This window comes from Astatotilapia calliptera, chromosome 2 (genome assembly GCF_964374335.1).
Source record: "Astatotilapia calliptera chromosome 2, fAstCal68.1, whole genome shotgun sequence".
Taxonomy (NCBI): Eukaryota; Metazoa; Chordata; class Actinopteri; order Cichliformes; family Cichlidae; genus Astatotilapia; species Astatotilapia calliptera.
In genome coordinates, this window is record NC_137423.1 from 557,768 (window position 1) to 629,856 (window position 72,089).

Sequence of the window (72,089 nt, forward strand, 5' to 3'; positions counted from 1 at the left end):
GTGCAGTGGAAAGAAGATTGTATTCAACATGTTGTTTAAGAATGAGGCCTGAAACAGAACTAGCTTATAAGCTAAGAGCTAGCTTGTTCCAGGTGTTACAATTGTAACAATACAAACGTTTGCAAATAAAAGTGACAATTAATAAAGTTATAGTTCTAAATAATCACTTTGTAACAGTGCACCTGTTTGCACACAAGTGCACTTTATCACTTGTTGTTAGGTCGACCTTGTCTTCATGTTGGGATCACTTGTAACTAATAAAAATGTGCATGCAAACATTGCTCCGACACTTTTCTAAACTGGCTTAGTTTCAGCTCCATCACTGAAGACACTTACAAACTGCAAAAATGGTGCCACACTGCTTTTCATCACCACTCTGTTTTATCTGTCTTTTACTTTTTGTCATCAAGCATCAAAAAGAAACAAAGCCCAAAGCTAAACAGGCAAAACAGTGAAACAGAAAACAGAGATGCAAAAACATGGATTTACCAGCAGCTGAGGTGAACTGGCTTTTAGATTGGCCTTATCATAAAAACTTGGCCTGCTTGAGCTAACCTTGTGCTCCATTTTTCTCCACATGGTTATACAGTTTTGTTCATTTGTATGTTTTGTAGCCATATGACCATCATATCACTTTGGCAATGACAGGTCTGGATCATTGTCTCTCTTTTAGTTTTCCAGCAGTGGTAACAGTGAGACATCATCAATATTAGCTCGATCTAGCAACTTATCTAGCTACTTTTGGCTAATCGCTTGTCACGAGGGTGCGCCACATCAGGTAGCTCTGCATTTTTGTTTTGGCAGATCTTTATGCTGGATGCCCTTCTTGTTGCAACCCCAAAGGAGATTTATGTCTCCAACTGGAATTGAACCAGCAAACTTTCACTGCCAAGGAAAAATGTAAACTAAATTCAATATGAGCTGTTATTACTTTCACCCAGCATCCATTAAAAAACACAAAAACACTACCAGGGTGGTGTAGAGTCGCAGTGGCTTGTCTTTGCCCCTAAGCAGAGGTGGCAGAAATACAGAAGTATAGATACTCGTGTTAAAATATACTCCAACTTATTTACTTGAACTAAAAGTGAAAAAGACTCTGGAATGTACTCTCACTGGCAGGGCTAGGGGCCAGGACTCTCCTCTTCGGGTTCTTGGGAGATGTTGCTAACTCCGGGTCCGATAACAGGCACCACAACCGCAGTAGATGTGCTCGGTGTGAGGTCTCGCAGCAAGGTATCAAATACGGTGCATTTCTCAACTTTTAAAAAAAAGCTATACGTCACCAGGTGTTTCATCAGATTCGAGGTGTTACCTCATTTTAAAAAGTATCACCTTAAAGCACTTGTTGCTGCTGAGTTTGCATCTTTTGCTGTGAAGTACAGCCAGACTTTTGACCGCTTCGCCTTGGGCATTTTTAATCTGTAGCTCTGCTCTAAAAGAACGTACGTACCTGGGCCCGCCTACTATCCTTGGAAAGGTAAAATGATTGGCTAGAATCCAAAGTGTGTGACTTCTCAGGAAAAAAGCACCAAAATAAAGCACCGAAATGTGCGCTGCTTTTCGGTCTGGTTACTACCGGTCTGGTTATGTCAGAACAATGCCACCGGATATCGGTACCCATCCCTAGCGACTGGCTGGGGTGAGAGAAGGAAGACAGGATAAAAGACATGCTGTGGAAGAGAGACAGAGATTAATAACAGATATGATTCAATGTAGAGAGGTCTGTTAATACATAGTGAGTGAGAAAGGTGACTGGAAAGGAAAATCTCAATAAATCATGGGAATCCCCGGCAGCCTACGTCTATTGCAGCATAACTAAGGGAGGATTCAGGGTCACCTGGTCCAGCCCTAACTATATGCTTTAGCAAAAAGGAAAGTTTGAAGCCTAATCTTAAAAGTAGAGATAGTGTCTGTCTCCTGAATCCACACTGGAAGCTGGTTCCACAGAAGAGGGGCCTGAAAACTGAAGGCTCTGCCTCACATTCTACTTTTAAATACTCTAGGAACAACAAGTAGGCCTGCAGAGCGAGAGCGAAGTGCTCTAATAGGGTGATATGGTACTACAAGGTCATTAAGATATGATGGGGCCTGATTATTTAAGATCTTGTATGTGAGGAGCAGAATTTTGAATTCTGGATTTAACAGGAAGCCAAAACAGTAGAAACCTGCTCTCTCTTTCTAGTCCCTGTCAGTACTCTTGCTGCAGCATTTTGGATCAGCTGAAGGCTTTTCAGTGAGTTTTTAGGACTTCCTGATAATAATGAATTACAGTCGTCCAGCCTGGAAGTAATTAATGCATGAACTAGTTTTTCAGCGTCACTCTGAGACAGGATGTTTCTAACTTTAGAGATGTTGCACAAATGGAAGAAAGCAGTCTTACATATTTGTTTAATATGTGCATTGAAGGACATGTCCTGGTCAAAAATGACTCCACGGTTCCTCACAGCGTTACTGGAGGCCAAGGTAATGCCATCCAGAGTAAGAATCTGGTTAGATACCATATTTCTAAGCTTTTCAGGGCCGAGTACAATAACCTCAGTTTGATCTGAATTAAGAAGCAGAAAGTTAGCGGCCATCCAGGTCTTTATGTCTTTAAGACATTCCTGCAATTTACCTCATTGGTGTGTGTTATCTGGCTTCATAGATAGATAGAGCTGGGTGTCATCTGCATAGCAGTGAAAATTTATGCTATGTCTTCTAATGATGCTGCCTAAGGGAAGCATGTACAATGTAAACAGAATTGGTCCTAGCACTGAACCCTGTGGAACTCCATAATTGACCTCAGTGTGTGAAGAGGACTCTCCATTTACATGCACAAATTGTAAATGCACTCAGTCCAAAAGATTCAATAAGCCACATCAGTGTCTACTGTCTGTCTACTGTTTACTATCATAGCTAAGTGGCAAATAAAGGTAAACAGAAGTGTATCACTATCCCTGCTAATGAATGTTATCTTGTTTCAGGATGCATAATACCTGCCGTTATCCAAAGACACATCTGCTCACCTGAGTCTTTTGCTCGTTTCTCCTCCTCTTTTCTCTGTTGTCCAAACCGAGGACCTGATGGCTTTGACCTTTTCTTGTCCATCTTCCATCGGTCAGTTTGCACTCCAGTATCAACACCCAACTCCACAACATAAACCATAAACCTTATATGAAAAATCATTAATACATAACGAGCTTGGACTGACAACATTATTGAATTGAATTGAATTGAATGAATGCTTTATTGGCCATATGCAGGTTGCCCCGCAGAGGAATAGGACCCCCCCCCGACTTACACACACAACAAAGACATCACATGGGAATACAGTCGGAGATCGGCAGCGTTGCAGAGAAAACACTGAAAAATTACACAACAATGGGAAAAAGTACAAGAGGAAAAAAAGAGACCTCTTCTCACGCTGGGCACCTATGGGAGGACAGCATGAGAACAGGAAACAAAAAAAACTCCTCTGCACAGAGAGCACATTAATCTCCACATCACAACATTAGAGCACGTGACAAGCCACAGGGGTGGATAGGGGGGTGGGGGGTAATCCGAAGGAACACAGCAGTCGTCCTATACAGCGCTACCATTTCAGCGCGGCACGCAGACCCGCCGTCTTCCCCCGCAGGAAACAAGCATCGAAGGCGTTTGGAAAGGGACGGGGATGAGTGCGTGCTTTTCAGTGTAAGTGTATGTGTGTGTGTGTCCAGAGTTCAGCTGAGACAGTGTCCTTCGCCCTATCAGGCTAAGTAAACAGTCTGCCAGCCAACCCAGGTGGAGTATGGAGTATGTTTGATTTGATTTTTGTCTCTTTGGGGTATGATAACATTTGGGAAATACCTGTTCCTGTATGTCTGAACTTCTGCTGCCATCCACATCTTTCACAGGTATTTCAGCAGGATGATATTACACCTATAACAACTGCTTGTCTTCACAGAAGAAGAGTCCAGAAGAGCCAGGTGGTGGGGCTTTTCAAAATGGTTTTTACGTTCTGTTGTGAATCAAATGTGGACATTTGGAAATCCCAGCATATTGATTTAATTTACATTTTACATGACATGGCAGCTTTTTTGGAATTGGAGAAGCAAACACAGACAGTGATGTTTACATGCCCACACAGAATTAGCACCACGTGTTTGTCCAGCAGCACCAGGTTTTTCTCTGCATTGTCATGTTTTACTTTATAACCAACAACCACACCTGATGGTGTGATGTGGAAGCCTTTCTATGAAGTAGAATTTACCCAATTCAGGGATATAAACATCAAAATCACTAATGGGTAATGATCTAAGCTGTGTTTCTTCTCTGTTCCCCTCCTCAGTCCCTCCTTCTTCTTGTAAATCCACTATCTTCTCAGCCGTGTGTGATTAACTCCACTGGAGCTGATTGCTTCTAATTACTCAAGGACGATGCTGATTAAACTTGACATAGGATCAAAGACATGCACTGAGAACCTGCACACAGTTTCTGTTTCCTTATACTTACCAAGTCCCAAAATCATCAAGTCATATAATAAACGACTGTTATCTTTTCAAAATCACAAGGACCCGGGGGGTGGGGTTGTGAAGAGGAGTCAGAACATACACTCACATACAAAAACATAAAGTACCTTACTGCACCTTTACCCTCTAAGGAACAGGTGTCGAACTCCAAGCCCCGAGGGCTGGTGTCCTGCAGGTTTTAGATGTGTCCCTGATCCATCACAGCTGATTCAAATGGATAAATTACCTTTGCAACGTGTCTTGCAGTTCTCCAGAGGCCTGGGAATGAACTAATCATCTGATTCAGGTGTGTTGACCCAGGGTGTTATCTAAAACCTGCAGGACAGCAGCCCTCGAGGCCTGGAGTTGCCCACCCCTGCTAAGGCTCTGCAGTTCAACCCTAAGAGGGACTAATTATTAGTAGCCTTGTAGTCTGGACCCTGGACACACACCAGTCTGAACCAGCTTTGAACCTTCACGTAATCAACCCTATATAAAAGGTGTAAAGAGCTCCTTCTCCTTCTTCTTGTGCAGAATAGGTATAAAAAGTGCCCTGGTGTTTAAAGCATACTGAAACTTGTCACATTGTTTATATCAAAGAAACAGTGTGCTTGGAGTAGTCTGTTTCTCACGTGGAGGAAAAATGAATGAATGTGAGACAAACTGTACCACAACCACAAAGAATGCCCCATGGTGGCTAACACAACACTGGCTCTCTGCAGGCATCTGTGGACACCATGCTAACATGCAGCTAGTAGCATGGAGGCAAGAAAGGCTGTAAGTGTGAGCGCCCAGCAGAAGTCACTGTGTGTGCTTTCTGCTTCAGCGTAACAGCACCGGGTTGGGGTGGCGTGTGTCCTCATGATGATGAAGACTTGTGTCAGTTTATGCGACTGTACCCAGGAGTTTGTGTGTTCTGTGACTGTGTGTGACAAGCTGTGTAACAGAATAAGCCAAAAGTAAACTAATGACTTTCTCTGGGGATGATTCAAAGAACGCAGCTTTTTCAGACAATAACCAGTAACATGCAACACTTTTTACATGACAATGCCAACACTGCAGCGGAAACAGTAAAACTTTAAAGAGCAGGAGAGACAGATATCAGTGCAGATATGAACATTTCTCACAGTTACTTATTAGCACCAGGTGTGACGTCTCAGCTTATGTTTGCTTTGTTGTAGGTCTGCCTGCTCTTCGTCCTCCTCTGTCATTACTGACTTCCTCTGTAACTCGAGGCAATCACAACAAATAACCTGAGCTGTTTGTCTCTTAGCGGTCAGAGAAACATGACACAGACCTTTAGAAAGGAAAATGAATGAGCGTGGATCAGACCTCAGATGTTTTATGGGACTGTGTGACAAAGAGTACAAAAACCAAACGTGATCAGAAAGTTCTGATTTTAGTTTTTTAGTCGTGTGTTTTATAAGATACCAAGAAGCACAAGATGACCAATAGAGCTGGTCTGTCTGCATTTACACTCCCCAGCAGTCACTTGCTCCACAGAAATGCTGCATAAAAATGTTGTGAGGTACTGTTACTGATTTGTGTTTTAGATGATGTTAATATTTACAAGACAGTGTTTTTATTTACAGTGTTATCTACTGTTAAGGGTTCAAATACTGAGGAGGGATACAGGAGGTAATCCAAATAACAATACTGATACGGCCGGGTGGAGTCAAACGATGATTTTAATGAACACGCGTGGAGAGATGTACACTGCATAACATCAGCTGTAGATCTCCGCCCAAAAAGACACTTCAGATTGCTTTTGATTCATCAGGGTTAACGCCCCCTCATGTGTCATCTGATACAATACATGCATACGTCAAATCAAAACCACAATGACTTTTAACACAGTTTGAAAAGAATATTGTCTCCGTCTCCACGGCAGGTGCTTCCTGTAGCTCATCTCGCTCTCGCTTCTCCAAAACCTCCGGCCATGCTCTGCAACAAACTAGCAACGGTGGATTTCTCCAGAATCATACACACCTGCTGCTGCACCATCAGATTATTGTGACAATTAACTGATGTGCAGACTTGTCAGTTTTACACACACAGTTCTCAACCCTGTTACTTGGGAATAATAGCAAACATGTTTCACCTTCCAGCTTATCATCTATGGATTCATTTTGCTTTTGTTGAGTTGATGATTTAAGGGGACCCCGAGGAGAAGCTTGTAACATGCAGAGAAGGTTGTGGTGTGTTTAAAGCCAAACCAAGATGTTTTGGTGCAAATGTGTAACCAAACTGCAGCTAAAAAACTAAAGGGATAAAACAAAAGTACACACACACACATTCCACAGGATGGTGGGGATTAGTCTTTTGAGCTCCACGGTGCAGTGAGCCAGACGGCAAAATCAATTAAGTTCAGCTTGTGGCTTCACCAGTTAAAGCATCTGCAAATATTTGATAAATGTCAGCTCTCGCATCACTCAATCTGTCTCCACAGCTGCTGAAATCCTCTGTAATCACACCCACAGAAACAAAGCTGAGAATGTGACAGTTCTCTAACCTACCTTTCACATGCTGATAAGGAGGAAGTGCTGCCGATTTGCTGTGAAGCAACAAGTACGTGCTGTAGATTTGAAGAGCATTTCAGGAGACTGAATTTGTGCCAGTAATAAAGAGTCTAATGAACCATCGGATGTTTTTGAGTATGCCCTTACCTTCCTGACTCTTTCTGGATGCTAACACGTGTAACTGTTGTCATCATATTTGAAAAAAAGAAGAAAATAACACATCAGTCTTTGGTCACATCAAAACTATTTCTTATCATCAGTGACATTAGACATTAAAATATATTTATATTAATGTTGGAAATCAAAAGAATAATGTTATGCTCAATTAGGAAATTATTTAGCTTTAATAATAGTGATTATTTATTCATTCATTTAACTTTTATTTAAGCAGAAAGTCCCCTGGGAGTAAAGAGAGACCTGAACCCATGAACACACATCAGAGAATATGAATCCGCCTGATTAACATCATTTAACGAGTGTTAACTGATAAATTACAACAGGTCCTATTTTGGCAAACTCAGTTGAATCTTGGGCTTCTCCACAGTCTACCATCAATTTTATTATTACTCTCTGGTTATCATGACTGAGAAACATCATCAAAGTTACCCCTCTTCTACTGCCAAATAGCAGTTTGTGCCAGCGTCAGCAAATGCTGGACTCTGTGCTTAGTCACAAAGTGGACCAATGCAGAAATATGCTGATACACATGATCAAAATCTTTCTTTGACTCCCTGAATGGTGTCTGTGGTCCCCAGCTTATGGCCAAACCTTCCTGAGCAGGCCTGATCTAGTCTGATCTTGGAAGCTCAGCAAAGTCCCCACAGTCCAAAGACATGCTGCTAGTGGGGTTAGGTTAATCACTGATTGTAAACTAGGTGTGTATGTGAGTATGAGTGGTTGTCTGTCTCTTTGTGTTAGCCCTGTGTTGCTATGGTGAACCCTCAGCCCTCCTGCGACCCTGTGCAGAGGATGGATGGATGTCCTGAACATGACCTGCTGAAAGTAAAACAAGAAATGTTGGATATGACCTTTTCTGTCAGATAGAAGAAAAGTGAAATAAACAGAGTCCTACATATCTTTATCAATCTGTTTGTTACAGGGAGTCATGATGGACTGCGGCAGATCCTGGATGAGTATACTTGTTTCAGGATAGTATGGTAGCTCGGGTTCAGGACAAAGGACAGCTCTTGGATCCCTTTTCCATAATTGTCCAGATCTTAATGTTTCTGTCCATGCAGCACCACACTTTTACTGACACTTACAACTGTGAGCTTCAGTCCAGCATTGAAAAATTCTCCAAATCAGATGACAGCTTCAGCTTCACCATTAACATCAAACATAAGTACTGCATCAGCCTTCACCTGGCAGAATCCACGTATCAACACGAAGGGCCAGACTGTCAACACCACGGACAGTTTAAGCTCTCTACGAATGTGTCCACAAACTTCCATGCCCTGCACACGCTCACCTGTTTGCTCACAGAAGCCAAGCCAAGTCACAGCAAAGGAAAAAGGAGGATGATGAGAACGTTAATGCTCTTTACTGACCTCAAGCTGCAGAGAACCCAGCTCAGAGACTCTGAAGCGTTTTTCCCCAAGTGCCCTTTGATAGGTTTGTGGCTTAAACCTATTCGCTGGAACGTTCAAGACAATTTACTACACAGCAAAAGCAAGACACAAGTAGGCAGTAGTAGTTTCTCGTGCACGGGAGAGAACTGGACAAACGCCGTTCCTTCGATTGATCCCAGTTGCTCTCGTCCGCTCCCAGATAACACTGCTCTTTTATTGAGGTTCATTAACATATGACGTCTACATACACAAAACGAGTACCTTGCCTGTGCGTTGTGGAGTCCCTCAGCAGTTTGTAGATGCCTTTCGTTGTCTCTACTCCAACTCCCGTTGCTGCGTCCGGACGGATGACGGCTGCACAGATTTCTTCAAGATCAATACTGGCGTCCGACAAGGATGCGTGCTATCCCCTTTCCTCTTCCTGTTGGTAACTGACTTCATCATGCGACGATCAGTTGACCAAGCTGGCATCGGTGTGCCCTGGCACGAAGCACGTACTCTCACTGACTTGGACTTCGCAGATGACATCGCCCTGCTGGGCTCAACTCAGGAAGACCTCCAAAAGTTGACCGCGGCCCTGCAGAGGGAGGCGACGAAAGTTGGATTAAGAATCATCGCCAAAAAAAACAAGGTACTCCGAGTTGGCTATGCACGTGCCCGCATTCCTGTCATGATCAACCAACAAAGTGCTGAAGAGGTGGAGAATTTTACATATCTTGGCAGCATCATCTCGAATGACAGGGTCTCTGATCGGGATGTCGACGCCAGAGTAGGGAAGGCAGTTGGTGTCCTGCGACCTTTCCAACCTATTTGGAACTCGACCTCCCTGAATGTAAGGGTCAAGATCAGACTACTGAACTCTATCGTCTTCCAAATCAAATCAAATCAAATCACTTTTATTGTCACATCACATGTGCAGGTACATTGGTACAGTACATGTGAGTGAAATTCTTGTGTGCGAGCTTCACAAGCAACAGAGTTGTGCAAAATACAATAACGTAAACAAGAAAAAAACAGCCTCCCTTTCTTCCCTACTGCACTTTACGCTAGTGAAACCTGGCGCTCAACAAGTGCAATTATTCAACACCTGAACGTGCTTCAACAACGTGGCCTGCGGCGAATCCTGAGAATTTCCTACCGGGACCGAATAACAAATGAGGAGGTCCTACGAAGAGCAGGCACCCGCCCATTAACCGATGTTGTTGCAGAAAGGCGCTTCCGCTCTGCGGGCCATATTTTACGCCTACCCCCTCATTGCCCAGCTAAGATTGCCATGACATGGCGTCCACGCACTGGCAACCGAAAGCAAGGCCGACCAAAGACCACATGGCGTCAAACATTCATGGACAATCTGAGAACTGTCGACATTGCCTGGGACAAAGCTGAAGCAGTCGCTGCTGACCGACATCGATGGAGATCACTAGCTGCCCGATGCGCCGCCCGGCGTAGGAGGAACTAAGTCTAAGCCACGGGGCGATCGTGGCTCAAGAGTTGGGAGTTTGCCTTGTAATCGGAAGGTTGCCGGTTCCAGCCCCGGCTTGGACAGTCTCGGTCGTTGTGTCCTTGGGCAAGACACTTCACCCGTTGCCTACTGGTGGTGGTCAGAGGGCCCGGTGGCGCCAGTGTCTGGCAGCCTCTCCTCTGTCAGCGCGCCCCAGGGTGGCTGTGGCTACAATGTAGCTGCCATCACCAGTGTGTGAATGTGTGTGTGAATGACTGGATATGTAAAGCGCTTTGGGGTCCTTAGGGACTAGTAAAGCGCTATATAAATACAGGCCATTTACCATAAGTAAGTAAGCGTTGTGTAAGTATGTGTGTGTGTGTGGGGGGTCAAGATGTGACCCTGTGAAGACTCCCCAAAGCTGGTGCCAGGAGTCTAGCGGTCCATCTGAACAAAAGGCTCTGACACTCAAACAGTCAGAGCCTTTTGTTCCGTGTGTTTGCTATACCATATATCAGCCAGAGAAGATACGACCTCTCCTAGGAGGTGTTGATCTATGCCAGAACACTCTGCAGAGGAGTGAACGCACCCCCCTCTTCATGCTACACAGAGTTGCTACAGACCTCCTAGGATGAGACATTCTTTCAATCTACAAATGATTATATACTTCTAAGCATATATGAGTAAATATTTCTAAGCATAAATGACAATAAACAATACAAATCTAACACCCTTTTTGCCTCATAACGATTCAGTGTCCAGTGCCTGCTTATGAACCTGTGAACATGTGTCTGCAAAGAGTTTTGGTTACTTACTCGTCTGTCTGCATACTTTGCAAATCCGACATCGCACAACTGTTAATCAAGTCCTGTGTCTGAACCTTGACAAGAGTCTCCCATGGATCCCACTCTCCCTAAAACCCCTCGACCAGACCTCACAGTGGTTCCAGGTTGGGAGAGGTGTTCAGTAAAACAAAACAGTCTCTTTACCTCCACATCAGCCACATGACTGATCTACTGATTTGCTTCCCAGTAGTTGATCGTACAACCTAATTCCTAATGTAATAGGGAAGGCTTTAGGACCCAGGGGACCCAATGGAGGGTATAAAAGAGGAAGTAGCAGCAGGTGCTCTTTATTTCCACTGACGAGCGGCTGTGAACAATGGTTGTGTGAGTAGGTGAAGAGCCTGAGAAGTTTTAATTGTCTGCTACACAAACTGTTGTTTTAAACCTCTACAGCAGAGGTTCAAGGTAGTGATGGGCAGATGAAGCCCCATGAAGCACTGGAGCTTTTCATCCAATTGGTTCACCCCAACGCGAAGCTTCATGAAGCTTCATTTGCTCTAGCAGGACACCTACTGGACGTAAAAATAATAGCTGGCATGAATTTGAAGAGTGTGGCATTTTGCACACAGCCTGTAAATGTCAACAACAAAAGGAGTGTGTAAAACATGTATATTGTAGTGATGGCAGTATACTGTGTATATTTATGCTGGCAGTATGGAAAATGATTATTTGCGGCAAAGTTCGAACCGCTTCATGAACCAGTCACGTGGTACAGCCGGGCAGCGAGGCTTCGGACGTCATCATTTTCAGCTCCTCCCATAAATGAAGCAAGCCTCGATACGCGCTTCGCGGAAACGCCCCCTCCATTACTCGACACACGCTCCGAAGCCTCGATACAGAACGTCCCATCACTAGTTCAAGGTACAGGCTATTTTTCTTTTAGTGTTTTGTTTAAATTTGTTGAAATGTATTTGATGTTTATTGTATTTTATGTTTTTAATAGTGATTTTAGAAGATAAGCCAAGATAAGCCAGGTGTGCAGCAAATACAGTTGTCTGCTGGAGGTATGTTAACTTAATATATTTGACATTAAAAAAAAAAATGTATTTATGCACTATAATCGAATTTATATTGTATTGCCTCCTGCAGGGCAGGCTGCACATGTGAATTTGTCACTGTTTTTTCCTCCTTTTTGTTGCGTTTTTGGTTTTAGTAGGGTCACCTTTTAAAACTTTTTTTATGCCGGGTTTGTTTTTTTATTTTCGACTGGGCTGGTGCAATATTAGTCGGGCAATGTGCAATCCCTGAGATGGGCTCTTTCCTTAGGGGAATTAGGACTTTTAGAGGTGCTCCGTGTGGATTTGCAGTGAACATGTTTTATTAAGAGTGATTTTAGTGCCACCGATTATTGCCTGAACTAAAACACTTAGTGCATGCGATTAGTGTTCTGCTGGGCTCGTATTTATTTGGGGTGGATTTGTTTCTTTTAAAGCAACGAGCATCTGGGACCACCGGGGTAGAGCAAGCCCTCAGGTGATAGCTGCATTGCTGGCACCAATAAGACTATCTTGTGGTCATTAGTGACCCTTCCCATTTTGATGTTTTACGCCTTTTGCAAACCCTTTGTGTTCTTTTAAAATAATAATTTTTAACATATCTGACTGATATTGACCCTCTTGTCCCATTTATTCTGGGCTCGTTCCTGTAAGAGCTTTGGGCCTGAAAGTTTGCACAAGTAGTATAGAGGCCCTTAGCGGTTACTCTGTGGCTTTTACTCGCTACACTAAAGAGAAGCCATGGAAACATATCTTAATATCTTTCAGCTGGAGTAATCCTCTCTGTCGCACTGACCTAGTAGGTGTGGCTGTTACTCCTCTCTTCCTCCTCCTGCCCACTACCTGCTCTGTGCTGCTGCTTGCGCGTGGCCGCTGATTAGACCTTGTGTGCAATCTACAACTAAGCGCGGCCTGGTGCGCGCCGCTCCGCCAGGTGAGCTGAATTAGAGCAATCAAGGGCTGGCGTGCCTAGTAGACCATAAAATGCATGCAGCAGTCATTTGACCCGGGTGCGACATACTGAGAGGACAGCAAACAAAGTACGATCCACTTTTCCACTGTGAGGAAGACTTTGAACAAGACGGGCTATCGGTAAGCTCTTGAGCTCACATTTGCTGCACATATATTTGGAACTATGGAAGCTCAGTTGTGCAAATGTTTTACGCTTAGGGAAATAGTTGCTGCATTTAAGTTAAAAAAATTATATTGACAAAAAAATGTATAAGTTTGAATAAATTGTTTGTGCAGTTAGTGTTCCCACATATTTATGTTACTTAATATTAAAAATAGTTACGCCCAAATCCTTGGGTGGATCGTAAAACTAGTGAATAAATGTTAGGTTTTGATTTAAAGAAAATAATTCTTTGTAAAGCAAATCCTTAGTTAAAGTCTATTAAAATGTTTGTGAACTCTAAAATGTATACTTTAAAATACAATTGTTTATAAAAAGTGTTAAATGCAAAGAAGACACATTTTGTATATTTAAGAACCACAGTTAAATTAACACAGTTAACCACATGGTAAATGGCTTTACTGAAGTGTATTTTGTTATTTCATCCGTCTTCTGTGTAATGCATGTAATTTATCTGAATGGTTACTGGTTAATGAAATGTTCTTTATTTTTGTGTTGAAAGGTTTTTTTTTTTTTTTTTTTTTTTACCTGCTGCTACCTACCTATCTACCTACCAGCTATCAAACTAGCTGGTCTAAATAAAGTTGAGTGAAATTCAAAGTCTGGTCTTTTTCAAGTGTGGACACCTCACAGTCAGAGAACACTTGACACTCTCCCTTGGGTGGAGACTAAAAAGAACAAGACTTCAGTTCAGCTTTAGAAGCACTACGAGCACTTTCTCATCATCCTCCAGCTGTACTTAATTGGACTTGGGGATTGTATAGCATCTGGTTCAAGTGAAGCAGTAAGATGAGTGGAAACAGCCTTTAATTCACCTATTAGACACTATGAATACCTGCTCATGGCTTTTGATAAGGCTTTGATAAAGGGGCTAGAGTAAGGTTGTTGCTTATCTAAACTGGCTCAGGACGTAGAGCAGATCATCTACTAACTGGGAGGTGGGTGGCTCAATCCAGTCTGCATGTCAGAGTATTCTTGGGCAAGAATTCAAGTGTTCCAGTCACAGGTGTATAAAATCAAGCACCCAGGGATGTAAATCAAAAACTGGTTCCCAGTAGTCCAATTCCTTGGAATCGTTAGTCTGCCTGCTAATCTGAATCATGGGAGCAGCCCACTAATCAGTTTTTCCACTCGCACTACAGTCAGCTGATTTCAGTGAACAGTCTAGAGCCACAGAAAGACGAGCTAAATGGTAAAGTGGAAACAGAAACAACTACATTATGCTGCTAACACAACTTTGGGTCTGCACAGACAGCATGCTAACGCTAAGCTAGCCAAGAACCCAGAGTAAATGCTGACCGAGCAGGTGGGATTGACCCTGGACTTCAGGGGGCAACAAACAGATGAGCAGTCAGGCTGCAGCCTCCCTTTCTACCTGTTCAGGTTCCTAAAGCAGAATCACTGTGGCGATGGCTTTTTGTGCTGGTTTGCATCTTTGCTTTGAGCTGTCAGCTTTGTGTTCTACTAAGACAACGATCTACATGTGTGTCCTCATGAGAGATTTGTGTTAGTGTGCGGCTGTAGCCTCAGATGATTGTTAAATGGTGATTATGAAAAAATGTGTTTCAGCTGTTTTACAGAGTAACGTGAAAATAATGTAACGGGTAGTATATCGGTGTCACGGCGAGTGGGATAAGCAGTGTGAAAATAATAAATGAGGGAGGATCCAAGCGCAGGCAGTCGTGAGGGTGTGAAGGTGGTTTATTGAGCATGAAATAAATATGGACAAACGGCAAACGGAGACACTATGTTACAGTCCATAGCCCAGTCAATAGCTCAGTTGGCAAGAGACTCATCAGCCTTATTATCAGCTCAGCCGTCATCTTCACCTACTCCTCCGGTACTACAAGAGGAGCCCGTCCAGCCCCAAGCCACGTCTGCTGGAGGGCCCGAGGAGCCCGTCCAGCACCACGCCTCGTTAGCTGAGGGTCCTGGAGGACCCAGCCAGCACATCCTCACACCTGCTGATGGTCCGGGGAAATTGGTTCAGCCGTCACCTGCTGAATCGTCCCCCGCGACTTTTACATCATCGCCTACAGCATCATCACCTGCAGCCGTCCCGCTGCCGTCAGGTTCCGCAGCCGTCAGGTTCCGCAGCCGTCCCGGCCTCGTCGTCTTCATCCACGCCTGGTCCGGCCTCGTCGTCTTCATCCACGCCTGGTCCGGCCTCGCCTGGTCCTGCCTTGTCTGGTCCTGCGGTTGCCACGCCGCCGTCTGAGCCAGCTCGACCCGTTCCACCTCGCCTCTGCCGGCCGGTTTCCGGGCCTATTAGGTGGCATCATGGCCTTCGGGGACGGCCTCCGGAAAGGGTTTGTCGCCGCCACTGGCATCGCGGCCGCCCTCCGGACCTGCTCCGTGGCCGCCACTGCCTTCCAAGTGGTCGGCCTCCAGAACTGTTTGCCCGTCGCTGCCGTTGCCATGTGCACGGTCGGCCTCCAGAACTGTTTGGCCGTTGCCGTGTGCACGGTCAGTCCCCTGACCCCTTCATGGACTCTTGTCGAGCTTTCGTCTCGTTTTGTTTTTTGATCTGTTTTCCTGTGTTCTTGGACTCTTTTCTTGTGTGTTTGGACTCTTGTGCTCCTTGTTTCGCTCCGAAACAAGGAGCACAAGATGAAGATGACGAGGCCGGGACGGCTGCGGAACCTCTTGTAGTACCGGAGGAGTAGGTGAAGATGACGGCTGAGCTGATAATAAGGCTGATGAGTCTCTTGCCAACTGAGCTATTGACTGGGCTATGGACTGTAACATAGTGTCTAATAGGTCTGGCTGTGACTGTAATGGAGGTGACGATTGAGCGGCTAACTGGGTTAGCGACTGCTGGACAGCTAACCGAGCTACCGGCTGGGCAGCTGACTCACCGAACACGGCCCCGGAATAAACAGTCATACGAGCTGGAGAAACAGACGGAGTGTCTTTTCCACTCACCACAGCCGGCAGTTCCGAAGTCCTAATCTCCGGCTGTGGGGCGACGCGCCGATGGTGCGATCGTCGCTTCCGGCGGGCCGGGCAAAACCTCCGGCGGGCCGGGTTGGAAAGCGGTAGCAGCTGGAGGGTGGAGGTGAAGTTCGTGGAGAACATAATCCTGCACGAGCGGATGCAAAGAATCCAGTAGCCAGGGATAACAGGTGATGAGGTGTTGTAGATCGGCTTCCACGGAGTGAAGAGGCGCCCCTCCCTCATGCTCTAACAGCTGGTAAACCAATTTAGAAGCGGAGCGGATAACGGCCTCCTGAAGCTCCCTGGGTGGGGTGACTGCCGCTGGATCCATATCTGGCTGGTCCGTACTGTCACGGCGAGTGGGATAAGCCGTGTGAAAATAATAAATGAGGGAGGATCCAAGCGCAGGCAGGCGTGAGGGTGTAAAGGTGGTTTATTGAGCACGAAATAAATATGGACAAACAGCAAACGAAGCACGAACTAAACTAGACAACTAACCTACAAAGCACAAACCTGAATGACAACAAGCAGAGGAGAATGACGATGACAGCAGGGAGAACACACGGGTGAGACATGGTAGATACAAAGACGGACCAGCAACTACAATGACGGAGGACACGACTTAAATACACACAGAGAAACACGGGAATTACACACAGGTGATGGACACAGCTGGGAATAATCAACAAGACGAGACAGAGGTAAAACTGAACACACTCACATGAGACGCAGACCTTCACAATAAAACATCACACTAAGACGCCGGCTTGACATAGAGAGACAGAAAATGACACATGAAACTAAACCCACATCTTAAACCCAAATAAACAGAAACATGGAACTCCAATAATAAACATCATCATTAACACAACAAGAGAACAAGAAAACAATCCCTGATGCAAACTTAAACCAAAACATAATAAACTCAAAATACTGGGTCCAACGGACCCAGAACCGTGACAATCGCACTACTTTGTCCTGGGAGTAATTAAGTAATCAACAAACATGCATGAACATTCGACCCACAGCATGCAATTATTTGCCTGAATGTACATTGGACTTAAGCTACATTCTTTTTTTTTTCTATTGTGTTTTCACAGGCTCCATTTTAAGAGTCCACCATCTCTAAGGCTACGTCCACACGTACACGGGTATTTTGAAAACGGAGATTTTCCATTTTCGTTTAAAAAAATAATAATAATAATAAAAAAATAATAATAATATCACTCCCTCCAGTTAATACACGACACCACGGTTCTTCATTCACAGATGGATTTATTCTTCTGTCACACTTCTCCTCAGAAACACCATAAAATCCACCGTCAAACTGTTATTACATAAAAGTACAGAATGACCAACATAAATATTACAAATAAACATTTAAACCCAAGTTAACAAATACGCGATAAACAAACACAGTTAACGTACCTCGCTGGCTGCACGTAACCGTGAGGGAATGAGTCCGCTTCAGGAACAAAACTTAACAAAAATAATTCCCAATTTCTTCTTCTTTGCAGCTTTCTTTTACTTTAAACTGCTTATTTATTCCTTCTTCTGCCTTAGTTAACTTATTAACTTAGCTTCTTGCACATGCTTTTTACTTCCCTTTACGTCACTTAAAAAGGCCTGTGTGCAACACAGAATGAACCTTAGTTCCTACCCCAAAAGGAACAATAAATAAAGAAAATAAATAACATAAATGAACACAATAAATTAAACAAACTGACATAATTTACATTTATGGCAGTTAAACTCCCACCAAATCTCAACTTGAGATTTCTTCACAGATTTGCATCTTCAAGTTATAAGCATTTAGTTTAACGCATGCTTATTCTGCTTCAACAAGTAGTACTATTTTTTGCACTGGCCTTTCAAGATAAACTGGCCTAGTTGTGCGTTTTCCCTGTTTGTCCAAAGTTGAGTCACTAACCAACAGCTTTACCTTTCTGACCCTTCCATCAGAGCTGGGGTACACCTCCGTGACTCTTGCTAGTCTCCAGTGATTTCGCGGAGCACTGTCCTCTTGAAGAATAACAATGTCATTGACATTGGTGTTCCTTTTATCCCCATGCCATATCTGTCTTTGCTGGAGATTAAGAAGGTACTCCCTCCTCCACCTTGTCCAAAACTCATTCGCCAAGAACTGCACCTGACGCCATCTCTTATGCAGGTATAAATCTTGACTCACGAACTGACCCGGAGGTGGCAATATGATGTTAGACTTCATCAGAAGAATGTGATTTGGTGTGAGCGGTTCAAGACTTGTTGGATCATTCAGGTGCTCTGTTGTCAGCGGTCTGCTATTTATAATAGCCATCACTTCATACAAAAAAGTCCTAAGTGAGGCGGTGTCAAGTCTTTTAGCAGACTGATCAAGAATTGCTGTTAGAACACTTCTGATTGTCCTTATTTGCCTCTCCCAAATTCCTCCCATATGGCTTGACGATGGGGGATTCATTACAAACTCACAGCCATATTCCTTCACCTGCTCATGATCCCAGTTCTTCATTGAGTCCATGAACTCTCTTTTTGCACCCACAAAGTTGGTACCTTGATCACATCTCAACTGCCTTACATTCCCACGTATTGCAATGAATACGCGCAATGCATTGATGAAGGCATCTGAACTGAGGTCATCAAGCATTTCGATATGTACAGCTCTGCAACACATACAAGTGAAGAGAAGACCATACTTCTTCAGTTCCTTTCTTGCATCCCTCACATAGAATGGTCCAAAGCAATCCATGCCACAATATGTGAATGGAGGGGTCATTTCCATTCTGTCCTCTGGCAAGTCTGCCATTTTTGGATCTTGTACGTTCCTTCTATACTTTCTGCATGTGACGCACTTAAAGATATGTGAGGCAACTGCACTGCTGCATCCAATGACCCATATCCCATTAGATCGCAACTCATTTACAGTCATACCTCTTCCTTGATGCTGTACTTTCTCATGATAATGCTTGATCAATAAAGAAGACACGTGACTTGTTTTTGGCAGAATAGCAGGATGTTTAACATGTGTATGAAGATCACTTCTTGTTAAGCGTCCGCCTACTCTCAGCACACCCTGCTCATCCAAAAATGGACTTAATTTGCATAGCTTGTTTGCTTTGTCTTTGGATTTTACGTCCTTGGATTGCTGTAAATTCTTGATTTCACTGCTGAATACTTCTGTTTGGACCAATCTGATTAGGAAAAGTTCAGCTTGTTGTCTTTCCTCAACACTTGTACTTCCATTGAGTTTGGGACTAAGACCCTTAACTTGCTTAGCATGACGTTTAAGACAAGCAATAGCCTTAACAACTCTTTTCCAGTCAGAAAACTTAGTCAGGCGGTCCAACAATGTTCTATTTATCCTTGCGCTGGTGTTGAGCACCTGAGCCCTTCGAAGTTCTGGATCAGTATCACTAACCTCTCCCACCTTAGCATCTCTTGTGGGTAGCTCCCTTTCCCACAGAAAGTCTGGGCCAGTGAACCAATTTGAAGCAACGAGCCGATCTGCCGATAACCCTCTCGAAGCATGGTCCGCCGGATTGTCTTCGGACTGCACATGATACCACTGGTTGACATCTGTGGTGGCTTTGATTCTCTGGATCCTATTTGCCACGAAAACATGAAAGCGTCTGGCATCATTATTAATGTACCCGAGAACAACCTTTGAATCAGTCCAATAATATTCCTTAAGGTTGTCTATTTCGAGCTCATGTTTTAAGATGGCACCCATCTTCGCAGCAACCACTGCTGCAGACAACTCAAGCCTTGGAACTGTTGTGACCTTAGTGGGGGCAACACGTGCTTTCCCCATGACAAGTGAGCAGTGTACGCTGCCATTAGAGTCCACTGCTCTTAGATAAGTGCACTCCCCATAACCTGTGAAGCTAGCATCTGAGAAGTGATGTAACTCGTACTGCTTGACATCTATGAAGCTTGCTGGTATGTAGCACCTCTTAATCTTTACTTGACACAAGTTATGGAGATCTTGTAACCATGACTGCCACTGTGATCTGCACTCCTCTGAAAGTGGTTCATCCCAACTAGCTTTCTCTCGACTCAACTGTTGCAAGATCAACTTCCCACGCAAAACAAACGGTGCTACGAAACCCAAAGGATCGTAGATGGAAGCTACTGTGGATAGCACTCCCCTTCTCGTCATTGGGTGTTTCTTGACAGTTACTCTGAACTGAAAGTCATCAGAGGATACGCACCATTGCACGCCCAGTGCTCTTTCTAGGAGTGGCTCCCCTAAATCTATGTCCAATTCTTTGACACTGTCTGCACACTCTTCCTTTGGTATTGACTCCAATACCTTCTTGCTGTTGGAAATGAACTTGTGTAGTCTAAGCTTGCCTGTGCTGCAAAGCTCTCTTGCTTCCTTGATCAGCTTGATTGCCTCAGCATCAGACCTTACACTCACCAGTCCATCATCAACATAAAAATTTCTTCGGATGAACTTGACAGTGCCTTGGTTAAATCGATCTTGACCTTCTGTGGCTAGATGTTTAAGTCCAAAATTGGCACAGCCAGGTGAGGAAGCTGCTCCAAACAAATGGACTTTCATCCGAAAAACTGATGGCGGAGACTCAAGATCACCATTCTCCCACCATAAGAACCTCAAGTAGTCTTGGTCTTCAGGCTTTACATGGAATTGATGAAACATTCGTTCCACATCACACATAATAGCGACTGGGCCCTTTCAAAATCTACAAAGAACTCCCACCAAGGTGTTTGTGAGCTCTGGCCCTGTAAGAAGGTAGTCATTCAATGACATGTCTTGAAATCTTGCCGAGCAATCAAAGACCACTCGCAGTTTCTCTGGCTTTTGAGGGTGGTATACGCCATGGTGGGGAATATACCAAGCTGATCGTTTATCAAGCTCTTTTTCTGGGACCTTTTCTGCTTCACCACGACTGATAATGTCTTCCATGAAGTTCATGTAGTCTCTCCGATATTTCTGGTCTCTCTTGAGCTTCTTTTCCAAGCACATGAGGCGTTGAACAGCACTTGGCTTGTTATTTGGTAGCTCTGGCCTGCTCTGTTTAAAAGGCAGAGGCATTTCAAGATGTCCGTCTTCTTTGTGCTTAATTTCTTCTTTCATTTTAGTCAAAAACCGGAGATCTTCTTGCGAGAGATTTGTCTCTTCTCCAAGCCTTTCACTGAAGTCAGATTCCAGCACCTTAAGTATGTCTTCTGGAGCAGTCATCTCCTTAATTCTTGTTTTGCAAACATAATGAACTTCGCTCTTCAACTTACTTGTTACTTTGGGTTCAGGGGTCACTTGCTTTACAATGATGCGGTGACTTACTCCTATTGCATCACTGTAGTGTTCACCTGGATCACCATAGCTCACTATGCTCCAGCCTACGTCAGTTTTCTGTGCGAAGGGCTGGTTGTCCTCACCACATACAACTTCTCTAGGCATTAGTGCTTGTGGACAGTTATACCCGATAAGAAGACCGATTTCACATTTCTTCGCCGGGGCAATGTGTTCCGCAAGATGCTCTAAATGAGGCCATGCCTTTGCAGTCTCTGGTGTTGGAATGTGTGTACGATTGGCAGGTATGAATTCACGAGTGTAGACTGTTGGCACTGTGATCTTCTTAGAAGAAGATAACCCTCTTATTTGTAGACCTTTGAGTCTTTTGCATGGTACAATTGTCTCCTTGGAAGACATTGTAGACAGCTTCAACTTGACTGGCTCTGCATTAACATCAAGAGCATCTACCACTTCTTCAAGAATGAATGAAGAATCACTTTGTGAATCTAACAGAGCATAGACAAGGACTTCTTTGTTTGAATCACTTGGCATTGATGCATAAACAGGAACTATTGCTGAAGTCTGAGCACTGTTACCATCATGCACAACTCTTTTCGATGTGGTTTCGTGAGTGGTGTCTTGCGGCGATTGTGGCTTTCTTTCTTTACTGCAACTTGTCTGGTCATTTTCCTTTTGCTTTGAGCGACCCTCATGTAAGCATGTGGGGTGGCGCTTTGAGCAGGTGTCGCAGACCATCCGGTTGCTGCAATGCTTGGATTGATGGCCAGGACTCAAACAGCCAAAGCACAGTTTCTCACCTTGTATGAACTTCACTCTGTCAGCAACTGGCCTTGCAGTTAGTCTACGGCACTTGTGCAAGACATGCCCTGTTTTCTTACAAAACATACATGTGCTTATGCTCTTCTCAGTGGTGTTAGTTGTAAAAATCCTTGCATTTGCTGCTTGGTTCTTAGAGGTCACTACATTCTGAGGTTTAGATCTTGTCCTTTCTGGCTCCCCTTGCCGCAAAGCATAGTAAGATGTAACAGGGTTACAAGCAATACTAGCCTCCAAAGTCAGGAAAATTACGAAATACTTGAAATCTGGGAACCTTCCATGCTCCAGCTGATACTGTGTGGCTTTTCGGTTCCATCTGCTGCTTAACCAATCAGGCAACTTGGCTGTCAGTTTTTGGTTTTCAATGCCATCATCAAGAATACGCAGACTCTCATTGTGAGCCATGGCACATTCACAACTGCGTAAAAAGTCCACAAATTTCCTTAAGTCAGCGCTCTCTCTTGATGCTATCTTTGGCCAGGCATGTAATTTGTCTCGGCAGGCTTTGGCAATCATAAAAGGCTGGCCGTATCGCTCATTGAGGAGTTCCCATGCAGCAACATATGCAGTATCTGAACCAATCAGAAAATAACCTTCTAATGCCTCTCTAGCTGCTCCTCCAACATATTTCTGGAGGAAGAATATTTTCTCCGAGCTTGGAATGTTTTTCTTTTCAATAAGAGTTTGGAAGGATGACTTCCAATGATTAAACTTGAGTGGATCACCACTAAAAACTGTGGGCTCTGGAATGGGTAGCCTATTTGCTGATATAGCCTCAGCTAAGACCTTCACGAGCTCTCCTGTGCTATCGTGGAGCACATGTGTTAGCACTGCATCCTTTGGTGGTTGTGAGTGCTGGTCCTCAGTCTTCACCTGATTGAGTGGCTGCATAACCTTATGTAGATCCAGGCTCTGTGCAGCATTCCCTTGGGCTGGACTGAGCTCACTCTCATCATATACTTGAAGCCTTGCTTTGGCTGCATTCAGCCTTTTCAAATTTTCCAAACGCTCAAGTTCTCTCTTTAGGTTTTCTACAGACCTTCTTCTTGCAGCATTCTCTTCTTGCTGTTTCTTTAAGAGAGCAGCCTCTTGTTTCTCTCTTTCTAGCCTACGTTCAGTTTCTTCCCTTTCTCCTTCAAGACGACGAGCTAATGCTGCTGCTTCTTGGTCTGCAATGATCAACCTCTCTTCAGCTTCAAGGTTTTGCAGTTTCTCTTCGTGGCCCTCTTGTTCAGCCATAATCTGCAGTACAGCCTGTGTAGCTGCATACTCGGCAGCAGCTTCTTGTCTTCTAAGTGAAGATACGTTTGAGTGAATAGAAGAAGCTTTAGAACCATTAGAGGCAGGAAGTGAAACACTGGAGGCTGACGATGAGAATACAGAACTATTATCTGGCCAAATCAACTCCTCCGCTGTTCCCTGCATTTCAGATTGAGCATTTTGTACTACAGTCTTTGTGATCGAGATGCAGTTATCCATCTTGCGACGCATGTCATGGGCTGGTTGATCAATTCTTCTGTAATCATCATAAGCAATGTTCAACTCAGATAATTCCCTTTGAATACTGGTGATGTGTTCTTGTAGGATGTCACTAGGATCCTGTTTTAATACAGATCTTTTAGCTACCTTAATCAGAGCTTTCCATCGTTCATATTTGCTGTCAAAGCGAAGCAATAGCCCTTTGATTTGCTCTTTCTGAAACTCTTTTCCTTTTTCTGTTAATGTTCGGGCTCTTTCACTTCTACGAGGCTCTTCAGGTGGTGCTATATTTTGCCCGATATTTGATTCACCTGTCTGTTCTAACTCAGTCTCTTCTTCCGGAGCAGCTACTGCACCCTGAGCTTCTTTACTTGTATGTGACATTTTGATTATTTAGACACAGATATACACAGGCAGCATAGAAGAGCAAGCTGCAACAACATTTGTGAATACTGAAAGAATGAGCTTAACTAAATGAAGTCACTCTCATTCAAATTAGCCCATACATGTAGAATATTACAGAGTAAGTACACTTAACAGAGTTCTTAAAAGACTCTGAACCATAAATACAAACTGAATTTCTGTCAAAATGTACAAAGTTTACTTCTGCCCTTTCAGAGCCAACTATAATTATTCAGCTGAACATGAATTTACATCTCTTACGTAAATGCACATTCATATACGTGAAACAGCGTGGCTGCCAGGCTATACACAGTTCCTTTTAGTTTCCAACTCTTGTGTTACTTTTCAGACCAAAAACTTTAGAGTCTGGCTTATAGACTTCTTCATGAAAACCTTATGAACCTGTGTGTCCTAAACAGTGGCTTATCTGTGTTCCCGTCTTGATGAGCTGTCGAATTTGCGCTGATAGGGCGAGTCTGGGCAGGTCCGAGTTTGACTATCACTCCCTCCAGTTAATACACGACACCACGGTTCTTCATTCACAGATGGATTTATTCTTCTGTCACACTTCTCCTCAGAAACACCATAAAATCCACCGTCAAACTGTTATTACATAAAAGTACAGAATGACCAACATAAATATTACAAATAAACATTTAAACCCAAGTTAACAAATACGCGATAAACAAACACAGTTAACGTACCTCGCTGGCTGCACGTAACCGTGAGGGAATGAGTCCGCTTCAGGAACAAAACTTAACAAAAATAATTCCCAATTTCTTCTTCTTTGCAGCTTTCTTTTACTTTAAACTGCTTATTTATTCCTTCTTCTGCCTTAGTTAACTTATTAACTTAGCTTCTTGCACATGCTTTTTACTTCCCTTTACGTCACTTAAAAAGGCCTGTGTGCAACACAGAATGAACCTTAGTTCCTACCCCAAAAGGAACAATAAATAAAGAAAATAAATAACATAAATGAACACAATAAATTAAACAAACTGACATAATTTACATTTATGGCAGTTAAAAATAATAATCCTGTCCACACGTAAACGCAGAAAAATCTCCGTTTTCAGTGACCGAAAACATTGTTTACGTGTGGACGAAAGGTGCAGAAAAATCTGCGTTTTCAAAAATACCCGTGTACGTGTGGACGTAGCCTTAGAGATGGTGGACTCTTCAAATGGAGCCTGTGAAAACACAATGACAGTTGATAAGGAATTAAACCAATAAGTGATATTGATAATGGAATCAAAATTGCTAAATTATTACTATTTTCCATCCATACCCAGGCATGCAGTCCGCTTCTACAAACATTTGTAAAAGAATGGGCAACTCATAGGAGTTCACTGAGTGCCAGTGCAGAAATGTCCTCACCACAGTCAGCTGTTAGTGATATTAGAATAAAACAACATTTTTAGTGAGCCTTTTAATTCGTTTGAAATGTTTTGTTTTCAGCTCATCGCAATCATAATTCTGTGTTTTTTGCCTGTTTAGCACTGTGGTGTCGAAAAATAAAGTGGGTGTAAACATCAAACTGATTTTCTTAGATGTCCGGACAGAAACTTTGCAAAGGATCAATACAGTATTTTCCTTCTACAGCAGTTTCTTCCCACAGCACTGATAGAGTGATGCAGTGATGTGTCAAATGCATTCAATCTAACAAGCCTAATAAGAAAGTAGAGATATGTGTGTAATCAGTGTTAATGACAAAACGTTTTTCATCACAGTTTTCATCCCAAAAAAAGACGATAACTCAATAAAACCAAATGCACAAGGACAAAAACTCTGATGACATGTATTGACCCCTTTATTGACAAGTGAAAATGACATGAAAATGTTCTGGAGAGACGAGATCCAATCAGAATGAATTAAGTTTATAGAGAGGCGGGACGAGTTTGGAAGTGATCCACTCAGAAGTCTGTCTCAGCAAAGTCAGATGTGCACAGTTTAATTTGCCACTGACAAACTGGATGGGAGGGGGGAGCTGCCATGCTCCGACACATCGTCGACTCTTGGAAGAAAGACGAGCGTAAACACACGGACACATTCTGCATTCGAGGTCAGCTAGTCTGATGATATTTAGTCGACTAAAACTGGACTCAAACTAAAAGACTTTAGAACTGAAATATGACTTTAACTAAGTGACATTTTAGTCAAAAATTACAACCAAATTAACACTGGTGGAAATGAACCAGGATTCACCTTTAATGGTCAGTAACATTCAAAGTTCAGTTGATTCCCCATTACCTACTGACTCGAGACAAACTGCAGTTCATGGGCAAGGAAGAGAGTGAATTTGAGTCACACTAGCCTAAACCATGTGCAGATACAATCGTTCAATGGAAATCATCCCCTTTTTTCGTTACTGTCTAGCCGATGTTCTTCCCTGACCTTACTTTTCTATCTGATGATGGACCAGAGAGATGATTCCCGCTTGGTGCCATGGAAGAATTTTACTTAGCCATCTGAAAAAGCTGTGATGACACCGGCCTCATCCTGTCACACAGAGCTGCTCCTGTGACGCACAGCTTTGCCAGGATAGCATGGGACTCATGGCCTGGGTTAGACTGATAGTTCGTTGCCAACCAAAGCCTGCTGTCTTTCACTACCTGCATCACATTTAAACAAACAATGATGTGTGTAGGACGTCTAAGTCAGTGTTCAAGGGGAACAGTGCTGGTTCACACGTCTTTAGCTTTGTTGTGGTTTCAGTTCATTTCAGAAGACTTTAGGAACATAGGAGTCAAGAGGATGGGTAGGATGCAGCTACAGAAAGGCTGAAACAATGCTCTGGTTGTATTAAAAAGGTTTTGCACTGTATTATAACCCAAAGAGAGTCTGTGCACAGAAAGCAAAAGGAGGAAAGAGAGTCCCACCTGGGTCTTTTAAATACCTTTTCAGTTCAGACCTTTTACTGGTGTGAAAGCAGCTCGATGTGGGATTTGCACAGGTTGTTCTCCTGCTATTCAACCAGCACAGAGCCGGTTCAGCTCTAAGACTAATGTAGAAGTATCTCTGCAATAAATAATTTCATATGATGTGGCACAGCTGTAAAAACTGTTTGTATTTTATTTTTTTTATTTAGTCAGCTTCCTTTTCTCTGAAGAAACAGTTGGAAACACTATTGATCTTTAGTCAGTTATTGTACTCGGCCCTGAAAATCTTAGAAATATGGTATCTAAGCAGATTCTTACCCTGGATGGCATTACCTTGGTCTCCAGTAACACTGTGAGGAACCTTGGAGTCATTTTTGACCAGGACAAGTCCTTCAACGCACATATTAAACAAATATGTAAGACTGCTTTCTTCCATTTGTGCAACATCTCAAAAGTTAGAAATATCCTGTCTCAGGGTGACGCTGAAAAACTAGTTTGTGCATTTATTACTTCCAGGCTGGACGACTGCAATTCATTATTATCAGGAAGTCCTAAAAACTCCCTGAAAAGCCTTCAGCTAATCCAAAATGCTGCAGCAAGAGTCCTGACAGGGACTAGAAAGAGAGAGCAGATTTCTCCTGTTTTGGCTTCCCTTCATTGGCTTCCTGTTAAATCCAGAATTAAAATCCTGCTCCTCACATACAAGGTCTTAAATAATCAGGCCCCATCTTATCTTAATGACCTTGTAGTACCATATCACCCTATTAGAGCACTTCGCTCTCACACTGCAGGTCTACTTGTTGTTCCAGAGTATTTAAAAGTATAATGGGAGGCAGAGCCTTCAGTTTTCAGGCCCCTCTTCTGTGGAACCAGCTTCCAGTGTGGATTCAGGAGACAGACACTATGGTTGTGTCCAAATTCATGGGCTGCATCCTCCTGAGGACCCGGCCTTCGCGGTCTACGTGGGCCGGGTCCTCAGAAGGTCGGGTAGGCCGGAAGTAAACGGCCGTGAAATTGGACGGTCTAGCCTTTTGATTAGTGTCACCGCTGTCTCGGTGGAGTTTAATAAACTCGGCCGTCTGCTTCTTGCTATCTAAAATATAACCAGACACTGGTGTAAATTCTCGACTGTCTCATACTTCTGTTTAATAAGTTTTCTGTTTGACGTTTAGTCAGCTGTGTGAAAACCAAGGAGGAACCAACCCGGGGGATGAATAAAGTTTTATTTTATCTAATCTAATAACTTTAATCTCAGCCAAACCGATTTACTCACGAACAAACAAAACACTGAAAAAAGCCCAACAATAACATTTTTAGGTTGTCTAAGTGACTTATATATTAAGTTTAACCCGAGCAGCGAAAGTCCGCGGTGATCTGAAAATGATGTGCCAGGAGTTGTGCCGTTCTCGGCCGCATCAGTAACCCTCGAGCTCCCGGCTAGCTGTCGAGCTGGTCGGTAGCAGACGCCTCCGAAAACGTCGAAGCACTTTTGCAAATATGCGATATCTTGATAAACCGAGCAGATATTTGATGTTTACACAGCTACTTTCTCGCCTGAAAATATGTTAAAAGTTTATTTTGTGACCCAGAAAGATTAGTATGAGTAATTTTAAAACTTAGTAGCGGTCGCCATTGTTGGAAACTGGAGTTTTGCTGGGCAGCGCTATGAATTCTGGGATATGGTAGGCCACGAAGGACACACCCGACCCGTCCTTCAAATTCGGGGAAAAGGAGGACTCATTTGTCGGCTACATTCGGAGGAGTCTACGAATTTGGACAGCCTTCGGCGCGTCGCTGTGACGTAATCGGTCTACAAATGCGTCCTCAGGAGGATGCAGCCCATGAATTTGGACATGTCCTATCTCTACTTTCAAGATTAGGCTTCAAACTTTCCTTTTTGCTAAAGCATATAGTTAGGGCTGGACCAGGTGACCCTGAATCCTCCCTTAGTTATGCTGCAATAGACGTAGGCTGCCGGGGATTCCCATGATGCACTGAGATTTTCCTTTCCAGTCACCTTTCTCACTCACTATGTGTTAACAGACCTCTTTGCATTGAATCATATCTGTTATTAATCTCTGTCTCTCTTCCACAGCATGTCTGTATCCTGTCTTCCTTCTCTCACACCAACCAATCACAGCAGATGTCCCCGCCCCTCCCTGAGCCTGGTTCTGCTGGAGGTTTCTTCCTGTTAAAAGGGAGTTTTTCCTTCCCACTGTCGCCAAAGTGCTGCTCATAGGGGGTCATATGATTGTTGGGTTTTTCTCTGTATCTATTATTGTACGATCTACTGTACAATATAAAGTGCCTTGAGGCGACTGCAGTTGTGATTTGGCTCTGTGTAAATAAAATTGAATTGAATAGTCAGCAAATTTAAGAAAATGTTTAACTTCACCTTTCATGTGCATGTTTAACCTAAGAATTTTGTATTTTTCCATATATATTGTATAAACATTCATTCATTCATATTTGAACTCTGTAAAAGGTTGCACACGATCAGTCGAAGACAGCTTTGAGTCAGTGTTTGGAGAGTGGATTTTCAGGTTCTCATATTTACTATTTTCTGTTTGTTTCTGTTATTTCTGATGTCTCCTGGTCAGGTTCATTATGTTATTGTCCAAGACCCTCTCAGTCTGAGCTTTGCTGTCAGGGCTTTGTTAATAGTTTATGTTTTGTTTCAATTTCTGTCCCTGTCTCTGTGTTACCTGTCCCTTTCTTATGGCACTTCCTGTTTTATTTTGATAGTCCTTTGGCCCTTGTGCGTACATTTATCCCCCCCCCCCCCCCCTCCCCCCATCTGATTCTTGCTGATTAATGCCACTTGTTTTCCTCAGCTGTTTCTTGTCCTTCTCTTTGGTCTCTAGTGTGTTTAAGGCCCCAGCTTGCCTTAGCTTACTCGGGTTCTGTTAAAAGAATGATGCCATATAAGGCAGTGTAAACAGTTTTTAACATATGATACGACTGGTTTTGTTGTCAGCTACCTTCTTGGACTTGAAGGTTTGCACTTTGCTTAATGAACGCTGTAAAAGATGGAACCATCACAAAGGTGGGAAAGAGTCACTAGCTGTGAACATAGTGGGTAATACAGGGAATGAGAGTAATGTTAGCTCATTACTTAGTGGCAGCTTAACATATATATATGTACATATATTTTTGTTTAAATTGCACAGTGTATATTTTCTTTTATTTTTGCATAGCATTGTTGTTTGTAGGTGTGTTGCCTCTAATGATGTATTCCTGCCTGTTTAGTTTGCTGCTGTGTGAAGTTCTGATCTCTGGCACTAATAAATATTTTTTTTAATTTTAAACCTGTTTACCTGGCTTAGTACAGTGTGATCAGCGGAGGACCACATGCCGTACGGCCTGGGTTCGAGTCCGACCCGTAGCCCTTTGCCACATGTGCTCCTGTCCTTTTTTTCACTGTCTGTCAAATAAAAGCTGAAACCTGTTTACCTCGCCTTGTTTGGCATCACTCTGTTGAGCACAACCTCATGCCTGAATAGTATTAGTTATTTTTTTCATATTAGCACAATCGACCACAATTTAAATCCGAGTAGGAAAAAGTGTGAAAGCCACAAACATGATTAATAAATCATTTTCATAACTTAGTTATGAGTTAGAGTTACAGTTCAGCTCTCCTCCCAGCTGGCTGCTAAAATAAGGAGCCCGTGATTACACAATGAGTCCCGACTGTCCTCCTGCCCTCTGCAGTGGACTGCAGGAAGAATGGTGTAAATGATCTTAACTCTGGTTTTATAGTTTGAAGTCTGCACTTTAGACACAAGCTGAAACAGAGACTAGGTGAGGCTGTGTATTGCTGATTTGAAAGATCCAGGCAGTCAGACCTCCTTACTTCACAGTGCTCGGCTAATTTGGCATTCCTGTTTGTGCAGGGATGAAAACAGTCACAGTAAAAGGTAAAAGGAGAAGCTAATACAAAAGAATGGCCACGTTAAATACCAGGAAAAAAATCTACATTCCCAAATTTGATTTTTGAATCTATTTATTTCTTTTTAAAAATGCAATAAAAAAAACCTAAAAGCAGACAGGTATAAGGCTTGTGCAATCACACAAGTCTCCCAGTCTCAGTGCTGCACTGGACGTTGCTGTCAGTGAGAATTTGCAGTATGAATGAGTGGTTTTAGTCACGTTAGCATACAGGAGCTTCTCCTGCAGTTACACTGGATGGGGATCGTAACGGGGACTGAAGAGACATGGACACAATCACAATCATCAGTCTAAAAGTCAGAACGATGAAGGAGCACTAAGAGTACAGCACAGGGCAAAGGCTGGCTGGCTTGAAGAAAGCAGGCAAGAAAATGAGTGACTTGATGATAGAATAAATTCGGACAGCGTGGGGAAAAGACCTTTGACGGCCCTGTCACGCTCTCCTAGAGTAACTGTCTGGCATCAGCATGCACTGAAGGATCCAAATGATGGAAGGGGGTCAGTGGCCTCCACCTGTAAAACCATTCCTGTTTTGGGGGGTGTCACATGGTTGCCCCTGTAGGGCACCTGTTGCTAATTTCACCTGAAAGTGATTAACTGCCCATTCTGCTACTGAACTGATCAAATCAACAGACTTGTACTCTAATACTCCAATTACTAATGCATACATTGTGCGTTTGTGCATCTTTTTTCTTCTACTCACTTTATCACTATTTGTCACTTTATCACTATGTGTCTGCTTGTTCAGTGTTTCTGCACCATGAGAAGCTCCAGGTACTCTGCTCGCTTTGACTCTGCCAAGTAGTCCGAAAGCATGAAAGTGATGAAATGCTCTGTAAGTTCATTTTCTCTAATCATTTTCTCACATGGGGATGGATTTGGAGTTCCAGTCGGCTGATGCGCTCCATCAAGGGAGACACATAAAAGGACTTGAAAAAAGGCCTGGTGTATTTACTCCAAGCTAAAGCCAGTGAGTACATGAGAGAGCAGCGATAGACTTTCAGTGCACGTACAGACAGAACACAGCAGAGAAATGTGTTTTAAGACTGACAGAAAAAAATCTTCCCTCATCCTTATGCATCCCCCCTTTGTCTTTGTTCGCGGCAATAATGGCTGACAGAAGGGACACAAAATTATAAATCTACTCAAAGGGAAAATGTTTCACGTGGATTTTCATAAAGACCTATTTTTTATACACGCATATACACACTCAGCGGGAGGAGAGAAATTCTTTACCCACTCACCGACTGTTAGACGAATGAAGGCGCTTTATCCCCTTCATAATTTGAATTTGTTATCACGTTCTATTACACGAACGCCTGCGTGCCTGTGATGCACGCTCAGAGACAGGACGGGTGAGACACACAAGAAAAAAGGTCGAAACAGCACAGCCAGAACACGCGTCACATCCTTCAGGCAAGCCTAGTTAATATCAGAGTAAATTTATAACCTTTCTAGTGTGGATCTTCAGAGGGGAATTCATCCTGCATGAAGGCTGATTTCTTTGACAAATTACAAGGCTGTGGAGAATGACCGTCACTAATACACACTTCACCTCTGCAATCTGGGTAAAAAATGCAAAGTCTGTGTGTGAAAGCTCAAATAAATATTCCCACATGTACACCAGACCATGCTTCACTTCCCTAAACCCTTACCTGAGGAATATACTCTCAGACTCACCACTGGAACTTTCTGGATACAGACAGAGAATATCTGACTGACAACAACAGGAAACCTTCTGGAAACACCTTGCTCTGTTCTTGCTTCACACAGAGGCCATTCAAATGTATTTTTAAGCCTCATGTATCGGCTGAATGAAGGGAAAAGGTAAGGCTCCAGTTTTACTAATATTAGTGATTATCAGAGACAATAACTTTGAAATATTTTATTTTACTTTCTATATTAACTTCAGTCCATGTCCAGCTCTAAGTGGCACTGCCACAGTGTCTGAACAGTGGTTCAATAAGCAAATAAAGGTGGTGGCTTAGTGGGCATTAGCTTATGATGTGTCATGAAAAAAGGGAAATTTGCTTTTCTCTAAGCTCTTTTTTTGGGATGCTTGCTTATTTATTGATTTGTTAAAGATTTTTCTACTAAATACTGCAGCTCTGTACTTTGTGTGGTTTAGCTACTATATTCTGTAGATAGGGGAATGTATTCAGCCCAAGAATCAGTATAACAGCGATCCAGATATGATATGTCCTTCTTGTTAGCCCACAAAATTAGATTTTATTATAAGTAAGAATTATAAGTGAAAGTGTCAAACTTCCAGCTAATGCTAGCATGACACCTAGCTGCCTTTCATCTTGTGTTAAAGTAAACAACACAGGTGTTAAAGCGACGGCGAGAGGGAGAGAGAGGGAGAGAGAGATTTGTGACGTTTAGCGTGTTTGGAGTGTGTAGTTCATGTGTTGTCTTGTGTAGTTAGTGTGTAGTGTTGTGGATAGTTTTGTGTTGTGTGTCAGAACAATGAGGCGGCTGCTGTCTCCAGGTAGAAACAGCAGTGACACACCTGCTGCTGTCAGACCTGCAGGTATCAGGCTGTGATGTTCTCCTTTATAGTGGACAGAAATAATTTTTTTGGAGCTGCACAAATAATTTGTGCATCATCTTATTGAATGCAGAACAGCTGATTGTTCTGTAAATAGTTTGAAATGGTTATTAAAAAAGGTAAAGGTAAATGGCTGCAAATAACTGTTGTTTACAAAATTTATGCGTATGATTTTAAAACTGACAATTTATATTTGCATTTAAAGTTATGAAATATGATTCAGTAAACATGTTTGTGGTTGTTGGAGCAAAAAATATACATTTTTCTACTCGGATTTAATGTTTTTTATCTGATTTTAGATCCATCAGACACACAAGTTACACACAGGTTACGCACACGTTACACACAGGTTACGCACACGTTACACACAGGTTACACACACGTTACACACACGTTACATACACACAGGTTACACACGTTACACACAGGTTACACACATGTTACTGACACGTTACACAACGTTACACACAGGTTACGCACAGGTTACACACAGGTTACACACACGTTACACACACGTTACACACAGGTTATACACAGGTTATACACAGGTTACGCACAGGTTACACACACGTTACACACAGGTTACTGACACGTTACACACAGGTTACACACATGTTACACACATGTTACACAACGTTACACACAGGTTACGCACAGGTTACACACACGTTACACACAGGTTACTGACACGTTACACACAGGTTACACACATGTTACACACACGTTACACAACGTTACACACAGGTTATGCACAGGTTACACACAGGTTACACACACGTTACACAATGTTACACACAGGTTACACACACGTTACATACACACAGGTTACACACGTTACACACAGGTTACACACAGGTTACACACACGTTACACACGTTACACACAGGTTACTGACACGTTACACACAGGTTACACACAGGTTACACACAGGTTACTGACACGTTACACACAGGTTACACACAGGTTACAACAGATTACACACAAGTTACAGACACGTTGCACACAGGTTATACACAAACGTTACACACACGTTACAAACAGGTTACAAACAGGTTACACACAGGTTACACACATGTTACACACATGGTATACACAGGTTACACACAGGTTACACACAGGGTATACACAGGTTACACACACGTTACGCAGGCTACACATAGGTTACATACATGTTACACACAAGTTACACACAGGTTACGCACAAGTTACAAATAGGTTACACACACATTACAGACAGCTTACAGACAGGTTACACACACGTTACACACAGGTTACACACACAAATTACACACACGTTACACACAGGTTACACACAAATTACACACATGCTACACACACCTTACATACACGTTACACACAGGTTACACACACACGTTACACACAGTTTACACACACATTACACACAGGTTGTACACAGGTTACACACACATTACACACAGGTTATACACAGGTTATACACAGGTTACACACATGTTACACGCAGGTTACACACACGTTATAGACAGGTTACACACAGGTTACACACAGGTTATACACACGTTACACCATCAGGGACCTGATGAAAAATCTCTTGTTGGTGACAATTAGTCTGGTGTGACTTTTTCCAGTTTGTGTTTCACTTAATAATTCTAGAAAGTTAAGCATAACTTTAGTGCAGATTAGTTTGATTATAAACGATCTGAGGTCTAATAGGTAAAATGCACTGACATGTTTCTCCATGTTTCTTTGATCTGTGCAAGATCTCAGAAGGTGGTTAATACAACCCTAAAGCACTCTTCAGACTTCTCTTTTTAACTAATTTAAATTTACATCTTGACATTTTGATGAGCTGTCTTAGATGTTACATGCACTCCAAATAAAGTAGTTTCAGTAAAGACTAAAGTGTATGCAAATATTTCATGTTTAAATTCATGCGCCTATATTTCTATGAAGTGGCACCTGAATTGACCACAGTGCTGTGCTTTCAGAGAGTCAGTCACTCTGCCATCAGTCATTAGTCCCACAGGGACATGATTGTAAATAATTTTAACTCTATAAGGATATCAAGTATATAAAATAGTCTTATGTTTAACTTCCTGCATCTGTCTGTTATCAATAAGTTAGCAGCACCCAGAGGTGGGACCAAGTCATTGTTTTGCAAGTCTCAAGTAAGTCTCAAGTCTTTATCCTCAAGTCTCAAGTCAAGTCTCAAGTAATGTCAGGCAAGTCAGAGTCGAGTCTCAAGTCACTGGTGTAAAAGTCCGAGTCAAGTCACAAGTCTGAAACTTTGAATTTCAAGTCCTTTCGAGTCTTTAAAAAAAAAAAAACAACGAAAAAATAATGTTGCAGTTATGCTAAATGTAAATATTAGACCATGTAATTTTAAAATCTGTGTTTTTCTCAACACATGACAAAATAGTGAACTTAGAAAATATACACAAATTGTGAAATTGCACCTCTTTAAAATGCAGCTCAATTAAACTTAGCTCCAAGAATAATTTTCACCGACAGTTCTGAGATACGCTGCATGTTATTCTTGGATGCGGTTGTAGGACCAGCTTTAAAATCGCATGACAAAAATATCATACACATTAAAAAAACTGTATCACCAACGTAGCCTGGACAACATTTGCTAGTTAGATGAAGTCAACTATCTCATTGTAGCATATTTATATGCATATTTATAATCATACGGTTCTTGGAGTGAGTGCATACACTCATGAAGTTTAGTAACTTCAGGTCACTGCAACAAGCCCAGGTACAGTTTACCGACGGATGGGTACAGGACCTTGAAATGCACCGTGTAGAAAGTAAAGACCATCGTACGTATCATAAGTTTACCAGTCTCACAAATCGTCGTCATACATACACATTCGTTAACCGTTTATTAATAGGACCTTTGAGCTCAACGGTAATTAATTAGTAGTGGAAATAATTTCTGGTAGCATCACAGAAATGTAGCAGTGACAATAATATTGTATGCTGTAATCGTACTGGGCAATTAGTGATACAAAAAAACCTGTTTTATCCTGTGAATAAAAGTATATGTTTTTGTTAATGTACCATAATAACAGAAGCGAAACACAATATTCTGTCAGGACAATTCACTATTTATGCACAATAAATAAAGGAGCATAGCGCGACAATTTCTGTTCAGCGCCAGACTTGCTTGTAACCTATATCACCAGTTATGTTATGAAAGTGACGTATTAACTACTAAAAAACACTGACCTTTGTGTAAATGCTTGGAGCAGACTAACCTGTGAGCTGGAGTGTTCTGGGACGTTATATTTGACCTTTGAATGGCTGCAATCCAGTCGCCTCTTTATTACTTCGGAAACATGGCTCGAACAATTTCTCTTCAACGAGGTAATCCGATAACAACCGATCTCTTTACCCGTCGGCTTCCCATGGCTGTCATGCGACCGGCTATTGCAGTTAATAATACAACAGCTTCTTGACATTTTTGTGTTTCTTTTTATCGCTGTATAACTGATTTTAATTGAAAGCCTGCGTGCGCTAGTACCGCTTGCCACGAGTTCCCAGAATCCTTTGCGGTTCTACCCGTGAATGACGTCACATTTTCAATCTCTATATAATATGCATGTTAAATTTTGTATTTGGGGTAAAATATCAAGTCTTTTCAAGTAAACCGGTTCAAGTCCAATTCAAGTCCCAAGTCATTGGTGTAAAAGTCCAAGTCAAGTCACAAGTCTTAGAACATTTTTTCAAGTCAAGTCTAAAGTCATAAAATTAATGACTCGAGTCTGACTCGAGTCCAAGTCATGTGACTCGAGTCCACACCTCTGGCAGCACCTGGTCTGGTATGGAATTGCCATAAAAGATTATATGGACAGATGAGGACTGCAGGTCGGATGAATCTTTATGACTTTTTATTTGGAACCACCGCCAGTTTGATATTTATTATTTATTTACTTATCATCAGCTGTCAGACAGCCATGATGAAGTGTAATCATTTTGGTGATGCCTTAACTCTGATTCTACCTAAAGCCATAGCTACATATAAATGAGGACAGATTTCTTAGCCCGCTGCTTTTTTAACAGAGCCAGAGATTTTTAACATAGTGTTTCTAAATTGCTAGATGAATTTAACCCATTTTAGGTCAAACTCATGAGCCACTGGCACAACTGAGAATTTCTAACGGTTCCTGAAAGCATCAAATCTCTGATTTACCGGGACATAAAGGGCAAAAGAACAAAAGAAAAACAATGAAGATGTTTACATTTCCACAGAAATACACCCCAGAAATTTCCATTTCCATGTATCTCAGTGTGGATATTTCATGTTATCGCAGGACATGATTCTGTGCAGTCCAGCTGAACAGACGAGGTACAAGCTCACAGTTAGTCTGATCTGATGAAGGGTCCTCCAGTCCCACAGCCAGTCGATGTGTTTTTATTATTTCTATATCATATCAGATAGCTGTCACGTCAATCATTCAGTTATGATGTGAATTTACTCCACAAAAGGGCTGCAAAGGGACTTAAAAAAAAGTTGCTGCAGGAGCCCGAGACTCAAAAATCAAACAGAGAAAGCTGGAGAACAAACGCAGCACACAGCAGCTGCAAATCTCCAGTTTACTTACTGCTTCTTTTGTCCTGTGTTTTCAAAATATAAAGTACATGTACACTGCTGTAGTACATTTTTCTTTTCTCTTTGTTTTACATTTGTGTGCTTCCTTGTGAATTTTCCTAATGGATGATTTTCATCATACAGCTGACAAACGGCCGACCCTCACACATCTGGAGAACAGAGCATTTTATGTTGCGTCTTTTCGATTTTGTTACCATTAGTCACATCAGTCTCTCTTGGATTTCTGCCTTCGATCATCCTGCAGGACTTGGAATGGTCCGTTACCGTGGAACTGGATCTTTGTCTTCTTGACTAACACATCTGTTAATATCCATGACATCACAGCCTCCTGCATCATCCTCAGCACTGGCTGCCCTCAGCCCTGCTCGACACATGCTAACCCCTCACTGCAGAGTTCACTATGACAGTTAAGTTAAAGGTTACACAGCAGTGGTGGGACAACGGGGACGAATCGCCTACAGGCTGGGACTGTGCTGTAAGGAGAACAACGCCATCGTTAACATCAATAAAACCAAGAAGACGATTGTGGACTTCACACTCCCACATCAATGGTGTGGCCGTGGAGATGGTTGTGAGCTTTAAATACCATACACTTCAACAACACCCTCACCTGCAGTGAAAACACCCTCAGCATCACTAAAAGGCTTATTAGTATTGCCTGAAGAAGCTATGGGGGCGTGGCTGAGCTCCAAATTCCTCAGTTCCTTCTACAGGTGCACCGGGGCAGAGAAGCAGGACCTGCAGTACGTGGTTGAGTCTGCACAGAGGACCCTCAGATATAGCTCACCACCCCTCTCAGACATTTACATCACAGAGCAACATGCATCACGAGAGACTCCACCCACCCTGAACTTGGACTCTTTCTGTCCCGCCCTCAGGCTGGAGCGTGTGCAGTAGTGGAGCAGGTGGACCTGTAGAATAGCTGAACTGCCACACCTTTTAATGGGCCTGTTGACTAAGCCATCATTTTTTAACAGGTCATTTATTATGATTTTTTACATGTATTTATATTTTTACTTTCATTATGTTTAGTGCTATATTTTAATGGTTATTAGCACCAGGGCCAGAGTAACTTTATTCATGTTTGATCACGTTTCTTTGTGATGAATGACAAGAACAGCTTTATGAACCTTGTATTGTTCTATGAGCATTAACATTTCATTCTAAAACAGGACACCTACTTTTATCAAATTTGCACGTAACCTGGTTATATGTCTGGCATTTTTTTATCATTTACAGGTGCTCCGACTCTTAAAAAGCATAAAGGCTGCTGCAGAATCAATAGAAACTAAGACATTAATGTAATGTTCAGCTTTCCTGTATGTTGGGACACTGAGAGCTCCGTTCACTTACACAGTCAACATTTTGCCAGTTTTTCTTCCAAGTTTCAAACAGGTTTGTCAGGGATATTCCTGAAACTGCTGGATAAGCAGACACTCACTCAAGAACGAGATCGCACACAACATCAGTGTCTGTATTCTGTGTGTACACACACACACTGACCGACCCAACACCCATGTAGTATTCGGTTTGCAGATGCTGATTGTCAACAGACACGTATTTATATTTATATTTATATTTTATTTTGCATCTTGTTAATCAGTTGACCTGGTCGATAATGTAGCAGACCTTTTTTTTTTAATTGAACATCCTGCTTGAAATACAAGAACGTGGTCAGAATTGAACAGAACAGAGGCAAAGTGGCCTTCGTGTTAATGAGTCGAGTGGCGTGTAACACCAGAGCAAATGATATGGGCCCACTATCGAACAGTACAGCCCATATTAGATGTGCTATTTAATGCAACTTGGCAAACCCGAGCACTCTATTGATCAGCTGGTTTATGTTCTCAGGTTCAGCCTCAACCCTTGACCTCCATTTCATTTTCCAGTCATTACACTGGGCCATCACGATTTACTGCAGCTGCAGTACAGTGATGCATCAAAGTGTCAGACAAACAGGAGGAACAATGAGATCTGCTGCCACTTTTACCCATTTCCTTCAAGGTTGAAAATGAGGATTGTTGCTAATAGCTAAATGCTAATTATAACTCTGTTCCTGGCTAGCCATGTCCCCTCAGACCTGGCCTCAAAAGAAGCCGTCAGCAGACACTTTGGAGCCCAAGTCTGTGATTTGGATTAGCAGAGGGCATAGGAGGGATGACCAGAATGGAGTCAGGAAAGAAAAAGTATTGATCAGCACATCAATGCAAAAAATTGAACAGTGGTGGCTTCTTGGCCCTGCATAAAACTGCACGATGGGCTGAGATCAGTGAGGTGTCAGGGTTTAATGAGAGAGGTGATGCTGCGGGGATATGAGTCAGACAATAGACAGTAAGGTCATAGTAATAAACCTCTAAGACATGTCTATGAAAAGTTTGCATAATGCAATCAGAGTACAAAGAGAGCAGCCATGCAAACTGTCTGCATGTCTGTTTTTGCAGATGCATTTGTATATCGCTGCACTACGTGGGTTTACGAGCACAGCTGACAGTTTGATTTGTAAGTTTCAAACTAGGTTGTTACAAATTACAGATCCATATGATCAAATTCTATTCTACATTAGTCACATTAGGCTGCATTAGGTTGTTATGTAGCATTTGTAATGTCACTGCTGTCACAGAAACAGATGTATAGATAGGATAAACACCCCCCCCCAAGTATTTTTTAAAAGTATTTCCAAGTCAGCAATGCTCACTTTGGTTTCAGGAGGTTGTCTTCCAGTGCAACGTCATCCAAAAGGACAAAGCGAACACAGTTCGGTGTGACTGCTTGAGGTTTTCTTTCCAAATCCTTACATATCCTTTATTTTCCACCTTCGTGAGATCCCAGACTCACCATACTCGTCCAGTACTGCCACCGCTGTGTTTCCTGGTGTTCTTGCCTTGAAAGTGTCTCCTTTTTGAATCAGTGAAATTGCTCCTGGTCTGCAAACCCACAGTCGGTTCACGTGCAGGGCTCTAGTGACTGTTTTCTTTCAGACTGCAGTTCCACTCTCGACGAAGTCGATCGACAGTTTCTCAGCCGTTGTTCTTTAGACACATCTCTCTCTCTAGTTTTCTCTCCGGAGTGAAATCTTTCACCTCTGTCAGGCTGTTCTGCACTCTGTGGATCTCTTTGAATTTTTCCACGACACCACTCACTCCAGTTCTTCACACTTTTTTTTCAGGCTTAGTAAAATTAATTTAATTCTGAATTCATTTTAACGACCACTGATACACTGCTGAGTAGTGAGAAATGCATGGATTGCGAGACCACACTGCTGTTTCCATGTGTTATATGTTCACAGATACTTTCCCCAATCCTTAAAGAAAGTAACACTGGTCTGTCTGTAGTTTAGTTTAATACAGTTTCTCAAGTGTGAAGCAAGTAAAACTTTGTCTTCGCTGCCTGGAATTGAACACTGGTAGAATAATAACTGGGCACCAATGGCTGTTTCATTTGGAACGGGAAGTAGAGGCCCTCTTTCCTCCTTTACTTCTGCACTGGCCATGCAGGTTGAAAGATGCTGCAGCAGTTGTATCGAATGTCTGAAGTGCTTTTCTTTCTGCAAGAGAATGATTATAGATGCGTTTCCTTCTGGCAAGTGCAGACATGAATGCACAAGTGTTTTCCTGGGCTAAAAATGAATGCTTTGAAGCGAATTTTGTAACTTTTACATATTAATGGCGACTTGTGATGAGAGCAACTGCTGTTGACTTCTAAAAACTTCCTGCTGTTGCTGCTCACTGAGAAATTGCGTACTGTAAAAGGTCAGCTTTTGAAGAACTAAGGAAAAACATTTTACCTTGATATATGCTGCATTTATTCACTCTCAGAAATCGTGTACTCGGGGAAAGAGGGAGATAAAAATGTAGATCAGTGAAGGTCAGATTCAGGGGCATCTCCCGCATGAGTATTAGCAGACATTTCCATTTTTATTTAGCATGAATGTTCAGAGCTGACTCGAAGGTATTAATTCCTTCTTTACTTTTTAGACTTGGAAAAAAATGAATGGGTGAGACGGAATATTAATAGCTGCCATGGTAAGAATACACAGCTGGTTTATTATTGGAGGAGTTGGGATGGAAAGCCGATGAGCAGGGAAGCATTTTGCAGGAATAGATGGACAGTTCATAAGGATGAGACTTGTCACCTGTGTCATCATCATCATACAGATAAAAGCAACCTGGGCTTTAATAACAACCCGCTGCCTCCATGCCACAGTGCACTCATGTGTTACTGAATAGTAGTAAAGGAGTCGAACCTTGTCCTGAGTGGGTAAATAAACTTTTCAAAGCTTCTTTCCTATTTTGCTGAAGTTGGCGCACTGAATGCAGTTTGGTTCATTACCTCAAACCTCACCTCAAAGCAGGCGCAGAGCTGCGTTAGCCATGACAGCTCCACAATATCAGAGCTGTGAGGAACTTAGGATTAATCTCATTCATCCTCTTAGTCCTCAGACTCTGCTTCCACTACAAAAGCTGTCTCAGTAGGATTGAGGAGATCCTGCCCAACATGTCAGGACTTGCATGGCTGTGTCTGTAGGTGCTTGACTTCTTTGTGTAGGTTTTCCCCTCATTACTGTACTCAACTTACACAACTGATGCCGTTGTTTAGTATGAGAACAAAAATGTCCCTCTCACCCTTTGTGGGGTATACGTCTTCCTAAAGCTGGGGTCCTGTACCAAAGGCACAGGAGTTGTGGAGTAGACAGCTAAATGTAAGGGACATAGAGATAATTCTTATACTCTTTAAACAATGATGGTCTTCTGCATATCCTCAGAGGGACCCTCAGTGTACTGCTCGAAAATGTCATTAAATGTTTCAATGACCCACAGATAACATTGCATAGTGCAAGATTTACAAAATAAAAGCTCCTAAAGAGTAAACCTATGTCTCCGGGGCTGTAAATGATGCTGAGCTGTTGGCCTTATAATGAAAGAGAGCTGCTGTCTCTGCTACAGCTGAACAACCTGCATGGGTCCATCAGCAAGCACTCCTGGACTTCTGGACGCTGCACTCCTTGTTGCATGGTTGGAGGATTAATGTAACACTCCTTACACTCCTTTCAGTGGCTTTAATCACCATAGCAACGGGTCCCCACAGCTGTGTGGTGATGTCACACTTTCTGAATCTGAATATATGCATGTTCTGTTATGTTTTGTTCTGTTCTGTTCTGTTTTGTTATGTTATGTTATGGTAAATGGTAAATGGCCTGTATTTATATAGCGCTTTACTAGTCCCTAAGGACCCCAAAGCGCTTTACATATCCAGTCATCCACCCATTCACACACACATTCACACACTGGTGATGGTAAGCTACATTGTAGCCACAGCCACCCTGGGGCGCACTGACAGAGTTACATGTATGTTATGTACCCTCTTCTTTATGAGTACCAATTAAAAAACAGCTTGAAAGAAAACTGGCACAGCTGTTTTTCATCATATAAGAAGCTGCAAACGTTACATGCTGTGGTCGATTAATTCATCACAGCTATTGTGGAAACAGGATGCCTCTGGTATAAAATCGTATCGTATAAAATCTGTCTGTCTCATTGTCTAACTTTTCACAAACTACCCTATTTGTTCGTCCTGCCACTTCTGGGGACTAAGGAAAGTCAGTTTACCTGTGGACTTAAGGTATCGCACACACACCACTTGCGTCTAATTGTGTTTATATGTTGTATACCTGCCACTGCAGAATTTTAATTTCAGCTGACTTACTTAATTACCCAGAGTTTTTAATATAGCTACAAACAAATGCACTTAATAACACTAACGTATACTTTATTGATCCTAATGGGGAAATTACTCTCTCTACATTTAACCCATTCACTCAGTGAAGCAGTGGGCAGCTGCTAATCAGGCACCCAGGGAGCAGTGTGTACGGATGGTAGGTTGCTCAGGGGTACCGCAGGGTAGCTGCTCAGGGGAGTCAAACCACTGACCTTCCGATCATGGGGCGATCACTCTAACTACTGAGCTATCCCTGGCCCCAATAGATGTGATTAGTGAAACAATGATATAAAGTGTTCCTTTAGTTACTTTAATGACTAATGTTGGTAGTTTTGTAGGTACAAAGACCACAGGGGATTTGGGTTGGAAGGACTGAGCGAGGGAGTTTATTAAACTGATGTTGGAGCTACAGTAAATCCAGTTGAGCTCCACAGCCCAGCTGGAATTATTGGTTTTCTGCTGGGTTTGCTCTCCACCCAGGGAACCATTTAGGTGTCTGGGAAAAATAAATCCTAGAGAGCATTATAGGGTAATAATGCTTCACTTTTCATTGAGAAAATTGTGTCCCAGCTCCGTCATACACCATCGTGTTTTTTACACAGACACTCTCCATTCTTTCTTTCCATTGTTGTGGTCGAGCACTTTAGTCATGATTAATGGGAGTTACTGGAACTTGCCTCTAGCAAACTGGAACTCTTTAGTTCAGCTCACTAAGATAACCGCTTTCTCTCAGAAATGTGCCAGGACACATCGCTCACGTTTCCAGCCCTTTGTTATTATGGGATGAGGGTGTACCGAGCCAATCTGAAATAGCTGTCACTGGTATGTGGCTGGAGTAAGAGACAGTGCAGGTGGGAGCAGGCATTCACCTCCATGTGGCTACTTGTTTAAAACTGAATAAAAGAGTAAAAGTGCTGAGTGGAGCAGTGAAACATCTGTGATGTTGGTGTGTGTCTTCACTCATCCATAATACTGTGGCTGCTTGGAAAGCTGTCAGTGCTTTACAACATGCAGACAATAATATTAACAGTGCTATATGTTTCAATGACACAATGATCAGCCCCATGAAATGTAATCAAACCTTTTCCATGTGCTTATTCAGCAGAGCGTTTCTGAACACAAGTACCAACCCAAATCAGCTGAGCCGTAACATAAACCACTGCTGTGACGTGCTTTAACTTTGTGATGCTCAAAGCTGTAAAATCAGGTTAGAACTGAAGGTTATCGTTCAATTTACACACAGTGTGAAAACTTCAGTGAGAGTTTGAGCTTTTACTGGGACTGCAGCTGCTGATTATTTGATGGTCGACTAATCTGCTCGTTTTTTCTTCGATTGGTTGAGTAGTCAGTGATTATTTCAGTAGCTCCTATCTCCACTTCCTGTGGGCAGACCTCCTGTTCTAGGCTCCAGGACCTCACCCGCTCACCTGCCCACCTGTGAACACCTGTCATCTCGACCCACAGCGAATTCAAATAATGACACTTTAGACTTGAGCTGGGAAACATGAATTAAAAAAATCATCAAATATAGTTTTAACTTTACTCAATAAATCACAATATTAGAAAATAAAGTTCTACTGGTGTTTGAACAGAAATGTGCAAATAGGAAACTGGAAGCAGCTTCTGTTCACAGGTTCAATAAAGCTTCAAATTAAATCCAAAAGATTTTATTTTCTAGTCCAAAGTTTACAGATGATTCAGTTCATGCAATAAGGCTTACTCTGATCTTTTAGATGATGTTCTGAATCTGAAGATGTTTGTTCTTTTCAGGACAAACTCTTCTTACAACTGTGCCTAATACTAGCAAAACAGAACAAAGCAGGAGCAGAAAAGTTACAATGACAGATTTGGTTGTATATCATAGTTTCTCAGGTTGTGTAGTGTTCAATGTCAATTAAACTGTTTCACTGATTATAAATATAATCGATTATTGATTTGATTCAGCCTACAGATTAACTATCTAATGTTAGGTGGAAGAGGTTTATTATTACTATTTATTATTATGTAGCTACTCCTGTTGAATGGTTTACCATTGCATTTCATTCTCATTAGCTAACATGAACATCACTGTACAAACATGAACACGAACGCGGTATCAACGTGCAGCACTAACTTAATGCTCTAAAGCCGACCCATTCACAGGGTGCCGTGGCTTGAATGCTCGTGCACTGCAATAATGCAGTCATGGAGGGAAAACTCCACATTGCACAGTCTGCATTTAACGTTTTCTGTGAAATGCTTTTACATTTTTAAATCTCCGTTTGCCTTTTCTTCCATCCTCCTGTTTTGAGGTTTGCACTACGTTCTTCTTCGTTAGTATTGAGTGCAGTCTTGCCAGATGATGTAGGTGATACTGCCCCCATAGCTTCCTGTAATGTACTGCAGTTACAAAAACACATTTACATAGTTTTACAATATGACAATCCAATTCCATGTCGACCATGATTTATAGTCGACCAATCATCAGGGGAATTTCACCCACAGGAAATAAAAGCGTTTGGGAATGAAATGTAATAAAAAAACAAAACAACAACGTTTGCACAGGTTCAGGAATGCACACTGAGGCCGGCTCAAAAATTAACACAATTTTATTTATTAATATAAAATAAGATAAAACAACAATGACAGAGCACTGGAGGTAGTGTCATCTAAAACTGTGTCCCAAATTACAATAAAAATAAAACAGGCAACTGGGACTTACCAGCAGCGGTGGACCAAAAAGAAGACAACACAAAAAACCCCACTCTAGTCTTCTTGATGCATCTCAATCATCCAGGTAAGTAAATATCCAAAAGTTGATTCTGTTCATCTGGACGTAACGTTTTGTGGGAGAAACGTTTCATCATCATCCAGGTGACGTCTTCAGTCTCAGCTGACTGCAGGTTTCAATCTTATAAACAGTACACAGCAAATCCAGCATGTCCAAATTAACACTGTCAGATTTGATTTCAACACTATTAAAGTGTCTATATGGGTCCACACCAGAGAGTGTTAATTTAACTCTTTTTGGAGAGTTGGTACGTTAACTCTGATTTAGTGTTAAACACCAAATCTGTCTGGAGTTGATAATTGAATACTTGGTGTTAAGAGTTTATATATTAACTCTCAAAGAGTATTTTAGTTTAACTACGTAAGAGTTATCTTCTAATTCATTCTAAAAAGCGGGAATTTTACTGTTCTGAACTTCTAGAAATTTCTTTTGGAAATAAAAATTTACTAAAAAGATGCAATAGTTTTTGAAAAACATTTATTCTGAACTGTGCACCACAATTTCAAAACATTTTCTGAAAGATGTAACAGTACATGTTCTCACTTTCATTAGAGTTTTGTTTATCAAAAGGTCTGACATGGTAAATGCAAATAACAGCATCTCATCACTTATTTCTTCAATACAATATGCATGTCCTTCATTCATCACTTTGTGGAACTTCAACGCACTTCTGCTCTCCCCCATATTCCATCTTCACAAGCATATCCTGTGTGGAGATTGAATAAAAATTAGTTGACACTAATTAGTGGCACAAATAATCCAGTAAACAATTGCAGCACAGTAAAAAAAAAAGGAATCCTCTTTGAGCCATTACTGGTGTAAAGTATTTTCCCAAAAGACAAGGACACAGGCAACAGGTAATACTGAACTAAATGTAAAACCTCAACCTTTTTCATTTTTACCTAAACCGTGTGCACAAGACTCTGGAGGGATCTATGCTAACGTAGAATCCAGTCAGGACGTCAGCTACTGCTGTTTGCTCGTTTTTTTATAGGAGATCGTTTTCAGGCTTCAAGTAGCACCATTATACCAACATTTCACATTCTAGACATTGTTTTAGGTGTATTTGACCAAAAGTTTGACTGAAAATTCACATGCAAGCTTTTTTTCAAGGCTGTGGTATTTGCCCGCAAACAGCAGAAGGAACTGAAATGATCAGAATTGGTTACCTTGGGAGAGTTTAAGTCTGTCTTAAAGGAACGAGAGAACAGCTCTTTTACTCAGTGTGATTGTTTTTAATGTACTCTTAATTTGATCTGTTATTGTATATTTTACACATGTTTGTATGGGATATTGTATTTGTTTTAAATGTTATATACCTATGTGGTATGTGACTTTTGTTGCTATGATGCCAGGTCTCTCTTGTAAATGAGATTTTTAATCTCAATGAGATTTTTACCTGGATAAATAAAGGATTAATAACAATACCTTTCAGCTAGCTAAAACAGAATATTATGCTATCAGCGAGCAACATGGCTAATGCCTTTCACACAGCTTTGTCTCAACTCCAAAGAGCCACAGAAGTAAAAGCTAATAATAATAATTGAAACAATCTTTGAAAAAATGACTTACCAAGCATGGCAAACAACTCAAATATGTAGAGCAAAATGTTCTGAAACGGCTTCACTTCAGCTTCGATTGGAGCCTATGGTGCTGGGGGCGGAGTCTGTGAATTTACTCTGTTGGTGTCATAGCCCCTGTAGGAGTTCAGAGTTAAGAGGTCAAGAGTTAATGTTTCCATTGTAACACCTCCAGATTTGACAGAGAAACACTCATTTTTAACACTCGATTTTAACTACTATCATTTTACACCTCAGAGTTACATTAAAAGAATGTGACTCTACTTAGAGTAAAATTAACTCTACTTTTGCAAGGAGACTATTAACACCAAAACATTTAACACTTTTGAATTTGCTGTGTACATTTGCATAATGACTGAAACCAGCCCACTGAAGGAACAATGGGCTGGGAGGTCAGTTCCTTAATCATAATTATGCAAATTCTCATGACCACTGATCAACAACCACTGATCAAAGACCATGAGTCCCATTCACAGAGAGTTGGGGAATGGCTGCAATCACAGCATTGTAAGATGATGACAGATGTAAACACCGGGTTTCTGTGGCTTTAAAACCCCAAAACACGCTGCGCCAAAAACTGGTCCACCCCAAGGATCGGGTCCCCCGACACAAACAGAGTAACATAGTGTACGCTGTTAAGTGCAGGAGGATTGCCAGGATTTATACATCGGGGAAACCAAACAACATCTGGCTACAACACTGAAGTGCTACCTCGTCAGGCCAGGACTCTGCAGTCTATTCACACCTACAGGCCAGTGGACACTCTGATGAGGATGTAACATCCTGGACAGGTAGGAGCGTTGGTTTGAGGGCGGAGTCAAGGAGGCCATTTACGTGAAAAGGGAAAGACCATCTCTGAATCGAGGAGGGGCCTAAGGGTACATCTGTCACCATCTTACAATGCTGTGATTGCAGCCATTCCCCAACTCTCTGTGAATGATGCTCATGGATATTGATCAGTGGTCTTTGGTTAATGGTTGCTGATCATTTGGTTTGGTTTTCTAAATTGCTAAAACATTAATGCTAAACATTCACATTAGTTCATGTTACAACAGCACATAATGTAGCAGTTTCACACAGCATGCAGTAACAGCAGCAATTGCTTCACCTCCTTCTGTAACTGCTTGGAAGAGCCATTATAGGACATTTATATTTGTATTTTGTTTAAAATAAAAAGGGAATTTCTTCAACAGACCAATACAGCCATCATGTTGCCATCTGAAAAAGGCTCTAACCTGAATTTCTCGCACTTACCTGTGAAAGAACTACATACACGTGAGGCAGTTACTGCTGTACATCCAGATATCTGAGCTGCTAAAAAGTGTCAGGACCAAACTAGAGAACATACTCCACAGTGCTGTTTGTCAGGCTGGGGTCTGCTCTGTGTGTCTCCAGCAATGCAGAAACAAGTTCCTGTGTTTCTTTTCTTTTTGCAAATGAAGCAGAAACACAAACACACCATCATTGTTATTCCAGTCACAGCAGCTGACAAACAGCCATTTCCAAAAAACCCCACCACATAATGAGATGTGAAACATAATAAGCAGACTTGGCACTAGGCAATTTCAAAATGCACCATCTGATGTATTTATTTCTCTCTCTCTCTCTCTCTCTCTTTCTCTCTCTCTCAGTTTTCTTTGTGTTGTTGTTTCATCCATTTTACCCTCTGCCTCCCTGCCTCTTATTTTCTGTGTGCCAGACACTGTGTCCATGAGGTAGCCATCCTTCACCTTTCAGAAACTTGAATCAATCAGGGGGTCTTTCCTCACTTTATTTCATACTCACGATAACAAAAAGTATCAAAATGCAGTATAACCAGCATCTAATTCTAAGCTCTGATGTTACTGCATGCAGCATTATGGAGGTTTTATTTCATCTGATAAGTAATTCAAACTTTGAAAAATGACATCTGCTTATATATACATATGACAAAGTGTTTGCCTCTTCCTGATTTCCTATGTTTTTGTATGTTTGTCACACTTTAATGTTTCATGTCAACAAGCAAATTTAAATATTAAACAAAGATAACACAAGTAAACACAAAATGCAGGTTCGAAATGAAGGTGTTTATGATTAAGGGGAAAAAATAATCCAAACCTACATGGCCTGCGTAAAAAAGTCTTTTGGTACCTATCCCAACTACTGGCCAATAACCTGCCTCAGCACCACATGGAAGCTCATGTCTTCATCATAGCAGCTAAGATGAACACATGGCTCAATACATGAGCGGGGCACAGAAAGGGATTGACAAGAATACCAGAGGTGCAAAACACCAGCTACTGGTAGATAGAACAGTCAATGCAAGACCAGGCTGACCAACCTGTGCACTGCCTGGATTGATTACAAGAAGGCCTATGACTCAATGCCCCACACCTGGATCCTGGAATGCCTAGAGCTGTATAAGATCAACAGGACCCTGAGAGCCTTCATCAAGAACTTGTAGCGTACAACACTAGAGGCCAACTCCAAGCCCAGAGCACAAGTCACCATCAAGTGCGGGATCTACCAAGGAGATGCTCTGTTCCCACTGCTGTTCTGCATGGGCCTGAACCCCCTCAGTGAGATCATTGGCAAGACTGGCTACGGATACCGACTACAGAACGGAGCAGTTGTCAGCCACCTCCTGTACATGGATGACATCAAGCTGTATACCAAGAGTGAACGAGACATCGATTCACTGATCCACACTACCTGGAGAAGTGTAGTCGGATGATAACAAAGAGAGGGAAGGTAGTCAGAACTGAGGGGATCGAGCTACCAGAAGGCAACATTGCAGACATAGAGGAGAGCTACAAGTACCTGGGGATCCCGCAGGCGAATGGGAACCATGAAGAGGCCGCCAGGAAGGCTGCAACCACCAAGTACCTGCAGAGGGTCAGGCAAGTCCTGAGGAGTCAGCTGAACGGTAAGAACAAGATCCGGGCTATCAACACCTACGCCCTGCCTGTGATCAGGTACCCTGCTGGGGTAATAAGCTGGACAAAGGAGGAGATAGAAGCCACTGACATAAAGACCAGGAAGCTCCTGACTATGCATGTAGGGTTTCACCTCACGTCCAGCACCCTGAGGCTGTATGCAAGGGGAAGGAAGGAAGCTGGGGAATGGTTAACCCTAACACCAACCCTAACCTCCTAGACTCAGAGAAGAGCCGGAGAAGATGTAGATGGTGAAGGTAACAGTTGTAATCGGAGCACTAGGTGCAGTACCTCCAAAGGTAGGCGAGTGGCTCCAGCAGATCCTGGGAACAACATCGGAGATCTCTGTCCAGAAGAGCACAGTCCTAGGAACAGCTAAGACACTGTGCAGGACCCTCAAACTCCCAGACCTCCGGTAGAGGACCGGAGCTGGAAGGATAGACCGCCTGCAGAGGCAAGAGGGGAATGATGATGATGGTATAGATAGATAGATAGATAGATAGATAGATAGATAGATAGATAGATAGATAGATAGATAGATAGATAGATAGATAGATAGATAGATATTGTTATTGATATATATATATATATATATATATCCTCTTTCACCCCTGCAGGGCGGTCTTTATCATTCAAGCTCGGGTCCTCTACTAAGCGGAACAGACACCAGAAACCCAAGAAAGAGAAGCAAGAGGAGGAGCCATCAGCCACCCTGCACCGTATGTACCACTGGCAGATAGAGGAAGAGTCTGACATCCAGAAATCCAAGGTTCGATTCCCAACCACTGCGTCACTGTTTGTTACAGTGTGGGGTTTCCCAGCTGTAGACCAGTCAGGGTGCCCACACTGACACTGCAAAAGCACCAAGAATGTGTATGTGAGCATCAGAATTGAACCAAATGAGAGAAAATGAAGGAAGTGCCCTGGTCTGATGAATCACATTTTCTTTTACATCATATGCATCGCTTACCTGGGAAACACGTAGCATCAGGATGCACAATGGGAAGAAGGCCGAAGCAGTGTCATGCTCTAGTCAATATTCTTCTGGGAAACCTTGGGTTCTGTCATCCATGCGGACGTTACATTGACATGTAACATTGACCTAAGCACTGTTGCAGACCATGTACACCCTTTCATGGAAACTGTATTTCTCTTGAAGCTGGAGTTTCAGTGTTGACTTACCCTTCTAGTCTCAAACTAATCAAGGATCTATGGGATGTGCTAGACAAATAACCCCGATCCATGGGGAGGGCCCACCTCACAACCTACAGGACTTAAAGGATTTGTTGATAACATGTTGCTTAGCACCTGTCAGGGCTCATTTGGCGGTAAAGTTGGGACCAGCAACATGTAAAAATGATTAATAATGTAATTTCTCAGTGCAGAGATATGTTTTTGTGCAAAATTATCTTATGAACACACATAAACATGTAACTGCTTTTTGTTTTCATAGCATAATGCAGTTTACGATAGGAACAGTAGTACTAGGCTTCACATACAACACCAGGTCAATTATCAGGCACTGTCTTATCTGAAAGACCTCAAAGTACCATATCTTTTGATATTTTTTCATAAAGTATATAGTTATTGCTGGAACAGGTGATCCAGAATCCTCCTTAGTTATGCCACAATAGGCCTAGGCTGATTGGGCTGCCCCATGATGTTTGGACACACCTACCTCTGTGGCCTCATCCTTCAAAGGCCACAAAGGATTTGAAGGCCCACGGCACACTGTCACCTAGCATCATTATCAATATTATCTAACAAAATAAAACAATGACGGTCTGGAAAAAACAAGAATTAAATTTTTTTGTTGACAGTATGTGACAATGGTATACATTTTACAAATTATACATCCAAAGTATCTTTAATCATATTTATTTAATTACATTTATGTGAAATCATGCACGATGGGAAAAACATAATTATGAACACAGGCCTGTATTCATAGTGTCTTGCACATAAATTCAACAACCTTCACCCATAGTTCACAGCAGCCACGGCATCGCACATTCGAGAGTGTCTGCTGTGCAAGCGCTGCAGCCGATTTACACTCTCGTGAATAACTCTGCTCTGGGAACTCAAATCTGCTCTGCAGCTTTGACAGAGCGAGTCCAACAGAACAGCTCCTAATGTGATTGGTAACTTTCAAAGCAGTGACGCCACAGGCCTCTATGATGGACAGTTCATGTTACTGCGTTAAACCAAGTTACATTGTGGCAGCAGCACAAGTGCACTTTTAAACCATGTTTGTTTACAATTTGGAAAATTAAATTTACAAAGTTAACTATGAATAGTTATTGTTCGATGTGTATTACTATTTTTTATTTTTATTTTTCATTAAGGACAATATTGTTGTGTCTTGAGATGAATCACGGAAAGACCAAAAAGGCAAAAAATTTCAGTAGCAGAAATACAAGCAAAACAATGCAGCCATAAAAAGTGAGGAATAGTTACTAATTAATTTTTAAAAGACGCCATTCAAGATCCACTCCAACGTTTGTAAATCATGTATTACAGTGTTTCCTCTCAACTGACTTCTTGTGGGACCTTGAACGTGGTTTTTCCTGTTGTTCCTCTGAGTTTGTTTAATTTTTCATTGCTAGTTCCAATTTAACTGCTGATCAAGTTGTAATCCTAAGGTAACAAACTTCAGTTGTATTTTTTCCCGCTGCATATTTTTTTATATCTCTGAAAGTTACAGAGGAAGCTGACATTAAAAATTCAAAATGAATGCATGTTTAGTTTTGTGTGTCACTGACTTTTCATTTAGACAACATAAAACTTTAACAAGAATAAAGCAGGACACAAAATGAAGAAGTTAACCTGTGATAGATTGACGACCCGTCTGGCTTTATATGCACATGAAGTTGAATTACATCCCATTCCTAATTCATGGGGTTTAATATGATGTCACTGTTTACAGAAGGGGTCGATAAGGTTTAGGAGTTTCTGTGGGAATTTTTGGCCATTGTCCCATTTGCGAGGTCAGACACTGATGTTGGTCAGGAAGGCCTGGCTCGCAGTCTCCTCTCTAATTCATGCTGTAAGGTGTTTTATCGTGTTGAGGTCAGGACTCTGAGCAGGGAGCAGGTAGAGGGAGGTTTGGGGTCTTCACTCACCCCCTTTCTGTTAACCGTCGTGGCTGGGGGGCTGGGAGGAGGTGCTGGCCGTCAGATTGGGGTCTGGGATGCGGGGCCTCCTTGCTACTGCAGATAAGGAGGCGGTCTGCTTTCCTCCACCCCAGAGAGAAGGGTTACATCTCCTGGGTGAAGCTACGGTTTGCCCCTCTGTGGGCGGGGGTACCCGGACCTGGGATATAGAGTATGTTTGGGGAGTGTGAATGTGTGTATAGTGTCTATTTGTGTCTGTCTACACGTCGGGTGAGTGCTGAGTATTTGTTTGTGTATATGGGGGTGGAAATGCACGTTTGTGTCTGTATGTCAGCTTGGGTCTTAGACTCCACCTCTCTGGGAACATCTCAGGCTCTCCGAGGTATGGAGGCCTATCTCCCCTAACCACACTCCCTGCCAGTGGCCGATGCCCTCAGATGTTGGTGTGTTGGTGGTTCTTGGTGTCTGGGGCTGGCGCTGTAGCCCAGCTGGGCCCCTTCCGGGGGGCCCGGTCCTCTCTGGCACAGCTGGCTGCTGGCAGAGCCCGCGGGCACGTCACTGCAAAGTAAATCTGCTTGGCATCGTTCTTGACCTACAGACAACAATTCTGATGGCTAAATATCCAAACGGGACAGGCAAAAAAACCCCAAAAGGTTTCTTGACTGAATTAAGGGAAAAAGTCAATTCCTGAAAAACAACCACACCATAATTCCCCCTCCACTAAACAGTACACTTGGCAACCGCACCGTGATTTTATGTGGCCAACCACTTCGTGGCTTAGTTGTTGTTGTTCTCAGTTGATTCCACTTTCTTATAATCCAACAGCTCACCGTGAAATATTTAGTAGTGAGAACATTTCGTGACTCGACTCATTGCACAGGTGGCAATAACATTACTTTTAGCACAGTGCATGAGTTACTTCCTGTTCATGGATTACAATTGTACACCATAAGTGAAAGGAAGATTAGCGTATTAATCTACATTACCAGGACCTACAGCAAGAACATCTGGATCTCATTGCTTAATGGTGGCAAAGAGATTTAAGGACAAGCAGGGAGGAAGGCGATGTAGCTATATAAAATGATAGCAATGCCAGGAAGAAGGAACATGAGAACCTTGAGAAATACCAAGGGTGAAGAGAAGAGGTAGAAGATGTGGATGGGGAAGCAACAGTGGTTGTGTAACGCGGTTAAAGGACCAGGGCGCCTGACTGCAGCCTCATAGACAATGAGCTATCAGAATTAGTTTCAACTATGGAGCCTGAGGGTGTGAATAAAACACAGGAAACCAAAGTAGAGCTCAATATATATATATTATGTTTGTTATGAGAAATGTATAGACGGATGTACAAAAAAATAAAAAAATATGCATATATATCACAAACAAAAATAATGCTGACAATACAAAACAGCTTATTAGGTTCCAAAAGGAGGTGGGATGAGGTGTAGTCCAGTATGTGATTTATTTTAGTTCCATGGACCTGTGATAGGTCATGTGTCAACAGTTTGATTCAGTCCATAGGTTCACGATTCCTACCGCAACGTAGCGGTAGTCGGGTGGCTCGCCATCTCGCGCTGATCAGGGCTGATTGCGGGAGAAAAAAAAACCTGACCTAAACAAGGTCAAAAACATAAATTATCATTCACCGAAGAAAATGAAACTTTACCCAACTGGACGAGTGGTTCCAGCAGATCCCTGAATCGACACTGCAGATCTCTGTCCAGAAGAGCACAGTCCAAGGAACAGTAATAATACTGTGCAGGACCCTCAAGCTCCCAGGCCTAGGGTAGACAACCCAAGCTTCAAAGACTGGCTGCAGGGTGAGTGTGGATTTTTTTATTTTTTCTAGTACCAAATATTTGAAGTACAGGCAGGTGTACAGGTCTAGGAAAGTAGGTTTGTTGGGTGATATATCTGTGATGAAGCTATTCCGAAGAAAAGCAGTAGTTCACACCAGCTTCCAATTAGAAATCACTGATCCATAAGGTCTTCTGAAATGTGTTTTACATATCTTATAGACACATCATCAACATTGTTTTCTTTACTCCGTTATATTGATTTTAAAAGGTCCAATTATTCAACATCTTGCCATTTTCAAATAACCCCCACATTTTATTAAAATAGAAATGTGTTTTAATTGAGACAAGTCCTGTGACCTTCCAAGCATAGGATGGCTCCTCCAATGGATACCTCACTTCCAACTTCTAATGATTGCAGGGCTCATTATGACTACTGGTTCCCAGCTGCAAGGCTATTATCTGTCATAGAAACTGATGTCCCTTCAAACAGCATCCAGGAGCACAAGCCTCTGTGTGTACGTGTGCGAGCTGGAACATATGAAAGCATGTGTGAGGTGGTTTGAGGGACTGATGGAACCATAGTACCAGCCGGCCACAGGGCTTGTCTTGCTGTGGTAGATGCAACATTAATAAACGGCATCATCTCAGAGAGAAAGGGAGACCGATAGAGACAGATAGGAGAAAGGCTTCCTAGACTGTGAATCATTACACACCATTAAACACTTAAAAAGAAAGCCTTTTTTAGTAAACATGAGCTTTCCAGAAGTGCCATCTATACTTTGCACTGATTCATCTAACGTGTCCATGTGGTGTCATCCACCTTTGATTTAATGAGTGTTACGCAGTTTATTTGATAGTATATTTATTGAACAACTGCTCAGCAGATGACCTTCTGCTAAATAGTACAACAATGTGCCACAAACACCAAGATGAGCTAAATGGTTGCAAAAATTGGTTTTCTTATTCATTCATTGATTTCTTTATTGGATTTTTGCTTTTAACATTCCACTTGGATAATAGTTCATATAAAGGCTGAACGATTAAGTCAATGGCAAGAATAAAACACAAGCATGTGAAATGAAATTAAAGAAATGAATGAATTTAACATTTAACAGTTTAGTTTAACATGAAAATGGAAGAAGGCAGAGCCCAGTGACCTTTCACCTTGCTGGGTGCAGCACATGAGTGTGTAAATGCATTTTCTTTAATGGCAAACATGATTGAATGTACTTCAATGTCACACGTATTTCCACATTCAAGTGTTTTATTGACATTTTGTGTATACACAAACACCACAACACCTCGGCGAAACACAAACAATGAAATAGGGTTGTCATGATGACTCTATTTCTGGGTGGAGGCACATGTAGCATTGGATGAAGCTTGTCTGTCAGTGGGCTGCAGTGCATTTTAGACACAAGCCCTACAAAAACAATGTCTTGTTATTCTGTACCGCTACATAATGTTATTGCTAATGTTCCTGGAACATCTTTAAACAAAACCTTTTAAAACTGGAAATACTTGCTATCCTAATAATGCTGGCGTTAACAATGTCATCGTGGGAAGTCATTGCAGCCATGCAGCAGCTAACTGACTAACCTCAGATTGTGGATGCGGTCACATCTTCTTCATGTCATATGATGCCTTTGTTTCTACCAGCTTTAACAAGTCGTTTAATTGAAAACAATGAATTGTTTTCCTACTTTCTCTCAGTGATACTATGAGCTAACTATAGCTCTTTAGCTAGGTGATCCAATCACTGCAGCTTCTTCCAGCTGCTCCACTGTTCCACTGCTGCAGTAGCTCCACACGCTGGATTCATGTCCTTTGTGATGCAACTCCAAAGGGACTGTTTTCTCTTCTTGGGATCAAGCTGAGGATCTTCGGCTTGTTTAAACCACTCGACTAAAAACTTTACCAACATTTCCTCATATTCTAATACCTGCAGGTCATCTACTGATCAGAAGGTTGGTGGTTCGATTCCTTGCTTTCCCCTAGTCTGCATGCCAAATATCCTTGGGCAAGATACTAACCCCATGTTGCTTTCCGATGCATCCGTCGGAGAGTGAAAGTGTGTGAATGTTCCCATATGGAAAAGATATTTATAAATCTTATAAAGTTTGTATCTGTCTTTTGTGAAACTTGTATGAAAAGCATACAAGAGTGAAAACAGATATAAGATCCCTTGAAAATTTAAATAATGAAACTTGTATGTTTTGGATACTTCCTAAAACAATATATGAAAGTAATGAGAAAGTGGCCACTTTCATGAGTAAATCATATAAGTTTTTACTATTTCTTTTCCATATAGGTTAGATAGGCACTAACAGATTAGAAAAAGTGCCTGTGTGAATGGGTGTGATTGGGTGAATGAATATAGTTGTGTAAAGCGCTTTGAGTGCTCAGACAGAGTAGAAAAGCGTTATATAAGAACCAGTCCATTTACCATCTACAAATGAACTATAACTATTTCCTAAGCATAAACATATTAAAAAGCCAGTAAAGTTGCTGCAACGTAACTTAAACAAAATGACGTTTTTTGGAAAATAATGTTTGAATATCAAAACATTTTATCAGAGGGTTAATATATATTAATGATAAGAGCAATTTCATTAAAGCAGTGTGGTACAGTGTGCATGATGCTGAATCCTGGTTCGATCCTGATGCATTCGTGCGTGTGCGAATGTTAGAAAAGGTGCTTGTATCAATGTGTGGTTGGGTGAATGAGGCTTGTAGTATAAATTGCATCGAGTGCTCATTAAGAGTAGAAAAGTGCTATATAAGTTCCGGTCCATTTACATGACTTATATACAGTAAGTCATCTAAGGAAATATGAGGATCAGCCTTGCAGATTTGGTATCAGTGGGAGCTTTCGCATCGCTCCAGTAAACAGAAGAGTAAACAGAAGCCTTGTTCCCTTCCTAAATGTTTATTACATGCCTTCTGCTGGTGACAAACCTCAACATGCAAGACTGCAGAGGCTAATGGGATTTCACCATATGGACCGACATATTGCACACATTCATCTTGTATGAAAGTGTTTTTCTTTTTTTTGATGAAATGCATTAACTTTTCTACCTAACTAACATCTCACCTAAGCGTCCTACCCCTTTCTAGTCACTGGACAAGGTGGCAAAACAAGGAGGAACCAAAGAGGCTTCTGTTTGTCTTTTTCCAGCCCTGGCAGCCAGCCTGGCTTTGAGAGGAGGCCATTGTAGAGCTTTTGGAGAAAAGTTAATGGTGAAGGCGATGTTATTGACCCCCAAGGGCTACAGACAGGCAACTGAATCCAAAGTTCAAGTCAAACACTAAGGTCTAACAGTAGCTTCTTTGACTGGCTGTAAACATTGATCATCCACTTGTCCAACACTTTCAGAGCTGGAGGAACTCCAGGCTACAGGCCACGGTAGCTTGATGAGAGAAAAAGAGCAAAGGTAAGAATATTACATAGAAGCACGTTTGTTCTTTGAGTATCACTTTTAACCTTTTAACATGGAGTGGGACTTTGGGGAGACTGGACTGAGAAGAAGAGAACAGGCCCTACTCAGTTATCCTCCAGTCATTTTCACACCAACAATACTGTAGACCTCAGCAAGGCCAGGACTAGTTTCATCAAACACTCTGATTTACATTCATAAATCTGATTTTCCAAATGGGGCTAAGAAGATGCCAACAAGCACAAACTAACAGGTGGCTTCAGGAGTCTATTGACCTGTTTGACTGCACTACAAGTAGACTGTTTGACACCGGGAATACACCAGGTGTGTCCGATTCTGGTCTCCAGTTCAGTCACCAGAGCTGAGTGTACTTACTCAAGACAATGCTTTCACTTTCACCAAATGTCTCGTCGCTCTGAGTGGTTTAAGCCTCATGAAGGGTGGAACAAAACCTGAAACCTCACACACAAAGCTGTGTTCCAAGTGTGAGTGTGAATGCAATTTATTTACATGGGTTTTATATTTTGGTTATTTTGCTAATAAAAGATATTCCCCCCCATAAACCTTAATGAGGTCAAACTTGAGCACTTCTGTCTATGAACAGGAATATGAAATGTGCTCAAATTAGCATTTTTTTTAAATATTCATCATTCATAATAAAGTAGTTAAAGAAAATAATTTAAAATAAAATTATATTTTACACTATGTGTAAAATGTTTACACATAGTGCTAGAAAAGGCAAAGCCCTCCTGGCTATGAAAAGGAACTGTCAGGATGAGGTCGTGGACGAAAGAAGGAGGACCCAAACGCTGGACTCACAGGTAGGTGAAGCTTGGTGTTTTATTGTCAACGGAGTGAACAAACAGAACAGAAGTAGGAAACGGCTGGCCGGCTGGACGACTGACTGAGTGGATGAATGAAAGACTGACTGACAACTGACCGGCTGACCTGACGGAACTGAACAGAGGACAACCTAACAGCGGCGAGAACAACATCACAATAACATCAATGACACGACATTGGACTGGTTGAACTGAGGGACATAAATACACAGGCTGAGTGATGAGAGATTAGAACCTGGTGAGTACACAGCTGAACATAATGAACTAATGATAAACGGGAAGAGGACGGAACATAATGCACATGGACCAAGGCTAACACAATAAAACAGGAAGTGGAACAGGCAGAAGATAAACAGTGAACGTGAACTGAAAATACTGGGTCACCGACCCAGGAACCCTGACAGTACCCCCCCTCCAAAGGCCGGCACCCGACGGCCAAAAGAGAAAGAAAAAAAACCAGAACAGGGTGGGCGGAGGGGGCCCAGGACGGAGGGACGGAGTCCACACCAAGACAGTTCAGGTGGGCGCCCCCGTGGCCCGTGGCCGAGATGAGACAGTTCAGGTGGGCGCCCCCGTGGCCCGTGGCCGAGACGAGACAGTTCAGGGGGCCGACCGTGCGGACGGCAACGGCGACAGCACTGGTCCGGGGGCCGGCCGTGCGGAAGGCGACGGCGGCCACTCAGGCGAAGGCGGTCCGGGGGCCGGCCGTGCGGAAGGCGACGGCGGCCACTCAGGCGAAGAGGGTCTGTGGGCCGCCCACGACGGCGATGGCGCCCGGCCAGTGGCCTAGCCAGGGGTCTAGAAAATGGCCGTTTAGCTCCAGACCCAAACGAGGCTGGGCCAGGCGAGGCTGAAGGCACGGAGGCTGGGCCAGGCGAGGCTGAAGGCTCTGAGGCTGAAGGCTCTGAGGCTGAAGGCTCTGAGGCTGAAGGCTCTGAGGCTGCAGCAGACGAAGGCTCTGAGGCTGCAGCAGACGAAGGCTCTGAGGCTGCAGCAGACGAAGGCTCTGAGGCTGCAGCAGACGAAGGCTCTGAGGCTGCAGCAGACGAAGGCTCTGAGGCAGAGGCCGGGCCGGGCGTGGGTGCAGCTGAGGCAGAGGCCGGGCCGGGCGTGGGTGCAGCTGATGCAGAGGCCTGACCAGGCGATGCAGGCGCGGAGGCCTCTGGCCGGAGACAGGCAGGGCCAGTAGGCGCGGAGGCCCCTGGCTGAGGAGCGGCCGGGCCAGCGGGTGCGGAAACCCCTGGCTGAGGAGCGGCCGGGCCAGCGGGTGCGGAAACCCCTGGCTGAGAAGCAGGAAGGCTCACAGCTGGCTCTGGGTGCTGTGGCTGCAGGTCCGGGAACTGGACGGGATGGTGGACAGGTGACTGGGAAACAGGAGGCGACTGGACTACAGGGCACTGGGCGGCAGACTGGACTACAGAAGAGTGGAGGACAGGTGGAGACTGGACTACAGGTGACTGGAGGACAGGTGGAGACTGGGCTACAGGTGACTGGAGGGCAGGTGGAGACTGAGCTACAGGTGACTGGAGGACAGGTGGAGACTGAGCTACAGGTGGCTGAACTGACTGGAGGGCAGCAGGAGACTGGACAGCAGGTGAGGGAACTGATTGGACTAAGGAGACTGACGGATAAACAGAGGCCGGTGAGGCTAATGGCTGAGCTAAAGAGTGAGCTAGTGAAGGAGACAACAGTGCAGCCTGGGCTAATAAAGCTGGGGCCTGAGCAGGGGACACCTCAGCTAGCCTAACCAGTGATAGTGCGAGGGCATGAAAAGCTGGATCAGGAGGTGGATGAAGAGGTGAAGTGGCAGGTGGACCGGTTAGCTCTTCCAAGCCTCCAGGGGGGTCAAGCTGGGTTCTGGTTGCCCTCAACCTGGGCGCTGGGACGGGCACGGAAGGTGGCTGGACACCAGTCACCCCCACCTGAGAAACAGAAGCAGGTGTGGAGGCAGACCGGGTCACAGCTGCCCTCCTCCTGGGGGCTGGCACTGGTGTGGGCGTAGGCTGGGCCCCCATGCTGGTGGGAAATGGGTGAATAATGGGTGTGGAAATAACGACTGGGTGAGTGATACTGACGGGTTTATTGGGGAGTGTTCTGGTCTTCCTGCCACCGCTATTTACAGTCTTTAACTGAGCTGTCTTTGGGGAAACAGAGCAGAAAAAGTCTACCCAGTCCACATTGTCGTCCAAGAGGGACGTTCCCCATGAATCGGAGAGGCGTCTATTATTTATCTTATGTGAAGAGTCAACTGAGGAAGGTGGCAAACAGTCACTGGGACTCACCGCCGGGAGTGGCTGGAAATAGTCCATGTTACGGTGGCGTGTGTGCCGCTTTCTCCGGGTAGAGGAAGCGGGCGGGGTAAACAGATGAGCCTCTGGCACGGGAGCCTCCATTGAGCCGAGGTGGTAGGTGGAGCCGCTGTGCCATGGCGAGGTTGAAGGTCCGGTGAGTAGAACGGCTGGCGGGTGAGCGAGGAGCGGAGCAGCGAGGAGCGGAGCAGCGGGAGAGCGAGCGGCCGAAGCTTGGCCTGTGACGCCCACTCTCCGCGGCGAATGCTCCGCTGCAGGTGAGGCAGCAGGTGGAGGACCGCGGCGTCTCCGAGGCCCGCCCAGAGCCAGACGAGTCCCCTCGAAGACGTGCTCCCTCTCTGAGAAGAGCCGCTGTTTCCACCTGAGCTTCTCCGCCCAAATGGAGAGCGCTGCGTCCTGCCGCTCGAAGAGGTCCGAGTCCGCTGGGTCCACACCGTGTCTTCGTGGCACGGGTCGTGTCATTCTGTCAGGATGAGGTCGTGGACGAAAGAAGGAGGACCCAAACGCTGGACTCACAGGTAGGTGAAGCTTGGTGTTTTATTGTCAACGGAGTGAACAAACAGAACAGAAGTAGGAAACGGCTGGCCGGCTGGACGACTGACTGAGTGGATGAATGAAAGACTGACTGACAACTGACCGGCTGACCTGACGGAACTGAACAGAGGACAACCTAACAGCGGCGAGAACAACATCACAATAACATCAATGACACGACATTGGACTGGTTGAACTGAGGGACATAAATACACAGGCTGAGTGATGAGAGATTAGAACCTGGTGAGTACACAGCTGAACATAATGAACTAATGATAAACGGGAAGAGGACGGAACATAATGCACATGGACCAAGGCTAACACAATAAAACAGGAAGTGGAACAGGCAGAAGATAAACAGTGAACGTGAACTGAAAATACTGGGTCACCGACCCAGGAACCCTGACAGGAACCTCGAGAATCTACCCAATGAACTCGAGGCAACAATTTGCACTTTGTTTGTTTGGGTAGATGTTTTTACATATTGTTTTAGTAAATATTACTCTACAGCAGGTTTATTGGTGGTTGGGCAAAAGTTTAGCTGTGCCAGGATTTTCTAAACCAGCCAGTAAGCAGCAGGTCAGCAGTGAAAATCAAATGTGGTGATAACTTACACGCGGGTGCAAATATCACATAAAAAACAACCATAAATGAGCTATAACTGAAGAAAATCTGCAGCAGCAGGAATATGTTTCCCTACTTATTTTTCAAATACAAATGAAACATTTTGGTCACGTCTGACTCACACAGACACTGAAAGCGAGTACAAACCAAATAACGCACACTATTAGTGGTAGTTTCTTTTCAAAATAAAATACATATTTTGGTGACATCTTAAAGAATATTTAACAGAATAAAAACCAACAATCCTATCAGAGCTGTCGGTGCACCAACCCAAAGCAGTCACGCATGAACACAGCACCTACAGCTGCACACTGAGGTGTCACGTTTAGCTAACGTACCTCCGAGATGGTTGTGTGGGTCAGGAGTTACTCAGGACAGCATGTTTGGCACCAACAACCACACTCAGACTCAGTGAAATCAACACTGGTGCTAGCTTAGCACTTCAGCAGGCTGTCTTCACCATGTGCACATGCCTAGATACACTGATTTGCTGCCACGTGATTGGCTAATTAGAATTTTGCAGTTGCATAGATGTACCTGACAAAATGCCCAGTTTTTAACTTTTTAAACTCCAACATGTTCCACTTAATATTGTAGAGTCAGAGCTCGCGTGGGTTGGCTAAAGATGAAGTCGTCAGGTGGCAGAATGGATTCTGGAGGTATGTATGAATTTAATCAGCAACAGTGACAATATTGCCCAAGTAAACCACTTGATGTCATTTACTCCTTTGAAAACCAATGTTGTGATTTCCACAGTGGGATGAAAGAACTCTGAAAAGAATCTGGAGCTTATGGGAAAAAGCTGCAGTCTGTGTGTGGGAGGTGTACAATCACCAGTTACTCGAAAGGAGGAAGAATATTTGCTTACTCTGGTGCTTTTTTCTTTTCCACAAACATAAACTAAATGATATGTGAGTGTTTCTTCGCTTACACAATAGCACGATCTGATATCGTCGTGTTGGTGTTGTTCCCAGATCAACATTGCAAGTGACCAATCAGAATGTTGTGACGTCATACTTTTGTGACTTCGGGAAAAACCGCCGTAAAACAAAAAAACTGTACTTAAGCTGCGAGAAACCGCCTCTGTCCGCCGATCAACGGACCCTGACCCTTTAATAAACGCTAAGCAGAATGGATATTGTCCTTGCAACACTGGAATTTCATAAATGCACGAATGGCTTGGCGCGCCAAAGAATAATGTCACAACAATGTGCTTGGTCACCTGGAATAACATTTACTATGTTGTTCCAGGAACAACACCAACACGACTATATCAGATCATCCTCTTTTCTTTTTTTTTTTCTTTTTTTTTTCTCGCCTGTCCCATTTGGTTCTTTGGCGATCAGAACTGTTGTCTGAAGACCAACAAGGATACCCAATGGATTTACTTTGCCAAATGGATCATCGTGGCATTGCCGTATTGGTCCATTTGGTCGATCTTTGTTTTTATTATTTATTATATTTTATTTTCAGATGTTACAGACGGGACAGACATGAGTGAGAGATAGGAAAGGGAGAAAGAAAGAGGAAGGAAAGGAAAAACAGAAGGGGAGAGGGACAGTGAGAAAGGGGGGGAGAAAAAAAATCTCCTGGATCACCTGTTGAGAGAAGAATAGAAAACAAGCAAAAAAAGACAAAAAACAAAAACAAAGCAACATACTAAACACAACACCATCGCATTAATCTAGCTAAGTGTAAACAGCAGTAAATACTAAATATTCAATGTTGTTGTGCAGAACGCAGGACAGATGTGCTTCGAAGTAGCAGCCAAGAAAGGTGTAATTTGGGTCTACGAGCAGTGAACACCCGTGTGCATACCTGTGTGGATCAGCGCGCTTGTATTCCAAAGGTTTCTCCATGTAACGATCTGCTAGGGAGTGTGGGGGGGCCACAGCCCCGTCCTCCAGGGTGTGAAGCAGGTATGGAGGAGATCAAAACTCCAGACATCCAGAGGCCCCCAGAACACAAGAGACCAAGGAAGACCAACAGAGGGGCAGCTGCGCCACTGTCCCAGTAAGAGCTGAGGAGAGTCCCAGATGAGGGTTCACTCAGCAGCCGCGGAGCAGAAGCCAGGGGGAGTTGCAGTGACGCGCCCGTGAGCTCCGCCGGCCGCCAGCTGTGCCTGAGTGACCGAGCCCCAGGCCGAGAGGCCGGGGGCACCCCACCCCCGAAGGGGCCCGAGCGAGCCCCAGGCTCCAGGCCCCGATAAGCGGCCGCCAAGGAGTGAGCCGGTGTGTACCTGGACGCCCACCCCCAGACACAAAGAACCACCAACGCACCGACACCTGAGGGAGTCCGCCACTGGCAGGGGAAGTGGTGGTAGGTGGAGATAGGCCTCCAAACCTTGGAGGGCCTGAGGTGTCCCCAGAGAGGTGGCGTCTGATACCCAGCCTGACATATAGACACAGACATACAGGCACACACAGACACAAACATCCATTCCCACCCTCATGCTCTCATATGCACTCACTCCACACTCAACCAACGTGGAGACAGACATAAAGAGACGTTGTACACACGATCACACTCCCCAAGCGTACTCTACAAACCGGGTCTAGGTACCCTTGCCCCTGGAGGGGGGAACTGCACCCAGACCCAGGTGGTGTTACCCTTTTCCCTGCGGTGGGGAGAGGCAGACCACCCCGACTCCGTAGCAGCAGGGAGGCCCCACACTCCAGACCGCAGTCGGACGGCCAACTCCACCTAGCCCTCCCGCTCCAGCAGGCCGCAGAGAATGGGGGTGGGAGAAGACTCCAAACCTCCCTCCACCCGCTCATTGTAGTGTTGATGCATGTGTGTTCTAAGGTGCAATTAAAACCCAGGAGGGCATGGAGCTACCTGCCAAGGAGCAGCAGGTAAGCGCATAGTCCCTCCTGCTAGCCCTCAATGTCTAAGTGTATTTAAAATTGAGAGGTGGGCAACGATGCCAGGGGTGAGGTGTACACCCTGATGGTAATTTGGACTCCGTGATTGTGCCCACCCCCAAGATCCTATATGTATGTGTAATGAGAGTGTGAATAATGTGAATGTCTAAGTTGTGGGATAAAATTGAGGCAGAGGCAGCCAGAAGGGGACAGAGGGGGGGGGGGGGGGGTAGCCTCCTCTGCACCCTGGTGACATACCCCTACTCCAAGGCCCTGCATGTGTGGGTGGTTGTGGTGGAGCGGGAAGAGGGAGGCAGCTGGAGATGGGGAGGGAAGGAAGGGAGGGGCAGGTAACCCCTCCCTGGGGCCAGCTCCCCCGCTGACCCCAGTAGGCACTCCCACACTCCGCGACCCGCCAGGGAAAGGGGGCACAGGCCCATCCAGACCGGGGTCCAGTGCAGCAGCGCCTCCCGGCCCCACAGAGCCCGGGACAGTCCACCCAACCCCACCACAGAGAAAACTGCACCCACCCCACCATCCACTCATCTTCCAGACTACATAAGACAGTAAACGCCCAGGCTGAGGTCTTCCTCCACCTCTCCTGTATCTCCCCCTACTGCAGAGAGAGTTCCTGAAGAGAGGAAAGCTCCTGCAAGATGTGACCATCTCCCCCACCAGTTGAAGAGCCCCCCAGGTGGTTCGACGCACCGGCGGCACCCTGCTCCAGGGCCGGGCCCCCATGCACCCACCCGCCCACAACCCCGGCAACACACCAACCAGGATCCAAGCCCCCGAGGCCCGGCCCGGGCCCCAGCCCAGAGACGGAGCGCCCCCAGAACCTCACGCCCATCCCGGACCCACCCAGGGCCAGCCAGGCTACCAGGTCAGTAACCCACGTCCGTCAGCACAGACCCTCCCCTAGCCCCGCTGCACACAGCCGCGAGGAAACAGTCACCTGAGAGCCAACAGAGCCCCTAACCGGACATGACCGCTACCCCGGGTTGAGCCCCCCAAGGAAGATGCCTCCGGGGAACCCCCCGACGCCCTAAGCCTGTCCCTACCCCCACACCAATCACAACAGTGAAGGCGGGACCAAACTATGACCCCCCCACCCCCACTAGGTGATGGAGCTGATAAAAGGAGTCCAGAGCAATTGATCTGATGTGGTGGCAGAGGCTGCATCAAGACTAATGTAATCTAATAGATAATTTCTATATTGGTTAGAATTAAGGTTATTTTTATTTTTCCAGTTCATGAGGACTGTTTTCTTGGCTATGCATAGGGCAGTGAAAATCATATGGGCTATATTCTTTTCTGAAGTGACATTATCTAAGCTGCCCAGTAAACACACTAAGGGGGAAGTTGGAATGTTACATTTCAGACACTTTGATAAGTCTTCACATATCTCGCGCCAAAACTTTTGCACTGGTGGACAGAACCAAAGAGCGTGGATGTAATTGTCTGGTGTATTGCCTTGACAGTGTGAGCAGTTGTTGGAAGATGTAAAGCCCATCTTGAACATCCGATGACCTGTATAGTGCACTCTATGAAGTATTTTGTATTGTATTAATTGCAGACTGGGATTTTTAATTAATTTAAAGGTTTTTAAGCAAATCTGAGACCAGAAGTTTTGGTCTAAGCTGACTGATAAATCTGCTTCCCACTTTGCAATAGGAAGGGATATTGATTCATCTAATTTAGAAAGTGTTCTGTATATTTTAGATAATAATTTGGGGGATTTAAGAGTAAGAAAATGTGCCGCACTTAGTGGTGTTTGTAATTCAACTTGACTGAGGTTAAATTTCTTTTTTACTATGGATTTAATTTGTTGATATTCTAAAAATCTTGTCTTGTTGATCCCATATTGTGCAACTAGTCTGTCAAATGGAATAAATTCTGTTCCCTCTAATATATGTTCTAAGTATTTAATTCCTTTACAACTCCATTCTGGGAAATTAATCATATTATTGTTTTGTAATATGTCAGGGTTATTCCAGATAGGTGTACGTTTGCATGGGATTAATGAAGACTTTTTAGAAACTCCCACCATGCTGTCAGAGAAAAGCTGATGTTGATACTTTTAAAGCATTCATGTCTTTTGATGTTTGAGCTAATAAATGGTAGGTCTGAAATCTCTAGATCCTTGCATAGTGCCTGTTCAACATCTAGCCAGGGCTCAACTAAGAAGGTATGTTTTAACCATTCTGAGATGAACTGAAGCCTGTTGGCTAAGAAGTATTGGTGAAAATTAGGCAGATCTAATCCTCCTCTATCCTTGGTTCTTTGTAACGTTTTTAAGCTGATACGCTGGGGTTTATCTTTCCAAAGGAATTTGGAAATATATGAATCCAGAGATCTGAACCAATCTTGTGATGGTTTGTTAGGGATCATCAAAAATAAGTAATTTTTTTTTTGGCAAGATCATCATTTTTATAGTGGCGACCCTTCCCATGAGTGATATGGGTAAAGATTTCCATCTAGTCAGATCGCCTTCTACTTTCTTTAGAAGTGGGATGTGGTTTAATTTAGTTAAGTCTGAAAGCTTAGGAGAGACATTAATACCTAAATATTTAATATTTCCGGATTGCAGTGGGGCAGAGGAAGAATTATGGAAGGAGCAGTTAATGGGGAGAACTGTAGATTTTGGCCAGTTAATTGAATAATCTGAAACTCTTGAAAACCAGTTTATTAAAGTAATTACCTCAGAGAGGTTGGTTTGTGTGTTTTGCAGAAAAAGCAACACATCATCTGCATAGAGACTGATTTTATGTTCTATGTTCTTACATTTTATGCCCTTAATTGTTGTAGCCTGTCTAAATGCTGCTGCTAGAGGTTCGATAAAAATTGCAAAAAGTGAAGGGGAGAGTGGGCATCCCTGTCTGGTGCCCCTCAGGAGATAGAAGCTGGAGGATGTCTGGTCATTTGTTCTGATACGAGCTGTTGGGGAATTGTATAATATTCTTATCCAGCTTATGAAAGAGTTTCCAAAACCAAATTTGTGTAAAGTTGCGAATAAAAATTTCCAGTTAACTCTGTCAAATGCTTTTTCTGCATCTAGAGATAATATTATGGTTTCGATGTTTTTATTGTATGAGTAGTCTATTAAATTAAGTAATCTACGAGTGTTTGTTGAGGAGTGCCGACCTTTTATGAAACCAGTTTGGTCAGGATGAATTAAGAGGGGGGTCATTTTCTTTAATCTCTTTGAGAGAGCTTTGCAGATTATTTTAAGGTCTACATTTAAAAGAGAAATTGGACGATAGCTTGAGGGAAATAAAGGGTCTTTGCCTGGTTTTAGCAGGAGACTAATGTTGGCAGAATTCATATTTGGTGGTAGTCTGCCATTTTCCTCGATTTCCTGCAACATGCCGTGGAATACTGGTGCCAAAATTATCCAGAATTCTTTGTAGAATTCTGCAGGGAAGCCGTCTGGACCTGGAGCCTTATTATTGGGCATACTTATCAGGGCTTCCTGGAGTTCACTTGGCGTCAGTGGTGAATCCAGTTCCATTGCTTGACTATCTAGTAATTTTGGAAGAGTTATGTTGTCAAGAAACAGATCAATTTCATTTTTAGATGGGTTTATTTGTGGTGAGTATAAAGTTTCATAGAAATCCCTAAAAATGTTGTTTATTCTTCCAGGGTCATATATTGTGTTCCCCGATAAATCTTTAGCAGCACATATAGTTGTTTTTTCTTTATTTATTTTTAGCTGGTTAGCTAGAAATCGACCTGATTTGTTACTGTGTTCAAAATTCTGCAAGCGTAGTCTTTGTATAAGGAATTGTGTTTTTTTATTAATAATTTCATTTAATTCTAGTTTTGTTTTGCGTATTTTGTTCAATGTTTCCTGATCTTGGTGGGACGCGTAGGCTTCTTCTAGTGATTTGATGTTTTTTTCTAATTCCTGAATATTTTTGTTTTCTTCTTTCTTTTTGTGTGATGAGAAAGAAATTATTTTACCTCTCATCACAGCTTTCCCTGCTTCCCATAGAACAGAAGCAGATATTCCGGGAGTGTCATTAAAGTCTAAATATGAAGTCCATTCCTTTTTAAAATATTTAATAAAGTCTTCATCTTTAAGTAGTGATATATTAAATCTCCAGTTTTTACTTGGCGTAGTATTATTCTTGTGCATTAGTGTTAAAGATACAGGAGCATGATCGCTGACAGCTATAGGATGAATCTCAGTGTCTGAAATGTCACACAGCAGTGAGCTGCTGACCAAAAAATAATCCAGACGAGAGTAAGAGTGATGAACATGCGAGAAAAAAGTATATTCCTTACTGGTGGGGTGAAGAGAGCGCCATGCATCGCAAAGACCAAAGTCGTTCATATACTGTTTGATTATATTTGTGGACTGCCAATTACGCTGAGTTCCTGTTGTGTTGAGCCTATCCATGTCTTCATTTAGTCCAAGGTTGAGGTCACCGCCAAGAATGAGTGTGCAATCAAGGTGTTCAGAGAGTGCACTAAAAAATCCGTGGAAGAATGAGGGTTCATCAACATTTGGACCATATATACTTACAATACATAGTTTTTTGTTCAATATTGATAGTTTAATAATTAGAAATCTACCCTCTGGATATATAACTGTATCGAGTACTGTAAAATTAACATTTTTATGTATTAAAATTGCTACTCCCCGTTGTCTAGAATTATAACAGGCTGCAAACACGTTAGGAAACTCAGGTGTTTTAAGTTCGTTTAAACCTGTGACAGGTCTGTGAGTTTCTTGTAATAAAACAACATCTGCCTGTAGTTTTTTAAGCTGGTTAACTATCTTTAACCTCTTTCCTCTGGTGCCAGCTCCATTTACATTCCATGTGACAAACCTCAGCATGCCCATAATTGTGTGTGTATGTCTAATGAAGTATGCTGGGTGTTTCGTTTAGACAGGTGGAGAGAATGTGGAAACATCCCTTGTTTGTAAATAGAAAGAGAAAAAGAAGTGTGGTGAGAGGCTCCATAAGTCTGACTATGTGTGTGAATATTCACTAATATGAACAAGCGTGGCTTGCTTATGTGTCCTGCAAGTCTGTGCGTGCTGTGAGGCTGTTGTGAATGTGCTGCTGTTGAGCTGATGTGTTTGCGTGATCGTGGTGTGAAAATATGGAGAAATAGAGGGTGTTGTTTGTAGGTGAGTGGGGAAGTAGGTGATCACAGCAGTGAAAGACAAGAGAAAGAAAGAAACCACATGAACTGTGAGCAACAACAACAAAAAAGAAATGAAACGGAAACATTCCAATTAAAGCAATGACGGAGGGTGACGGTGTTATATCTGCTATGACATCATATTGATATTACTAGGTTAAACCCATGTTAAAAGAGAAAGTGTGAATGAATAAGAAAAGAGTGTAGCGGGTTCTTATCTGGAGTGCAGTCAATATAACCACGGTGTGGTGCCGGGGTCGCGGTAGAACTGTCCGTCCACGTAGAGCCGGTCCACGGCGATGACAGCACGGGAGCCTTTCTGGATGAAGCTACGTCGAACTGGGAACAGGACCTTGCGTCGTTCCAGGATCTCTTTGGGGAACTGGTCGTTCACGCTGAAGTCCGTTCCTTTCAGCTCTCTGCCGCGACTTTTCACCTGTTCCTTCTGTTTGAATTGACCGAATTTGGCCACAATAGGCCGTGGTCTCCCGGTCCGCGACCGCACGCCCCCCAAGCGATGTACTCTATCGAAGTTGATGTTCTTTACGGTGTCCTCCGGCAGCTTCAGGTGGATTTTAAT

The 72,089-nt window shown here is 43.2% G+C and overlaps 3 long non-coding RNA genes across 3 annotated transcripts; all 3 read right to left on the minus strand.

Annotated features, from left to right (window-relative positions):
• Nucleotides 1–17,161: 17,161 nt before the first annotated feature.
• LOC145429996 (uncharacterized) lies at nt 17,162–23,973 on the minus strand. Its single transcript, XR_013910366.1, has 2 exons — nt 17,335–23,973; nt 17,162–17,233 (listed from the first exon to the last, which is right to left on the minus strand). It is a non-coding gene; the product is annotated as an uncharacterized LOC145429996 (long non-coding RNA).
• Nucleotides 23,974–24,412: 439 nt separating this feature from the next.
• On the minus strand, nt 24,413–25,352 carry LOC145429997 (uncharacterized). Its single transcript, XR_013910367.1, has 2 exons — nt 24,586–25,352; nt 24,413–24,484 (listed from the first exon to the last, which is right to left on the minus strand). It is a non-coding gene; the product is annotated as an uncharacterized LOC145429997 (long non-coding RNA).
• A 21,448-nt stretch (nt 25,353–46,800) lies between these two features.
• Nucleotides 46,801–49,350, minus strand: LOC145420430 (uncharacterized). The gene is made up of 3 exons (XR_013901739.1): nt 49,173–49,350; nt 47,911–48,035; nt 46,801–47,044 (listed from the first exon to the last, which is right to left on the minus strand). It is a non-coding gene; the product is annotated as an uncharacterized LOC145420430 (long non-coding RNA).
• Between the last annotated feature and the right edge of the window lie 22,739 nt (nt 49,351–72,089).